Source organism: Miscanthus floridulus, chromosome 7, assembly GCF_019320115.1.
Source record: "Miscanthus floridulus cultivar M001 chromosome 7, ASM1932011v1, whole genome shotgun sequence".
NCBI lineage: Eukaryota > Viridiplantae > Streptophyta > Magnoliopsida > Poales > Poaceae > Miscanthus > Miscanthus floridulus.
In genome coordinates, this window is record NC_089586.1 from 19731706 (window position 1) to 19803794 (window position 72089).

At 46.2% G+C, this 72089-nt stretch overlaps 2 protein-coding genes and 1 pseudogene across 2 annotated transcripts; 1 reads left to right on the forward strand and 2 right to left on the reverse strand.

Annotated features, from left to right (window-relative positions):
* Positions 1 to 8727: 8727 nt before the first annotated feature.
* LOC136465188 (receptor-like protein 3) lies at positions 8728 to 52691 on the reverse strand (annotated as a pseudogene).
* Positions 35745 to 38901, reverse strand: LOC136462233 (G-type lectin S-receptor-like serine/threonine-protein kinase At2g19130). The gene has a single exon (XM_066461368.1). It carries the CDS (start codon positions 38190 to 38192, stop codon positions 35745 to 35747), a length of 2448 nt encoding a protein of 815 aa, XP_066317465.1. The 5' UTR covers positions 38193 to 38901.
* A 16458-nt stretch (positions 52692 to 69149) lies between the features above and the next one.
* Positions 69150 to 70601, forward strand: LOC136465189 (receptor-like protein 3). Its single transcript, XM_066464026.1, has one exon. It carries the CDS (start codon positions 69150 to 69152, stop codon positions 70599 to 70601), a length of 1452 nt encoding a protein of 483 aa, XP_066320123.1.
* The last annotated feature ends 1488 nt before the right edge of the window (positions 70602 to 72089 follow it).

Genomic DNA, 72089 nt, shown 5'->3' on the forward strand with positions numbered 1-72089 from the left:
ATTTTCCAGAAAACAGTTTGATCAATTTGAATTGATTTTTTATGATATTTTACTGTACAGAAACTTCTGGAAAATAGGAAAAAGATTATTAAATGTTAAAGTTTCCGCTGCGTATTTAAAGATGTAATTTTCGTTATTAAATTCGAACCAACGGGAGAATTTAATTTTGAAAATGGATATGTTTTAAATTGATTATAATATTGTTGTTATTCTGACCAACGTTGATTAATGGCAATATTATAATGTTTTTGTTATACATTAATTCTATTTCTGCCCAACGGTGATGTAGAATTAGTATAGAAAATAATTGTATGTTTTAATTTTGACCAACGTTAAACTAAGGCATGCAATTATTGTTGTTATTTCTGTTCTCACCCTATTTGAATTGTGTTTTCAGGAGGATACAACTTAATGAGTTGTATCAAAGAGATCCCCACTCTAAAAGGTGATAACTATATTGAGTGGAAGAAAAGATAGACCTGGCCTTTATCCTCGCTGAGGTGGACTGGGTTGTCACCACACCATGTCCCAAAGAGCATGTGGCACCGGTGAGGGAGACAGATGAGACTGATACTGCATGGCAGAACAGAGAGCGGGATTTTGCTCCCGTAAAGATGTCATATGACCTTGAGCATAGGAAATGGGTCACTGCCAACAAGAAGTGTTTGGCAGTGATAAAGAACACGATTGAGCTTGCCATTGTGGGCTCAATTCCAGACTGTGACACGGTCACAGAGTACCTAGATAGAATAAAGAGTCAGTTCACTGGCTCTTTAAAAACATATGCAACCCAGCTGATCAAGCAGCTAGTTACAGAAAGGTACTCTGGTGGCGACAGTGGCATTAGAGAGCACATACTGAGAATGAGTAATCTGGCATCTAAGCTCAAACCAATGAATTTGGCACTCAAGGATGAGTTTTTTATTCATTTGATTTTTGCTTCTTTGCCTAAAGAATTTGACACATTTGTTGTTAATTACAACATACAGCCTGAAAAATGGGATTTAGAAAAGCTCATTGCCATGTGTGTGTAGGAGGAGGAAAGAATAAAAGTTTCACAAGGTGGTTCTGTCAACTACCTAAAAAATAAGAAAAAGAACTATAATAACAGTTCTTCCTCCAAATCATCTGGAAAAGGTCCCATGCAACAGTCTCAGAACCAGCAATTCCCAGTGGCTAAAGACCAGTGTCTCCACTGCAAGAAGACGGGGCATTATAAAAAGAATTATCCTGATTTCTTAAAGATGATAATGAAGAATAAAGGTGAGAACATTATTACGTTCGTAAATGAATCTTTGTATGTAAAGTTTTTAAAATCTACTTGGTGGATTGATTCAGGTGCAACTATTCATGTTGCTAATTCATTACAGGGATTTCGTTCGATGAGAACTTTGCAAAGAAGCGAAAGTTTCATTAAAGTCGCAAATGGAGAACAAGCAGATGTTGAGGCCATTGGTGATCTTCCGTTAGAGCTTGCTGATGGCTTCATAATTATTCTTAGAGATGTTCTTTATGTACCTTCTTTGCAAAGAAATTTGATTAGTGTATCAAAGTTGGACCATGATGGTTATGATTGCCATTTTGGAAATGGCAAATGTCAGATATTGTTTAATAATAAATGTATTGGTCTTGCCTTCCGACAAGACAAGCTTTATTTGTTATCACTTCGTGAAAATGTGAATTCCGTCTGTGATGTGAATGAAAATGTATCCTCATCGAACAATGGAAACAGAAAACGAAAGAGCTCAAGATGCGTTGTCGAAATTATGGCACTGTCGTTTAGGCCATATTTCGAGGGGGAGAATAGAAAGACTAGTTAAGAATGATATTCTTTCTCCATTAGAGCTCTCAGAGTTAGAACAATGTAGAGATTGCATAAAAGGAAAGTATGTAAAGAAAATTAAGAAAGATGCCAAACGAAGCGCAGGAATTCTACAGATTATTCACACAGACATATGTGGTCCTTTTCCTGTGAAAAGTGTGGATGGTTATGATTCATTCATAACATTCACAGACGATTACTCTCGGTTTGGCTACATTTATCCAATTAAAGAAAGAACAGAAGCGTTGGATAAATTTAAAATATTTAAAGCAGAAGTTAAAAATCAGCATGATTTAAAGATTAAGATAGTCAGGTCTGACCGTGGAGGAGAGTACTACGGTCAGCATACCCTATATGGACAAGTTCCTGGACCTTTTGCAAGGTTCTTATAGGAGAATGGTATAGTCGCCCAGTATTCAACACCGGACGAACCTCAGCAGAATGGAGTAGCTGAAAGGCGTAACCGTACCCTGATGGATATGGTGCGTAGTATGATAAGTTACTCCACTTTACCCACGAGTCTGTGGATGGAGGCATTAAAAACCGCCATTCATATTCTCAATAGAGTACCAAGTAAGTCGATGCCCAAAACACCGTATAAGTTGTGGACAGAAAGAGTACCCTCACTTAACCACTTGCGTGTGGGGGGGAGCCCTGCTGAGGCTAAAGTTTTTAACCCAAACATTGGGAAGCTAGATCCCAAAACAGTGAGTTGCCATTTCATTGGCTACCCAGAAAAGTCAAAAGGTTTTCGTTTCTACTGTCCTAACAGACATATAAAGTTTGTGGAAACGAGACACGCTGTCTTCCTAGAGGATGAAATGATTAGGGGGAACATGGTAGCTCGAGAAATTGACCTTGAAGAGAAGCGGGTGTATGCACCCACTCCGATCATTCATGAGCCATTTTTTTCACTACCTGCTGTTGCTGCACCTACAGTACAAGACACTATGGTGCTAGCACCTGTTGTTATCCCGCCTATGGCAACAATGAATGATGATGAGGAACCTGTGCCTTAGGATCCTATAGAACCTATTGCCACACATGAGGGGGAGCAATAACAGCCTCAAACAGAAAATGTGCCAATTGAGGAGGCCCCTAGAAGGTCTCAAAGAGTTAGAAAATCAGCTATTCCTACTGATTATGAAGTGTACAACACTGAAGAATTTCAAATGGAGGATGATCCCACCTCATTTGAAGAAGCAATGAAAAGTGATCATTCATCAAAGTGGCTTGAGGCCATGGAAGATGAGATAAGATCAATGAATGCAAATAAAGTTTGGGATTTGGAGATAATTCCTAAAGAAGCCAAAACAGTAGGCTGTAAATGGGTCTACAAAACAAAACTTGACTCTCAAGGGAATATAGAGAGATATAAAGCCCGACTTGTGGCAAAAGGCTTTACACAAAGAGAAGGGATTGATTACAATGAGACATTTTCTCCAGTCTCATGTAAGGATTCCTTCAGAATCATAATAGCATTAGTGGCATATTACAATTTGGAATTACATCAGATGGATGTAAAGACGACATTTCTCAACGGAGACTTAGAGGAAAATGTTTATATGGCACAACCGAAAGGTTTTGTCATGGAAGGAAAAGAACGTTTGGGATGCCGCCTAAAGAAATCTATTTATGGATTAAAACAAGCTTCAAGACAGTGGTACTTGAAGTTTGATCAGACAATAAAGAATTTTGGGTTTAAAGATAATGTTGAGGACAATTGTGTCTACGCAAAGTTTAAGAATGGAAAGTTTATCTTCCTTGTCCTGTATGTGGATGATATCTTACTCGCTAGTAGTGATGTCAGTCTACTACTGGAAACAAAGAAGTTTTTGTCCTCAAAGTTTAATATGAAAGATCTTGGTGAAGCTTCATTCGTTCTAGGGATCGAGATTCACCGAGATAGAAGTAAAGGGGTATTAGGACTGTCATAAAAGGCATACATAGAAAAAGTCTTAAAGAAATTCAGTATGCACAAATGTAGTCTCTCACCTGCTCCTATAGTCAAGGGCGACAGATATGGGGATTTTCAATGCCCCAGGAACCAATATGAGATCGATCAAATGAAAGTGGTTTCATATGCTTCAGCTATCGGAAGCTTGCAATATGCTCAAGTGTGTACGCGCCCTGACTTGGCATTTGTTACCGGGTTACTTGGCAGATTCCAGAGCAATCCTGGAATAGAACACTGAAAATTGGTAAAGAAAGTCTTGCGTTATTTGCAAGGAACGAAAGGCCTCATGATGACGTATAGAAGATCTGATTCACTCCATATAGTGGGATATTCAGATTCTGATTATGCGGGAGATAATAGAAAATCCACGTCTGGATATGTGTTTACTCTCGCAGGGGGAGCTATTTCATGGAAAAGCTCAAAGCAAACCGTCACTACATCGTCCACAATGTATGCCGAGTTTGTAGCATGTTATGAGGCAACGGGGTAGGTGAACTGGCTAAAGAAGTTCATTCTCGGTTTGAAGGTGGTTGACAACATCAATAGACCACTGAAGTTATACTGCGATAATAATCCAGCAGTACAGTATGCTCACAACAATAGGTCAAGTGGTGCTGCCAAACACATTGACATAAAGTATTATGTTGTGAAGGATAAAGTCCGGGATCAAATGATAAGTCTTGAGCATATAAGTACCGAAAAGATGCTCGCGGATCCGCTTACAAAAGGCTTACCACCCAACGTGTTCAGAGAACATGTAGCCGGCATGGGTTTAAGGGAAAGCCTATGATTCCTGGACTATAAAGGGCCCAAAAGTCAAAGTAACAATTTCAGATCAGAGACGTGCATTGTAGCTGTTAAATCTATCGGCGATTGACCGTGACGATGAGACATGCTCTATGCATCATCTGTGAAGAAATGAGTAAGGATAAAAGGATTGAAGTTTAAAGTTTAAAGATAAAAGTAATAGTGAGATCAAGGGGGAGAATGTTAGATTGATCTCCTGACCAATAAGCCCAACGGCCTATTGGGCCTTGGTCTCGCGCCCTGATCGGGGGTGCCCAACCCTACATGGTTGGTGGGCCCCCGTCGCACTGCGCTATATAAAGAGGTGAGGGCCGGCGGCTCAAAGCACGAGGTTCGCCGTGAGCCGCAAACCCCATCGACAAACCCTAATTCCGATCTAAGAGGGCGTGCAGCCAGTGACGGGAAGCTCCGCTGATCCTCGTCGTCGTCACTGCTACGCCCGACCGCACTGCATCGACGTCCGTGCAACCTCTACTTCACCCGTCGCTGCCCGTGTGCTGCCTCCATCACCGAAGCTGAGATGGCCAGCTCCACGACTCCCTCCGAGGGCTCAGGTTAAACTCCACCACCTCTCTCCTCATCTCTCCGTTCTTTCTTCTATGTTCATCCCGTATTCAAAGGAACGAACCCTAGATCTACTGCTAAAGATCCTAAGTAAAATTATTACTACAGTACCATTTCGTCAAAAATTTCGCCAACTAAACAAGCCCGAGTTCTTCAGTTTCCAGGTCCCCGCTTAGACGGTTGATGGTGGCTTGATGCAGACATCAAGGACGAAGATGCTGCAAGAGGACACCGTCTCCATCGAAAGGCTATACCAGTGAAGGATTTGCCGGACAAGTTGACGCGCATGCAGCTGGCTGCCGTGCCGAGCTCGCTGTGCTCTCCAATTCTCCAACGCCACCTGATATCTCACTGGCTGATGACCGAATGACCGCCTGTTCCTGTTGCAGTTGTGTGAGTCCGTGCCATCCGGCCACGGCAATGCTATTGCCTTGCCCGGAAGGACCTGGAACTCTTGTATCTCCTGCTCATTGACTGATTTGGCTGCCGGGCGAATCCTTGGACCAGGAGAGTGGCCAGGTTGCTGATCCTCCATCGCTGTTATGTGCATAGTTTTTCTTTGCCAATGATAAAAAAAATTCATTTAAGTATCGAATATGGTATCGGCAAACACACAGTCCTGAAGAGTGATTAACCTAGGTAAGTAGCTGGCACTGATCCATAAAGGCTTGGGGGTGGTCATTGCTTTTTGCTTCTCTGTTACTAACTCATTGTGTCTGATCCTGTTTTGTAATGTGTCAGCAGTCAGCACTCACAGGAGCAGGTTGTAGAAGCGGTCTTTGTTGACCGGAAAGAAGGCGATAGCTGATAATTACGGGAATTTGGCCTCGCAGTCGCAGTGAGGGGAGGGAAGCTGATTTGGATGTATAATGTATACTATGCATGAGCAGTACACGCACTACAAACTCGCTTTCAGCTTTGTTAGCTTCCTTAGACCGCACACATGACACGGCCGGTCCAAGCACAGCAGGGAGGAATTTAGGGGAAACATATAAGACCAGCAACAGTTTTTTTTGTACGAATGGAATACGCAGGAGCGCAAAGATCACTCTCATGTCTCATTGTGTCAACCACTGTGCAAATCTCTCAATCATTGTCGCTTTTTGTTTTTGAGGAAATCAATAATTGACGCTTTTGCACAATTTGATTTGAGCTCAAGGCCTTGATCCAACAAGTCCCGCACAGCACACACCACGGCCCAGCCCATAAAATCAACGATGTCAGCCCAAAACTTCCTAATCCCTTTGCGGTCCTCGGCCCTAGTTCGCTGGAAATCATCGGGTCCGAACGTTCGGACCGACTCGAAGCTCGTTAGCTCGTTCAGCTCGTGGCTGGCTTGACTCGGCTCGGCTCGGCTCGTTATGATAATAAGTCGAGCTGAGCCAAGATTTCTTCATTTATGTTATGGTATTTATTAATTTATTTAATGTTTCCATATATTTATAGTTTTTGTTTTTTAATGGATATTATAGTACCATGAACCTATAACTAGAATATTATTCTCCTAAATCGAGAATATTTTTCTTGTGAAGGCGGAAAGTCATTTTTTTTGAATTTAGAACATTTCTTCTACTCAATAAAAATATGTTCTATCTTCACGAGATAAATGTTCGTTATAAAATTTTATCTAAATATATCCATGTGAGATTTTGTTTTAAATGATTTATTGCAAGAAGCACGATGATGTAATCGCAATTTAATTTGGATGTTTGTTTAGCGGTTATGACTTTTTAAAACTTAGCAAATGCTTACGTAATTACTCTGAGCGTGCTCTTCTTTTTCAGCAGCGTGCACTCATTGAAGGAGCGGCTTCCAATAAAGCAACAACACCATTAAACTATTATTATTATTTTGAACATGGGGTGTGCTCACGTGATACTCGACCGTAGAGCGCAGACACGGACTGGGCCATGCGCAGCTGAGAGCGTGTGAGGTGGGCCGTGCGCGAGTGGGCCATCCAGACGTAGGGTGCAGAAAATAACTTATCAGTAGCATGCTTCTATGCGCGGGAAACTATCAGCGCGTTGGGTCCATCTTGTTTGGTTGTTTACAGCATTTTTATTTAGTTGGCATGATGTACTGTTGTTGCAAATATATTCTGTTACCGCATGAATTGCTAGTATATCTTAAGCATCTAGTTGAATTACAGCTCCAGTACGCGGGCATGATGTGGTTTCAACTTTCAACTACTAACATATTTCTTACCAGGTGTGTAGCTGTCCCGGACCTAGCAACTTTGAACTTTCTATTCTTGATTCAAACTTTAATCAGATATTTCAAAAAAATGGCATGCTGAACCTGAAACATCCACACACCTTTGCAAGGATTGCCCCTTTACCAGAGAAGTCTGGTCGCTAGTGTTGGCTTGGTGCGGTATCGCGCAATTGCAAAACCTAAGTCAATCTTGATCCATTTACAAATATTGGTGCCGGTGTTGCTCCTGGATTGACAAAGCACAAAGGAGGGCTTTCGCGGCATCATAGCTTACTCCTGGTGGCATGTTTGCAAGGAATGAAATAGAAGGACTTTCTGCACAAATCCTTACAACCAGGAGAAGTGGTTAATCTGATAATCTCATTAAATAAGCTATCCAATAATCCAGTTTCGCTGTGTGACACGAACAACCATCCAGAGATTGATCTGCTCCTTCTAGGCCTTTACTTAATTGTGGTTGGTTTTCTGCTGTAGGTTTTTTCTCTTCCTGTTTTCACGTTTTGAGTTTGTTCAGCTGCTGGTCATGTGTCCAACACTCCAACCGGGCCTTCTGAGTTTGCTTTTGTTTCTGTTTTATTTTTGTTTCTGCTACTTGCTGATTTCCCAGTGTCAGGGATGAAGCCCCTAGTTGGTGTTTTTTTTGGGGGCCCCTAGTTGGTGTTTTTTTTGGGCTTGGCTGCGTTGTCTTTATTCCTTTGTTTTCCTTTCTTCTAATAAAACGTGCAGCAACAGCAAATGTCTTGTCATCCTTTCAAAAGAAAAGCTATTATCAGATTTGTTTTTTTTTACTTCAACACTGATTTTTCTCCAACTTCAGTTGCTTCAACACTCAAGTTCTTTGAGCAACGGTACTGACTGAATGACCCTAATGACAGAACTATTGATCTTGTAGGGCCTGGTGCCCAGTGGCGGAGCCAGGATTTATACTCAGGGGGGCCGGCCGTCAGGAATTATACTTAGGGGGGGGGGGGGGGGGCGGCTCGGTCTTTTTCATTACGATAATTTTATTATCTAGTTGTGTTTTATATGATTATATTATCTAGAAGATATTAATAGGTATATATGACAAGAAATTTATATAATCTCTCTCTTAATATAAATAAAAAATATTAAGTCATACTACTAAATTTTTTTGTTGTGAAACATTGGGGGGGGGGGGGGGGGGGGGGGGCTGGCATGCCAGCGCCCCCCCCCCCCCCCCCCCCCCCCCCCCCCCCCCCCCCCCCCCCCCCCCCCCCCCCCCCCCCCACCCCCCCCCCCCCCCCCCCCCCCCCCCCCCCCTGGCTCCGCCAGTGCTGGTGCCACTGGTTTGAACTTGTGGAAATGAGAACCGAAGATCACATCATGGTTGGCGATGGTGATATCAGTATATGAAGCTGTAGCTGTTTGTTTCCCAGTTCACTTATGTGAAATCAAATATCTTCAAGCCAGAACACGTTATTATAGACCATTTCTGCTGACTTAATTAACCAAAATACCTGGAAAATGCCATCTGATCATATAGCACTCCTACTCCGAAGAAAACACCAAACTTAATGGCAAAGGTGACCTTGCATCCACACGGTTTGCTATAAGCAATGGCCACTGGATCCAACTCTGCTGAATTGCAATGGCGATTAAGCATAGGACCACAGAGCTTTGGATTGCCATTAAAGCTAGAGTTTGTAAATATACTAAGTTGGACTGTAGTTGGAACAGGTCCTACGAGGTCATTGAAAGAAACATCGAACTTAGAAGGGAAGTGTATATTGTTCAGTGCGACCAGCCTTGAGCACTCTCAACATGGTGCAATTACCAAGCCCTTGGGGAACTGTGCCACTAAAATGGCTGTAGCTGAGTTCAAGCACAACGAAAGATGGAGATATGTCACAGAAATGTATTGGTATGTTTCCAGAAAAGCTGTTGTTGCTGGCGTTGAGTTCGACAAGATTCTTCATCCACTTCCATGTTATAGATGTGAACTGCCCTGTAAATAAATTGCTTGACATGTTGAGTACCTGTAGAGGCTGGCCAAGGGCTGAAGAAGGCAGCTCACGCAGATTTCCATTGAGTTTGTTAAAGCTGACGTCAAGGACAATAATGCTGCTGGAGAAAACCAGCTCCAGCGGTAGGTCGCCATACAACGAGTTGTGGGACAGGTTGAGGTGCGGCAGGCCGGTGAGGATGCCGAGGGACACTGAGACATGCCCTTCAAGGCTCCTACAAGCCAAGAAGACATCAGTGACTGTCTTTTCTGAGCTGCAGGTGATTCCTTCCCAGTTGCAGCAATCCATGGTGTTCTCCCACGAACTTCTTAAGCCACCATCCTGGGACAGCTCGGAGACGAAATGGAGCAAGGAGCTTCTCTCCTTCTCGGTGCATGAAGTGGCAAGAGGGACCAAAAGGAGAGAAGAATCGCAAGGGCAGTGCCAAGTAGTGGCATGGGAAATCTTTTGCTGGAACTGTTGCGAGAAGAATGGCATATGGGCTTCATGATTTCTCTCACGACACTATCGACACTTATCTTGAAGGCTATGTTTGGCACTACGTCACACAGGGTTTGTCGGGGCGGCTCAAAATCATTTGTAGGGGTGGTTTGATCAGCCGCCCCTACCAAACCGTCTCTACAAATCATATATTTGTATGGGTGGTTCCCAGACCGCCCCTATAAATCGATTTGTAGGAGCGGCTGATAACACCAGCCGCCCCTATAATACCTGTTTGTAGGGGCGGTTGCGTTCGCGTTGCGAATGAGCGAGGAAAGTGAGATAATCCTGCCGAATGCCCCGCGACCAACGCGCGACCGGGGATCGCCCGCGGCATGGAACGCGCGAAACTTAACTACGACCCGCGATTCGCAAAACGCAGCCTCCGAACCGCGTTCGCTCAAGAGTATTATATAAACTACAATTCACAAGAATATATATAATCCATCATTAAATAGACATAATTCACAAGGTAAAACCAATGTCAAATTCTATACACATTGTTATCAACGGCCTAGAGCTAGCCTTCGGTCTCACGAAGGTGTTGGTACTGAGGATTTCTACCTAAGTCAGACTCTCGGTCATGGTAGGTGCCTTTGACGTGTACAATTTGGTCCAATATAAAGTTGCAAAGGTCGCCAACGAGCTCTAAGAGTTGGTCATCCTTGTATGGGTCTCTTTTCATTTCTTTCTCTTCTTTCCACTACAAGAGAACAAGTTTCGGTTTAGTATTTCATACCATGTATGAAGTTTTTATACTACGGGTGAAGAGGTTCAAACTTACTCTTAAAGGGTGTCTCCTGTAGGCACCGGTGTTACTCATCATAGAACATACATAGTATCCACAATGTACACTCCCAGGCTTCTGCTTGGGGCACTGTGTGTTTTGCATATGAAAATGTTAAGTAATGCTTTTGACAGCCATGTAATGGAGTACTGAAGAAGTAAGTTACACTTACCACACATAGTATTTTTATAGCCAGCTTTTCCTTCCTTGCTGGATCATGCCTTCCGTGATGTTTAGTGACATAGAACCTAAATGCCCTGTTCGAATTATTTTAGCAAATACAACTTGTTAGTATCCAAAAGTGAACATTACAAGTATGTATACAAATATATAAGCTAATGAGGATTATCGAAATGTATACGTCTTGAGAATCGATATGAAGTCTTTGTATGTCACCGGGTCCCACCATGTCATGAGTGCAGCTTCTTTAGGGTTTAGGAAGATACGTCTCAAGCGGTCGGTCACTGGCAGGTACCACATTACCAAGGCAGGAATTCTTCTCTGCTTTGCATCGTTGCCTAATGGAGTGTCCTCTGGGGTCTGAGATTCTTGTACCACCTTTTTTGTACCCTTCTTATTTCTCTTTTTCCCCGTGGAGGCTTTGTCCCCACCGTAAAGGTCATTGTTCTTGTACCGGCTGGCCCCACACCGGGGATATTTATCCAGTGACTTGAACGTTTCGCCACGAAAAAGTATACAGTGGTTGGGGCATGCATGGATTTTTTCAACCCCCATTGTCAATGGACTTATGACCTTCTTCGCTTGGTATGTGTTGGCGGGAACTGAGTTTGGTTGTGGTAGCACCTATGACAGGAGATGCAATAGATCATTGAAACTACAGTCTGACCAGCCGTACTTAGCCTTCAGGATGAGTAGCTCAAGCACAAAACGTAGCAATGTCCAATGTGTCGGACAACCCTTTTCAATACCATACACAGTCTCCTTTGATGCTTTTGTCACCCTTTTCTAATTTTCTAGACCTTTCGGGCTCTTTAGTAAAATCTAAAATCTCTGGTCTAAGGGCTCGAATCATGTCATCCAAATCATTTTCATCCTCAACACGTGCTCCACCATCATTATTGGCACCACCTTCGTCGTTAGCATCCCAACCACCAGCATCACCACCTAGTTCATTGCCAAACTCAGGATCCATTCGTGCATCAAGCTCCGCTGAATATTGAGACAGGGATTCTAGGGTTTCATCGTCGTATTTCTCCTCATCCTTGTCGTTAACAATAACCGTTTCACCATGATGAATCCACACTGTATAGTCCTCAACAAATCCTCACATAATCAAATATGATCTGATGATAGTCACATCTGTCCATGCCATACGGTTCTTGCAATCTTTACAGAGATAAATAATTGTATTCTTATTCTCTGTCAACGTCGTTGCATGCTTCTTTGCGGCTTCAATAAATTTATCCACCTCTTCACGGAAACCTGCCTTAAACCTTAACAAACCATACATCCAAGAGTTCTTGTACTCCATCTTTTACAACAACAACAAAACAAACATTGTATATACTTCAGATATATATGAACATAAATCAAATATAATTACATGAAGCATACAAGTACACCATGGTAGAGAAAAATTAATTAATGGCCTATTTATCCATAAATAATTAAAATACATATTTATTGATTACAATAAACAATTTCAAAGACAATAATTAGCAACAATTATATTTTATCCAATATCTTTCATGCAAACCCTAGTTCAATTTCATCAAACATAAATTTACAAAAACAAAATTAATAAAAAACCAAACCCTAGATCTAGATCTACATGCATATGAAACATCCATAAAACTAACTAATTGTTCACTAAAATCAAAAAACATGGACCAAATAAGGGTATGACCTTGTTCCCCTATCTAATTTACCCAAGTACATTCAAAACTTGGGTCTAATTTACTTCATAAGTAGCTCAAGCACCATAGAAGAGAGAGACCAACCATTAAAACTTCAAAAAATGTGGAATATCATTTTCTTACCTTTTACGACCTCTTCACTAAAGGATTTGAGACCAAAACCTTCCACCCTTAATAGAGCAATTTTTAGGAGGTGCCCAAGGCCTCCCCACCTTTCTTTCACGGGTTGGAGTGAGTGACCCGAGGAGAAAGAAGGTGCTGCAGTTTTTTTATATGTGGGTCATTTGTAGGGGTGGCTGGTGATTGAGCTGTCCCTACAAATCAGAGGTATTTATATGCAGGGCATTTGTAGGGACGGCTCAATCATCAGTCGCCCCTACAAATAGCAACACCGGAGGGCGGCTGGTGAGTGAGCCGCTCCTACAAATCCGACCCATTTGTAGGGGTGGCCCGTATCACCAGCCGCCCCTGCTGATCTATTTATAGGGGTGGCTGGTCTCGTGGCTCCCGAGCACGCCACTATAGGGGTGGCTCCATCACCAGCCGTCCCTATAAAAAAATTATCCCGTTGCTACAAACCGTTTTTCACGTAGTGTGGAGCAAATACTTGTCCAATGTATGCACTCAGGCTGTCTACTCTGGAAGTATAAAAAGTTGTGTATGTGTGGGCTGGTAATATTTGATAGACTCAGTATAAAAAGGCAAGGCTAATGATGCCGTTGCCTTGTGGCCTGACATAGATGGACCTGCTCAATTGTGAGAAAAGAATGTCTCTGCACTGGGTAAATATCCTACCTGCACAAAGTTAATATGTTGGTAAACTATATACATATACCATTTTTTGGTTTGAAAACTTTCCATTGTCTATATATTGGTAAGAAAGTTGTATTAGCTAATACTTGGAAAAGAACAAATGTTTTGTTAAAGCATAGGGTGGTTGAACTTTGAACAATAACTGTGCTATATGTATATACATGACTTGCTTGACTAAATGATAATAAAGTCAATATGGGGGAGACCAGGCATCCAATCTTGACATGGACAAGGAGTTTGATGAAGAGATGAGATCTTGACGTGATGCATTTACTAATATCCTCTTTCACTGGCTGCAGAGTTTGGAGAATACAGTTTGCAATTTTTATTTCCCTGGTGCTGATTCCGGTTCTTCGACGACACCATTCACTGACAATTTGACATGTACCTGGTTTGATTTTTATGTAGGTGAAACATGCATAGTTGGTAGATATGAGTGCTTGTCAAGCTCCCGAGGCGTGTTTCCCCACTTGATCCAAAAGGAGTAGATTAATATGGTACAGGGGTTGCTAATCCTTTTTTGAACATAAAGGGGTTGCTAATCCTTGACCCAGCATGGTAGGTGCTTGCTTTGTGTTTGGTGCAATATGCTTATCTATATCTATTCTATACCTAATATTAAAGAGGCAAAAATTTTCTCTACCTATTTTTTGTCCGACCATCCCTTAACTAACTTTTTGAATGTGGAAAAACACCTATAGTCCTTCTCTTTATATAACTAGAAATTCTAATCCAATTAGATCTCTCCGATTTTGGATGAATAGGAATCTTAATTCAAATAGAAAAAATATAATAATATGGACAGCTAGGAATCTTAGTCCAATTAGATCTCTCCGACTCCGAGTAACCGGAATAGAAATCTTAATCCGAATGCAAAAATATAATAATAGAAATCTAATAAAGAGAAAAGAAGGGTAGAATTTCTTTGTTTCGTTTCTTTTATGCTCTTTTTTCACTTTTTTCTAGTTTTTCCGTTTTTACTTGCTCCAAGTAGACCCTTTTCATTTGGCTCTGAATATGTTCTAATTTTTTTCCGTGGCTATTTGCTAGAGTACATTCCAATTTTTGTCACAACTGTTTTCTACTTGTCTTCGAGTATGTCCAGATTTTCTTCTCATGGTTGTTTTTGACACTAGCTCGACTTTTCTGATTTTATTTTCATTGTTTTTCATGGTTTTCTACACCTGTTTTTTTTCTGTTTTATAATAAATATAATAAGAGTAAAAACAAATAATAAATAAAAGACCACAACCATTTTAGCATAACTCTTCCTACTAAGTGCATCAACTACGACATTTGCTTTTCTCGGATGATAATGCACTTCTAAATCATAGTCTTTGATCAATTCTAACCAACGATGTTGTCTCAGATTCAGATCTGAGTGGGTAAAGATATACTTCAAACTCTTATGATCTGTATAGATATCACTCTTATGCCAATTAGATAATGTCTCTAGATTTTCAAAGCATGAACCACAGCTGCCAATTCCAAGACATGAGTAGGGTAATTCAACTCATGCTTCCTCAATTGTCTAGATGCATATGCCACCACTCTTCCTTCTTGTATAAGCACACATCCAAGGCCTAAACGGGATGCATCACAATATATAGAGAAGTTCTTGCTTAAATCAGGCAAAATCAATACTGGAGCTGTAGTCAATCTCTTCTTTAGCTCATCAAAGTTTGCCTAGCATTTATCCGACCATACAAATTTAGCATTCTTTTCCAACAGAGCTATCATAGGCTTAGCAAGCTTGGAAAAACCTTCAATGAACCTCCTGTAGTATCCAGCCAATCCTAAAAAGCTATGAATCTCACTTACATTGGTTGGTGGTTTCCAATTCAACACATCTTGCACTTTGCCTGGATCCACTGCTATTCCACCATTGGAGACAACATGACCCAGAAAAGAAACCTCCTTCAACCAAAACTCACACTTGCTCCGCTTAGCGTACAACTTATGTTCTCTAAGCTTTTGCAAGACCAACCTTATATGTTCAGCATGTTCTTCTTTAGTCTTGGAGAATATCAGTATGTCATCAATGAATATCATCACAAATTTATCAAGAAACTCCATGAATACCTTATTCATTAGATACATAAAGTATGCAGGTGCATTGGTCAATCCAAAAGACATAACGGTATACTCATACAAGCCATACCGTGTAGTGAATGTTGTCTTGGGTATGTCCGAGTTTCGAATCTTAAGCTGATGATAACCTGAGCGGAGATCAATCTTGGAGAATACATAGGCTCCTCTCAACTGATCAAACAAATCATCAATCCTAGGCAAAGGGTATTTATTCTTGATTGTAACCTCATTCAGTGAATGGTAATCCACACACATCCGTTGACTACCATCCTTCTTATCCACAAAGATCACAGGTGCCCCCCATGGGAAAGAACTGGGGCGTATGAAACATTTTTCTTACAACTCTTTTAGTTATTTCTTAAGCTCTTCTAATTCATTAACCCCCATTCTATATGGACGTTTAGCTATTGGTGCAGTTCCAGGTAATAATTTAATAATGAATTCAATGTCATAATCAGGTGGCATACCTGGCAAGTCATCGGCGAAGACATCCTGGAACTCCTCCACAACACGATCTTATTCATTGGTATCACCATCCAACTGATTCACGGTGGCTATTGGCTGAGCTTGCACTACCACTTCAACACAGATTCTATCTCCATTGGGTGATGTCACAACAACAGATTTCTCCTGACACTGAATCACTGCCCGATGTTGTTTCATCCAATCCATTCCTAGAATAAGATCAATTCCCGCTGTTCTCAACACAATAGGCTTCACTTTGAAGTCTACCCCCCTTAAGGAAATGCTAGTTGAGGGACTCCAATAAGAAGCGGGCATACTATCTCCCGGTGAATTTACTAGTATGGGTTTTTCATGGCACATAAAGGTATGCTATGCATTCTAATAAAAGCTTGGGAAATAAAAGAATGTGAAGCACCAGAATAAAAAAGTACTATAGCAGAGATAGAGTTGACACTGAACGTACTCAACATGACCTCAGGCGTCTCCTGAGCTGCATCAGATGACACATAGTTCACCTTCGCAGTGTGAGGTGGTCGGGCGTTGAACTTCTGATTGCCAGTCTGGTTCTAAGGAGCTTGCTACTTCTGCTTCTTTGGACACTGATGAGCATAGTGACCTACTTCTCCACAGCGGTAGAATGCATTGGGGTTATTGGGTGCACCACTCTTCACAGGAGCATTGTTGGGCATTCCCTGGTGTGTTGCTGGATTGTCGGTCTATTGCGGGGGACACTGATTACCATACTGTTGCTGATACTGAGGGCATTGCTGGAACTGGTTACGCTGAGGATATTGACCACGGTTTCCCTGGTTAGATGGTCCTTGATTCCTCTGCTGAAAACCCTAATGGGGATAGGCACGTGGGCGTGTGTTGCTTCCAGAAGCTTGCCCTTGAAGCCTCCTCTTCTTGGCTTCCATCTCTTTGCGCTTATCGTAAATCACAATAGCGCGGTTCACTAAAGACTGAAAGTTAGGGTAGGTGTTGGACATCAGCTGAAGCTACAGTCCATCATAAAGTCCCTTGAGGAAACGGTGTTGCTTCTCCTTATCCTCAGCTACATCATTTGGAGCATAGTGTGACAGTTGAGCAAACTTATCATGATACTCCGCCACAGTCATGGATCCTTGCTTAAGGGATCTGAATTCCTCTTGCTTCAATTCCACCAGTCCATCGGGGATATGATATGACTGAAAGTTGCTCTTGAATTCCTGCCAAGTGATAGCAAGAGCATTGTTGGGCGTCTATACTGGAAAGAATCCCACCAATCCTGAGCTGCTCCCTAGAGTTGACCAAAAGCATACAACACCTTCTCAAGATCGTTGTATTGTGCTATGTTAAGTTGCTTCTCCACAGCATGCAACCAATCATCTGCCTCCATAGGGTCTGAGGCATGGGTGAACACCGGTGGGTGACCCTTTATAAACTCTCCACACTTATCTCTGACCTGAACAGGTGGTAGTCCTCTTGTAGGTTCATTATCCAAGCGCTGCATCATAGCTTGCATCAACTGCGCTTGCATTTCCATTAATTGTTCCATAGTCACTGGTGGCGGTGGTGGTGGATTTATGAGAGCATCACGTCTACGGCCATGGCCTCTGCCTCTTCCTCCTCTTGCGGCCATCTACTTTCCAACAAATGCGCAAAATTTTAGAGATTTCCAATTTATAGAGAGCTTATAAAGATAAGGAACAATGCTGAAAATTTTCTAGACAAGATTCAAATACAGCAGTTCAGTAAATCTATTATAACTTGAGTTTCAGAGATCCAACAGAGGTGTACCAAGAACGGTTGGAAAGCTTAGGAGATCAGCTACAACTTTTATTTAGATCACTTTTATAGATTCTGACATACACATGGTCAAAAACAGCGCTAAACCGAATTTATTCTGGGTTCCAGTCTGCGCAGAAACCTCAACTAGTGATAGCTAGATCTCACAAACCTGAACAGATATTGATGTGATTCTAGAGGCATTTGAAGGATACAGAAGTCTAGATATCTCCACAAAAATTTCAGAATTTTTGGCAGCCCAGATTTTGAGATACAAGATAAAGAACACAAGCTGCTCTAGAAAACAGCATAGCAGAGATAAGATAAAGCAACTCATCTACATTAAGATCATCATCTAAACTTAAAGTTCAAACCTAAGGAAGTTGTGGACATTCCCACAAACCTCCAGCAATCAAACAAATTCCAAATTATCTAAGTTCACAATTAAAAATATCTGTCGACGAAATATGGTCGGCAGTCTACCTAGGGGTATGCCCAAGGTAGTAGATTATCGGCAGACAGATGCGCAAGCCCCAAACAAGACGGTGACTCAAGACAGACACGAGGTTTTATCCAGGTTCGGCCGCCAAGAAGGCGTAATACCTACGTCCTGCGTCTGATTTTTATTGCTGTATGTCAATGAGAGATGTTTTTTAGAGGGGTCCCCTGCCCGCCTTATATAGTCCGGGGGACAGGGTTACAGATCTGGAAACTAATCCTAGTCAGTTACAATTGCCATATGTGGCCGGATAAGGATTCCTATTCTAACCGACCAGGATCCTGCTTGGTCGCCAAATCCGTCTTGATTCCTTGTGCGGGACTCCGATCAGGTTAACTGGGCCGCATGTCGCCTTTCGGGTGGACTGAACCCATCGATCCGGGCCAGCCCAAGCTTAGCCATAAGGGTATAGGGGTTAATACCCCCACAGCTAGTCCCCGAGCATCATGTATTATGCTGCGACACGCCATTTTAACCTTCTCCGACAAACGAGGCTTGAATCCTTGACGCCTCCGACCACCGTCATCACCGGAGAAGTAGGTTGTCCGAAGAATGTATGGTGCTCTTTAAGAAAAAAGAAAAAGATTTCTGTCCTGAGAAGTGTGCCCACTTGTATTTCTGATAAGAAATGTAAGTGGTCTTGAAGCATAACGTCCTTGAAGATCAGAAGCGTAGGGGTCGGAAAACAAACACATTCACCGCAAGGTGAAGTGTGCCCACTTAGTCCCCGAGCCTGGTAGTAGGTGACTTAGGCACGTGGTGCCAGGGTCTAAAAAGAATTCCCAGTTAAATTGAGAACCCAATCGTCGTACAGGCGATACGAAATGCACCAACAGGTGCATCGTACCGATGTAGTCCCCGAGCTTGCTGGAAGGCGAGGTATGAGCCTTGTAGCAAGGTCTAAAGAAATGTCTCTTAACTGTATGTGAGTATAAATCACATGTAGCCAAGGAGAATCATTATTCAAGCAGTGGTCGGGGCAGTCCCCGAGCATATTAATAATCCTTATAATAATTCAGAGCACAGGGGTCGATTTAAACAAACACATTCACCGCAAGGTGAAGTGTGCCCACTTAGTCCCCGAGCTTGCTGGAAGGCAAAGTATAAGCCTTGTAGCAAGGTCTAAATAAATGTCTCTCAACTGTATGTGAACACAAATCACATGTAGCTGAGGAGAGCAAAACTATAAGAAGTGGTCGGGAGAGTCCCCGAGCACGGCGGTGGTCATAGTAGTTCCCGGGCACGGCCGTGGTCGGAGCAGTCCCCGAGCACAAAAGTGGTCTGGGAAGTATCCAAGCACAGTAGTGATCTGGGCAAATCCACGATCACTTGCGCTGCTTGTACTATTACTTGGTGTACTTATTTTTCTATTCTTTGCCAAGTCCAGTCTGACACGTCTGGTCAAAAAAGTAACTAGGTGTAGTACGTCATTCTGTCTTTTTTTTCTTTTTTTCTTTTTTTGCAAACAGTCGGTTGACACCTGTATTGAGGTGTGTCAGTGTGGGCCCTCTTACACCATCAACGAAGAGGCGCGTACACTGTTAACGAAGGAGCGCGTTTATTGGCGCAGATTTCGAGGTTGTGTGAACAACCGTCTGCGGCGTGTGCGCACGACTCCCAATATTCTCGGGCGGACGAAACGACGGTGCTCTTTGTTTTATATAATGTAGATCTGGTAAGTTACTCACACCGTTCCCCATTGCCATCCGCCGCCACAACCTTCTTCTTCCTCCTGCCGAAACCCTATTCCCCCAAAAATCATCGCCAATCCCCTCGGTCTCCTGCATCTACCCACTTAGTAAGGACAAACTAATGGCGAAGAGAGACGCCCAGAAGAAAGGCGGGGTCATGGCGAAGGAATGGTGGAAGTCGCGGAGCAACGAGCAGACCATCGAAGACCTCGTCGCCATGGGAGTGCTCCACAACAAGGCACTTGCGGGATGGCGTGCGTCGGAAGGAGAAAGCTTCCCCGATCCACAACCAGGTGAGATTGTGGTCTTTGAAGACTTCTTCAAATGGGGTTTTGGGATTCCAGTGCACCCTTTCCTTCAGGGTCTCTGCTTGTACTACGAGATTGGGATTTGCAATCTGCATCCCAACTCGATTCTTCTTGTCTCTACCTTCATCCATCTCTACGAGGCTTATGGTGGCTTCCAGCCCCATTTCAACCTCTTTCGCCACCTGTTCTGTCTTCGGAAGAAAGGAAGCGGTGGCTCGAAGATCGCCGGAGGCGTCTACATGAACCTGCGCGACGGCATGAAGGCTCAATACCTGCACTGCCCCTGGAACACCTCATTGGACGAGTGGTACAAGAAATGGTTCTACATCCGTGAAGAGCCGAACACCATCACTCTGTGCGATGTGGGGCTAATTCCAGAGAAGAAAAGTAGCTGGTCGGAGAAGCCCGAAAACTTGGAGCAGATCGCCGAACTGCTCGGCATGATCCCGTGGGGAAGGCTTGATGGCCCGAGCGTGGTCGGTAACTTCATCAGCCGAAGAATTCAACCCTGCCAGAAAAGGATTCATCCTGGCTTCGAGTACCAAAGAGGCGCTGATCCAACGAGGACTAGGAAGGAGCCGCTCGACAAGATGGAGATCAAGGCCAGGATTGGAGAGCTGTTCAACCTGGCCGATCCCAATTATGTTGCACTGAACGCCATCGAGCACGCCTTCAAGCTGGCTCGTCCTCCCCCAAAGGTAAATGACGCCACCTTTTAACTGTAGAGTCATGTTGTATCAAGAAAATAACTGTCTTTTCCTTCATTTTGTGTCTCAGTGTAATGGCCGTGACCGAGCAGAAGTGTTCGTGTCGCCTCCCCCCGGTGTAGAATGGCCGCAAGCTACCGGCCCAGCCGCCCAGACCAGCGCCAGGACCGACGACGTTCACTGGGCGGTTCTCGAGACCGTAGAAGACGCCTCGACCAGAGCCACTGGCAAGCGTCCGGCTGCCAGCAAACGACGTCAAGCCATCTTCCCCCTGTCGGATGACGAAACAGAGGATGCGGACATCTTCCGACTCGTCCCCCAAAAGAGGAGAAGGCAGGTGGGACCGTCGGAGCAGGGTGGCTCCTCTGGGCCAGCAGTGGTCACAGCACCGACCACTGCGACACAGAGGAGAGATGAAGGAAACATGCCACATCATACTCCGACGCTCGTACCGGAGGTTGAACAAGTCCCGGTGGAAACTACCGAGCAAGCGGAGCAGGGGCGGTCGAGGAGACGTTCCTTCGCCACATCCTTCCGCAAGTCGAAACTATAAGTATCTATATTTTTTATGTAAGCTTTGCATTTTGCATTGGATGCTATTGTCTTCTGAATTTGTCTCTGAATTCATCAGATCGGCTTCCACCGAAAGCCCCGACCAGTTAACTGGGTGCGGAACGTCCTCACCAACAACAGCAGGACAAACTGCTCAGCAACCAGCCGTGGAGGAGCCCATGGCAGGGACTCCGCCTGAGCCTCAGCAGGCGGACGACCAGACGCCAGTCCCCGAGCAGCTGGTCGGGAAGACAACCGAGCAGAATACAAGTGCTCCAAGCACGAAACCTGCTGAGGCGGATACCACGACGCCAAGGAAGCTGGATCTAGCCAAGGAGCAGCAGCCAGAAGTTGCCCAGAACATGGTTGCCGACGCGACGGCCCGTGGGAAAGCCCTGGTGGTCGTGGAGTCTGAGAACTCCAGACCAGTGCCGCCTCCCGAACAGGAGGATGAAGAGGAAGAAGTGGAAGAAGTCCTGGGCTGTCCCCAAGATAGGCGACAACATATATATGTGTCGCGCTATCGGAACGACGAATGGGTCATGCACGAGGAAATCCCAGAGGTCGAAGAGACCTTAAGAGTCGAACGGGCGGCCAAGCGTCTGGTGACGGAAGTCCAGGTATATTTGGCTTAAGTCCTTTGACCCTGTTGTGTAGTCGAACTGTCTGACGTAGCTTGTCTGAATGCAGGACTTGATGAAAACTGCCAGATATCGAAAAAGGTGCTTCGACCAGATAGAAGGAATCACGACGACCAATAAGGAGCTGACGGCTGAAGTGGAACGCCTACGGCACCAACTTGAAGCCGCCGACCAGGAGAGGACAGTCCGAGAAGCACAGAACCAAAACCTGGTCGGCCAGCTCAAAAACAAAGAATAGGAGAAAACAGGTAAGTGTTCACCTTATCATAACAAGTGCGGGACTTGTGTTATTTTGTTCTTGACAGTAATAGCTGTAATGTAGGTTTAGAAGCTGAAGTGACCCGCCTCCAGGGGGAGAACATCCGTGCGCTTGCAGAATGTGGTCGCCTGAAGGAGGACAACGAGAAACTGGCACGCCGCCAGTCGGAACTCCAAGACCACACTAACAGAATGAAGGACGACCTGAAAAGTAAGCACTCCAGACCACCTTTCTCATTCAATTGCCCACGTTGCCTTGTCGTGTCATCACGTTTGATGTCTTGTACTATTTTCAGTTTTGAAAGTCAATGCCAAGAGGCACCTTGAGGCCGTGATCAAGGAGCGTGACGACTGGAAAGCACAATGCCTTAAGGCCACCGAGGAGCGGGACACGTGGAGCAAGCGGTGCCAAGAAATGGCAACTGGCATTGTGCCCGTCCTCGACCTTATCGACCCAGCGCTCACAGAGGAAGAGCTAAGGACGCCTCAGCTCGGACTGGTCGAGAGATGCAAGCAAGCATGGGGATGGTTCCAAGACTTCATGAAGGAGGCGGGTGAGTACACGGGTGCTCATGTGCTAAGCATGGTGCGTGCTCACTACCCCCTGATCGATCTCAAATGCTTGGAGGCTGGGTACCCGAAGGAGATAGACCCAGACAAGGCCGAAGAGCTTCGGACGGCCTAGCTGGACTTGTCGTCAAAGATAATTGGCGATATTAACCTGTGCGGAGGTGGGACAGCACCTGTGCAGGGTATGCCATCGACAAGCCAACTGGAAATGCCACCAGCTGCAAGCCAACCAACGAAGCCTGCGGTCTCGACCAGCCAAGCACCGGCGGGGCCATCCCCTTCAGCTTGACTAGCTCTAGAGTCCCCGAGACTCGAGTAGGGTATCAGAGATGGCGAGCAGTAAATGCCATGCGCCCCGACCAGCCAATGTAATAGGCTTAGAGCTGTAGAAGGAGGACATAGTTGTGTTATTGTAAACTTGAGCCTTTTCAGGCAAGCTTGTAATAACGTAACTGTATATCATTATAAGCTTGTTTGTTTTATACAAAACGCACTTTAAGCTTGAAATTTTTTGTTGGTGTAACTAAGTGGGAACGTGTTAACGTTCTGTTTAGTTGTACCGTTTTGCTCGACACGTCATCCTGAAAAGTTTGTGCGGCCCTAGTCTGGCATGTGGTCGGAGTATGAGGTACTATGACCTGTGCACACGTGGACGCAGACAAGTCAAACTAGGGGGGACCTGCCGATCACCCGCAACGTAGAGAGCGGATCCCGTGCACGTGTTGGGAGGAATCGGAGACAGGGCCTGCTCCGAAAACCGTAGAAGGAGTGGTGGTCGGCTTGTACTGGCTGTAAGACGTTGGACGTGTGACTTCCTTGATCATGAAGGGTCCCTCCCATGGGGTTGCGAGTTTGTGGACACCGGCCTGGTTCGTCTTCCACTTCAGGACTAGGTCCCCGACCACGAAGAAACGCTCTTTAACGGTCTTGTTGTAGTACCTGCGCAAAACAGCAAGGTATTTGGCCATGCATACGCAAGAATCAAGCCTTTTCTCTTCTGCGCTGTTAACTTCTAGCTCCCGTACTTCGTTGACCTTGCCTTCGTCGAAGTTTTCTACCCGTGCTGATCTGAAAGCTATATCTGGTGGGAGGACTGCCTCAGCGCCGTAAACCATAAAGTATGGTGAGACGCCGGTGTTATGACTGGGCTGAGTTCGGAGGCCCCAGACAACGGCTGGTAACTCCTTGAGCCATCTTCCAGGAGCTTTATCGTTTTCTCTGTACATCCTCTTCTTCAATGCGTCCAAGATCATGCCATTTGCCCGCTTGACTTGTCCATTAGCCCTAGGATGCGCCACCGAGACGTATTTTACAACTATGCTCCTTTCATCGCAGAAGTCCCAAAAAGCGTTCCCGGTGAACTGAGTTCCCAGATCAGTAATGATGCTGTTGGGCACGCCGAAACGGTGGATGACCTGGTCGAGGAATGTGACAGCTTTCTCTGAAGATGCCTGTACCAGAGGCATGTATTCTATCCACTTAGAAAACTTATCAATTAACACGAAGACGCATGTAAATTTCCCAGGAGCTGGTTTGAAAGGCCCGATCATGTCCAGTCCCCAGCATGCGAAGGGCCAAGAGGCTGGAATCGTCTGGATCTCATGTGCTAGTATATGGATTCTCTTGGAGAAGAACTAACAACCCTCGCAGCGGCGGACTAGCTTCTCTGCGTCGGCCACTGCTGACGGCCAATAGAAACCTGCTCGGAAAGCCTTACCGACCAGTGTTCTTGAGGCCGCGTGGTTGCCGTAGGAGCCAGAGTGGATTTGGTCTAGGAGATGCTCACCCTCCTCCTGGGTTATACACTTCATCAAGATGTCCTCCTTAGCGTTTTTGCGCCATAACTTGCCATCGACGAGCAGATACTGCTTACTACGACGCATCAGGCGCTCATTTTCTGTTCGATCGACATAACCGCTACCATCTGTCAAGTACTTGATGAAAGGCGTTCTCCAGTCCGGCTCATGAGTGGTCGGAAGCGGCTCGGTTGTGGTCGGCGCCGGAACCGTAGCCACTAATTGCTGGTCTGAAACTTTGTCGGTTGTTGAATCTTCGTCTTCAATGGAAGGCGTGAGCAGGTCTTGGACGAATACGCCATGTGGGATTTTGGGTCGGGATGATCCTAACTTTGACAATGCATCTGCTGCCTGGTTCTTGTCCCGGACCACATGTATGTACTCGATGCCATAGAACCTGCCTTCCAGCTTTCTTATCGATTTGCAATATGCGTCCATCTTTTCACTGGTCGTGTCCCAGTCTTTGTTGAGTTGGTTGATGACCAGAGCCGAATCTCCATAGACATAGAGACGTTTAACTCCAAGCTCAACCGCAATGCGTAGACCATGCAGGCATGCTTCATACTCGGCGGCATTATTAGATGCTGGGAAATAAATCCTGAGGACGTACCGGAGCTGCTCCTTGGATGGTGATACAAAAAGAACTCCTGCTCCCGCACCGTCAATGTTGAGAGAACCATCGAAGTACATCGTCCAATATTCGTCGGATCCCGGAGAGGCAGGCATGCTAAAGTCTGTCCACTCGACGATGAAATCGACGAGTGCCTGAGACTTGATTGTAGTACGGCTTGCAAATTCTAAGGAAAAGGGGCATAGCTCCATTGCCCATTTGATGATACGCCCGTTCGCATCCTTATTGCGAATGATGTCCCCCAGAGGATACTCGGTCATGACCACCACACGATATCCGTCGAAGTAATGTCTCAACTTTCAGGATGTTATCAGTATGGCGTAGAGCAGTTTCTGAATCTGTGGGTACCTGGTCTTGGATTCGTTGAGTACCTCACTAATGAAATAAATTGGCCGCTGTACCTTGTAGGCGTGGCCTGGCTCGTCGCGCTCGACCACCATTGTAGTGGAAACCACCCGATCAGTTGCCGCAATGTAAAGTAGGAGAGTTTCGTCTTCTCTGGGAGCAGTAAGTACCGGAGGTGACGTGAGGTATTGTTTCAGCTGCGTGAAGGCAGCGTCTGCCTCCTCCGACCACTCAAACTTCTCGGACGATTTGAGCAGTTTGAAGAACGGTAGTCCTTTTTCTCCTAATCTTGATATGAAACGGCTTAGAGCAGCCATGCAGCTGGTGAGCTTCTGGACATCCTTCACCTTTTTTGGGGGCTTCATGTCTAAGACAGCTTTGACTTTCTCCGGGTTAGGGCATATGCCGTCGTAACTGACAACGTTGCCGAGCAATATGCCAGAAGGGACACCAAAGATGCACTTCTTTGGGTTTAATTTCCATTGGAACGTATTAAGGGCTATGAAGGTGCGTTCCAGATTGTCAACAAGGGTATGTGCTTCCTTGGTTTTGACAACTACATCGTCGACGTAAGCCTCGACGTGGCCGTCTTTTATCTCGTCGTTGAGGCAGGCCTGTATAGCGCGTTGGTAGGTAGCACCGGCGTTTTTGAGCCCGAACGACATAGTCGTGTAGCAGTAGGCGCCAAAAGGCGTGATGAAAGATGTCTTGATCTGGTCGTCCTTTTTGAGAGCGATCTGGTGATAACCAGAGTAGCAATCGAGAAAGGAAAGCAGCTCGCAACCGGCGGTTGAATCTACGACCTCGTCTATGCGAGGTAAGCCAAAGGGGTCCTTAGGGCAGTGTTTGTTGAGATCAGTGTAATCAACGCACATTCTCCATTCATTATTCTTTTTGCGTACAAGAACCGGGTTGGCTAACCATTCCGGATGATACACTTCTTTGATAAATCCGGCTGCCAAAAGCCGTGTAACTTCTACCCTAATCGCCTCCTTTTTGTCACGAGCAAACCGTCGTAGCTTCTGCTTGATTGGTTTGGCTTTGCTGTTGACATTTAAGGAGTGCTCAATCAAGTCCCGAGGTACGCCGGGCATGTCGGAAGGTTTCCATGCAAACACATCCACGTTGCCCCTCAAGAACCTGACGAGCGCGTCTTCCTATTTGGGATCCAGGTCGGCCCCGATGAGGGCCGTTTTGGTGGGATCGCCCTCGACCAGCTGGATCGTCTTGTGCTCCTTGGATCTGATGTTCTTGCACGGAGCCTTGAGCTCTGGGATCTCCAAGTGGTCGGCCGGGGTCTTCTTAGCGTCGAGCATGGTCTCGGCCATGCGAATAGAGAGGTCGTGGGCCTCTGCTATTTTGAAGCTGTCGTCCTCGCAGGTATAAGCTGCGTATACGTTGCCCCTGAGGGTTAAAACTCCTTTCTCAGTAGGCATCTTGAGCACCAGATACCTGTAATGAGGTATGGCCATGAACTTGGTGAGCGACGGTCGACCAAGAATAGCATGGTAGGTGCCATCGAAATCAGCGACCACGAAGTTGACGTAGTCGGTGCGGAAGTGGTCCGGAGTCCCAAACTGCACAGGTAGCGTGATCTGCCCGAGAGGTGTGGAGCTCTGTCCGAGGAGAACGCCCCAGAACTGTGCCTCGTACGGCTTCAGGTCTGCCTGGGCTATTTTCAGAGCGGGCAGGCTGTTCTTGAACAGTATATCAATGGAGCTGCCGCCGTCAATCAGTACCCTGTCGAATTGAACCTTGTTGATACAAGGATCGAGGACCAGGGGAAAATGCCCTGGCTCGGGTATGGCGGCCCATTGGTCCTTCCTGCTGAAGCAGATTTCACGGTGAGACCACGGAGGAAGCCGCGGATCGGTGAGAAGGTTGTCGGTCTTTGCCACATTCAAGCAAGCGCGGGCGAGCAGCTTGCGTTCTCGTTTGGTCTCAATGGACACCTTGCCGCCGATGATGGTGTGCACGCGATTAGTCGGCTTGACGTATTTATGATGAGGATCTGCATCGTCATCGTCGTTGTCCTCGTTGCGCTGTTCCCGCGCGTCGTTAGGCTTGTCGGACGTATTCGGAGCCTATTGACGCGTGTAGATAGTCTTGAGGACGCGGCAATTCTCCATGGTGTGGTTCGACTTGGGATGGAGCTGGCAGGGTCCCTTCAATGCTTTGGCGTAGTCGTCCTCGTAGTTTCGACGTCCGCTGCCCTTTTTCACGGTATTGACCTCGCCGTCGTCTTCCCGAGCGCGCTTGCTTCTGTAATCGTCACGGCGGTTGCGCCGCTGATTACGTTGATCACGGTGGTCGCGGGAGTCGTTGCGCTGGTTGCGGTGGTCAAAATTGTTGTTCCGACCACGATTGCTGCGGTAATCGTCGCGGTGTGGAGGGTGGTCGGAGCGTGAAACCCTTGCTGCTTCTTCAATGATTATCTTTTTAGCGTCGTCAGCGTCCGCGTATTTCTTAGCGGTGGCCAAAAGCGCTGTGACTGATTCGGGTCTCTTCCGGAGGAGCTTGTCTCTTAGGGCGTCGTGGAAGCGGAGGCCGGTGACGAAAGCCTCGATTGCTTCGTTGTCGGAGATTGATGGGACCTTGATGCGCATCTCCGAGAAACACCAAACGTACTCGCATAGTGGTTCATCCTTCCGATCTCGGATCCGCTGCAGATCGTACTTGTTGCCGGGTTGTTCACAAGTAGCGATGAAATTGTCGATGAAGGCCTGCCTGAGCTCTTGCCAAGAGTCAAAATAGTTCGCTGGCAAGCTAACCAGCCATTGGTGACCTGCATGACCAACCGCGACTGGGAAGTAGTTAGACATGACGTGCTCGTCGGCCATGGCTGAGCGGCACGCAGTTTCGTAGAGCATGACCCATAATTCGGGGTTTTCCTTGCCGTCGTACTTCTGAAGCTTCTCGAGCTTGAAATTCTTGGGCCATATGACTTGGCGCAGGTGTGGAGTGAACTGCTTCAGACCCGGCGAACCGTGGGCGGTGTCATACTCCATACGGCGATAGCTTTCATGGGATGCATGATCGTCGGCTCTCTGGTTGATGCGAGCACGCAGATCACGTCCGCCGAGGTAATGGCGGAGATCGTTATTGCCATCGCGGCGATCCCGATTGCCATCTGGATTAGCCCTACGACCGTGGTTATCACGGCGATTGTCGCGGTTATCTCGGCGGTTGTCGCCTCGAACGTCGTGGCGGTTATCCTCCCGACGGCGGTTGTCGTCCCGACCACCATCATGACCACCGTTTCCACCTTGACGGTTGTCTGATGGGTCGTTATTGCACGAGCCACGTTGGTTGAGTGGCTGTGAGCGACTCGAGTATTGGCGGCTGTGGCTTGATTCGACAGAAACGGATGGAGCCCGGGCTTGATTCATCTCTGCGGTTTGAGCCATAGCAGCTGTCAGATAAGCTTGTATGTCATCACGGACTGCTTGGGTCTCGGGAGTGTTGGGCAACCGCTGCATTGTCGCCATGGCGACGGCTACGTTGGCGCTTGGGGTCTTGAAGACCTATTTGTCCCCCACCCTGTCGAAAGCATTGTTGAGGTCACGAGGTCGGAGCCTTATGCGTCGTGCCTCCTGGTCTGCTTCAGCTTCGATTTGCCGGCGATTAAACCGGTCAATATTGCGTGCTTCGCGTGCAGTCTTTTCTTGTTCTGTTTCGCCAACTGCTGGTGGCTCGTCGTTGCTGACAACATGGATCAAATCCCCTCGTCTTGGCGGGAAAGATGGAAATTGGGGGAAACCCGAGGCGTGGTCTGGTAGATCCAGATCGTATTTGACGCCTTCATCTTCGTGACGCTAAAGCTCGGTGTGGACAGATGCGTTGGATGCGACGCCGGATGAGGAGCTGGAGTCACCCTCTCGGACTGTGTGGATGGATCCTTCTTGATAATCTTCAATCCGGACCATGTTTATGATGTTGCATGGCTTTGGCCGAGATCGGTGGATAGGACATAGGTCCGAGCGGCGTCGTAGGTTGTACGCGTAGCTGGAGGCAGCGTTTCGCAGGCCGTAGGGCTGGACCTGGTGGTTCTCCGTCGGGGCTTCGTACTCGCAGAGTCGGAGACCCGTCGCGAAGGCTGGCTGGCGACGAGCGGAGCGCCCCTCAGGAGTAGATACGACCACAAGATCTGTTCCAAGCCGTGCAGGACGACTGGCCCGAGCTGGTCGGATAGATCTATTGTGGGGAGCTGTTACCTGCTCATTAGGTTGGCTTTGAATCGTACTTACCAGAGCTAGGGTTTCAGCGAGTTTGATGCCGACCCGATCGATGGAGTCGTGCAGGTTGGTGTCGTTGATCTGCTTTCCTCTGTAGCGGGGAAGCGGATGACGGGTTGTCGGCGTGGCTGTGGGCGTGGTCGGAGCCAGATGTACCGTGGTCGGAGCCAGATCCATCATGGTCGGAGCCGTGTTCGTCGTGGTCGGAGCCGTGTTCACTGTGGTCGGAGCCGTGTTCACCGTGGTCGGAGCCGTGTTCACCGTGGTCGGAGCCGTAGCCGATGCAGGTGAAGTAGTCGTCGGCGCGGGTTGAATCCACGCCTCCTCCGCGGTCATGGCGATGGAGACGCCAGGGCCGGTGGTCCAAGTGATCTGGCCGACGGTGAACGTGAGGCCGTTGGGCGTAGCCATGGAGCCGGAGATGATGACCATCTTGTTTGCTTGGAGAGCAGTACGCACACCCCCTACCTGGCGCGCCACTGTCGACGAAATATGGTCGGCAGTCTACCTAGGGGTATGCCCAAGGTAGTAGATTATCGGCAGACAGATGCGCAAGCCCCAAACAAGACGGTGACGCAAGACAGACACGAGGTTTTATCCAGGTTCGGCCGCCAAGAAGGCGTAATACCTACGTCCTGCGTCTGATTTTTATTGCTGTATGTCAATGAGAGATGTTTTTAGAGGGGTCCCCTGCCCGCCTTATATAGTCCGGGGGACAGGGTTACAGATCTGGAAACTAATCCTAGTCAGTTACAATTGCCATATGTGGCCGGATAAGGATTCCTATTCTAACCGACCAGGATCCTGCTTGGTCGCCAAATCCGTCTTGATTCCTTGTGCGGGACTCCGATCAGGTTAACTGGGCCGCACGTCGCCTTTCGGGTGGACTGAACCCATCGATCCGGGCCAGCCCAAGCTTAGCCGTAAGGGTATAGGGGTTAATACCCCCACAATATCTAATCATTAAAGTTCACAAGACCAAACAAGACTAGACATGACTCATGAACTAACAACGTTGTAACATTAAGCAAGGCACCTAACACCTATGGAGCGGTGTCAATCATGGTGAACGACCGGCGCTTCTTATTGTAGATCGGTGGCAGCCCAAGTTGAGCACGTAGTTCATCAACTTGCTTTTAGAGACATCTCTTGGCCCTCTATGATGCACACAACTCTCCCTTGACTTCTTCATCCACCCCCTACATAGCATGGACATACTACACTATTGCTTCAGAGTTGGATCACTTTCTGGTGGAGCCAGGACCTACCAAACACCCTTATGATCATTGCGAGGAAGGAACCTAAAACGATCCTCCTTCATGGCCTCAAAACGACGACCATGATAGTAGATGTAGGCGTCCTGCGCTGCATCTTCCATGCCATCCAATGCATGGGCCCTCCTGGCAGTGGCACGGTGGACAGTCTTCACCTCATGTCCATTCTTTATGTCATTCCAAGCAGTGACAACCAACTCTACCTTCCAAAAGGTTGCCTCCAAAGGATGCTGGTACTCTGCACAATAATAGCTAATGGAGACGTGCAGATCGGAGTAGTAGTCATCCAGCACATGGGTGAGAAGGGTGTGGTAGTAGGCCGTCTCCGGGGCTGGCTTGAAGTAGTACTTGCACTTCCAGCCTATCTCCTCATCCACCACAGGGACAGCTGGGGATGGCACAGGTGTAGGTGAAGTAGCTGATGACTCCGTTGGGGTAGCTACAGTAGGATAGACGGGTGCAACAGCTGGAGTAGGAGCAGGTGCAGGTGTCGGGGTAGCCATCTCCTCATCATCGGAGATGATCACAATCTCCTTCTCCGCCTGTGGAGCACGGGGGGTGAACAGGGCACGGTAGCCTGCAGTGCTGAGACGGGCGGTCTTCGGGTTATGAGACATCTATAGATTTAAAGTGAGATAGAATTAGAATTAACAATTTTATATAATAGATTAAGGTATGAAAAGCATAAATGTTTTAATAAAATAACAAGAATAAGATAGTAAGCATGAAACCAGAGGAGCAAAGATGATAAAACGATCGTTTCTAACTAGGCTTGCGTCCTACAGTCAACACGACTTTGATACCAATTTGTCACACCCAATTTTAAGGATAAAATTGAATGCACTAAACTCATGTATTCCCCGAGATCAGTCACACACACAAGTTGACAAATTATAAAAAGTATCATCACAGTGTATCTTACATCACGATTAATAACAACACATAGTCTTATACAACACAGCAGAAGATAAAATGATAACTCTCTCATGGAACTCCATCATAGGGAAGGTCAACTGGTTGACCACAAGCCTAATAATTCTTAGGAAACTCCTCGTACCCGTTGTCATCTGTTACCCATCTAGGATTTTTTTCCAAATATAGAAAGTAAACAAGCATAAGTACTTCCCATACTTAACAAGATAACATGGGGTTATGAAGCTCAAAAAGGATGACACAGGTTTACTGCAGTTAGCACTTTTAGTAAGTCAAGATTTTATTATCAAGTATTATCAAGTTATGCTTAAGCTCCCATTTATACCCACATAATCAGATATCAGAATCATTTGCATCATATTATCATCGTATACCATCATAAATGAGCCACAATGAGTAACCAATTATTCTGTGAGTTTTTCAGGACGCTCGTGACCATGAGCATGACTGTTATAACAGTTTATAACCCTCTGCAGAGGTGGTGCACATTCACCGCGAGTCATGATTCTCATATGCCCGGGATAATTACCCCCATGTCACTGCCAAGGTGAGCGGGCTGGGTACACTATGAAGCCATTTCATAAGTTTCTCTAACAAGTTAGGGCCGCTAGGTTTTCTTGGCAGGCAGATGTAGAAACCCCCCTTTCCTATGGCACATATCCATCGCGGCTGTACACATAGGAACAGAGGCAGCACTATACCCAACGTGGCAAGCTCCTTTTGCGCCATAAAGGTAACCTCTAACAAGCTAGAAAAGGTCCTATTACTAAGCTAAAGTCAGAGCCATATGACTCTCATGGTTGCACTGTCAGTCCCAGCTTTTGCCGACAGATAAGTCCTTATGGAGGGACGGGAGCAACATGATCAAAAGTCATTTGCACCTTCGCCCTATGGATCAGTTGTTATAAAGCATGTTTTACTTTTAGTTCCATAGAACCATTAACCATTGTATAGATCATATTCAGTTAGAGCGCTAGCAATCTACCCATATGCAATTAACCCAAAGGAGTCAAGGGAACATGTCATCAAATAACTAGGATGTCCTTATGGTTATCAAATTTAGACACATGCACATGAGTGAATGATTAAAGTGAATAGGATATCAAGGTAGGCCCATGCTATACTTGCCTTGGTTAGCAAATTCCTGCTGGTCGTCGAAGAACTCTTGGTCTCCAACGTTCTCCTCACTGTCTGAACGCGACCAACACGACAACATACAACATTCCAAAGGCATTCATGCAAAGCAAACAATCCTACAGTTAGAATAGTACACCAGCAGTATAGAAAACAAGATAAAATGTTTATGAAAAGATTCTATGCCTTGCTACGATCACGTCAACGCGAAGTTCACGAAAAACGGAGCTAATACGCGAAAGTTATGATTTAAACGGGGTTTCCTATAGCACTTTATTTAATTAAACCTAACCATAAAATTTAAAAGTTGCAAACTTGATTAACAGTGGTACTAACACATAGATTTTGAAATTACGAAGCTAACGCAATTTGAACGGATCAATTCGGAGCTAAAACGAAGTTTTTATGAGCAAAACAAATCAAGTGGCATTTCTGTAAATACTGAAAACGTATTCTGGACTAAACAATACATTTTACGTTTTCAAAAGGAGAAAGCGTACTCAGGAATTGTGCTATGGACTGCGGGTTCAATAAAACGAAACCTGGGGGGCTCTTAAGCAAAGTTACACGCGAAGGGGTATCGGCTTCTGTGAGCCATTGATCAAACGATGGAGGGCTCGGATTAGTGAGGGAAAGAGAGAGAAGGGAGCACCGGCCGGAACAGTGGCCCGGCGGCGGCGCTGCCATGGCCGACGGCAAGAACCTCGCCGGTGTGCTCGGTTCGAGGGCTACGGCCCACGGTTAGAAGAACCGAGAGCACCGGGGAGTAGCGGGGGTTCTCGCGAACTCATCCAGGTCGAGAAGGCGGCCGGAGGGGAGGGCCGAGACGGCGGTCGCCATGGCCGGCGAGGCGGAGGTCGTCGGCGCACCCAAAAACGGACATACAAGGCATGAAAATTGAAAGTAACAGCATGGGGAGGTAGAGGGAAGAAAGGGGGTTCTCACCGCGGGGAAAACAGGCGGAGACGGCGGCTCGGGGATGGCTGACCGCGCGGAGGGCGGACGACGGATCCCGACGCCGCGGTGCGGCGGTTACCTCGGGCACGGGCGACGCGAGAGGGAGCAAGGAGACAGCAGAGGGAGCGGGGAAGGGCTCGGCGCTGTTTTATAGAGGCCGGGCGTGGGGAGGGGCTCTCCCACGATCGAAGACGTGGGCGCGGCGGCGGTTGCGCCTTGACTGGCGCGGGACGCGCGGTTGCGGGAGGAGGGGGACGACGCTGACGCGTTGGCCCGAGCCGTCAGCGGCTGAGACGCGGCGTCAGTTGTGGAAGGCAGCGCGGCTACGGTTGCCGCCCGAGTGGGCCGGCCCAGGAAGGGAAGAGGGGGAGGGCGAGCGGGCCGTGGGAATGAAAAAGGCCAATTGGACCGAAAGTGAGGAAGGGATGGAGAGAAAAGAAGAAATCCTTTTTTTTATTTTTAGAGTGGCTGACCGCGCGGAGGGCGGACAGCGGATCCCGGCGCCGCGGTGCGGCGGTTACCTCGGGCACGGGCGACGCGAGAGGGAGCGGGGAAGGGCTCGGTGCCGTTTTATAGAAGCCAGGCGCGGGGAGGGGCGCTCCCACGATCGAAGACGTGGGCGCAGCGGCGGTTGCGCCTTGACTGGCGCGGGACGCGCGGTTGCGAGAGGAGGGGGACGACGCTGACGCGCGGGCCCAAGCCGTCAGCAGCTGAGACGCGGTGTCAGTTGTGGAAGGCAGCGCGGCTGCGGCTGCCGCCCGAGTGGGCCGGCCCAAGAAGGGAAGAGGGGGAGGGCGAGCGGGCCGTGGGAATGAAAAAGGCCAATTGGGCCGAAAGTGAGGAAGGGATGGAGAGAAAAGAAGAAATCCTTTTTCTTTTTATTTTTAGAGTTTTTCAAATGGATTTGAATTCTTGTTTTCAAATTTGGTCAAACCAATCATCCCAAAAATGAATATGCAGCAGCATGTATGCATCAAGAGGTTACTAACCTTATAATTGATTTTAATTCCATAAAAACTATTATTTCCCTAGGTTCAATGCTCACAAAAATTGCTTAAATAAATCAATTTGGCTATTTTAGAAAATGCAATTTTTCAGGGTGTAACACAATTACATGTTTCTGAAAAAAAATAAAATACACAATATTGTCATACTTCATATGATATAGATTACTTCGTCCCAAACTGTTGTTACTTCAACACTAATGACACTTATTTCTCCACTACACTTCAGCTCTCAAGTTCCTCAAACTGTGGCATTGTGGAAATGAGAACAGGATAGCACACCATGGTTGGCGATGATGATAACATGGTAACATTACACAAAGCTCTAGCTGTTTGTTTCTCAGCTCAGTTCAGTGAAGCACATGTCTTCAAGCCACTACACGTTATCATATTCCCATTTCTGTTAACCAAGCTAGCCGAAATATCTGGATAATGCCATCTGATCGTATAGCTCTCCAACTTATCCACACAAATTATCCTCGCACAAACTTCTAACACTTATGTCTCTTAAGATTGCTAGACACTCATAGCACAGAATAGACTAGTTTTTATATACAAGATAATATAAAAGCTAATACTGTCACTGTTGATAAAAACTTTGGCTCAACCCTTCGAGTTTAAATGTTTGTGATGATTGAGAACCTCCTGCAATAGCTTCAAGTAGTCTTGGCATTGGGGGCATGCCAAGTTCTATTAAACCCTCCAAAATTTGAACCACTTTACCCATCGTGGGTCGATCTGCTTCATTGTCTTGAATGCACCAACAAGCAACCTTACAAGATCTTTCAGCTTCCATTAGATTGACATCCCCATGTAATTTGTGATCGACCAAGCTTCCAACGTCTCCCACAATAAGCTTACGCACAACTTGCACTGGGAAATAAGCATCATCATCACCAATACTGTTACATCTTCTCTGAGAGTTCCTCCTTCCTGAAACAATTTCCAACAGGAGCATTCCATAACTGTAAACATCAACTTTTGGTGTGATGGCCACTCCATTAATCCATTCAGGTGCAAGATATCCTATAGTTCCTCTCATTGTAGTCAAAGCTTGGCTGAAATCCCTTCCTAAAAACTTTGCCATTCCAAAGTCTGCAATTTTGGGGATGAATGATTCATCTAGAAGTATGTTTTGAGGTTTAACATCACAGTGTATAATGCAGTCTCTACAGCTCTCATGCAAATAGGCTAGTCCTCTAGCAACACCTAGAGCTATTTTGTACCTAGTATTCCAGCTCAAGGTTTCAGCATCGCCTGGGAATAGATGGATGTCAAGGGAACGGTTTGGCATATATTCATAGACAAGCAATTTTCTGTTGCTGCTGCTACAAAATCCAAGTAGCTTAATTAAATTTATATGTTGGATAACTCCAACTGACCTGACTTCAGCCCTGAATTGCTTTTCTCCTTGATGTACACCATGGAGTCTTTTCACTGCTATGGCTGTTGAATCATGGAGAAATCCCTTAAATACTGAACCAAAGCCACCTTCTCCTAGCTTTTCTGTGAAGTTCTTAGTTGCATGCTGCAAACTAGTATATCTAAATGCAATAATTCCACTTCCACCTTGAGCATCAACCAAAGTGAAACTATATCTCTTCCTCTTGTTCCAGCAAATCATTAGTAAAAGAGCAAGAGAAAATAGGATCGCAAAGGTGACACCAAGGCTAATGGCAATCATTGTTCCTCTTACGCTGATATTCTGGCCTTGCTCCTCTTTTGCAGCAAGGCGAAGGTGTAGAGTTCCTCCGTTATAATCAGTCATGTCACTACACTGCTGTTGTTTTACATTGAATAAATCATTATGCCAGACCAAGCAACCACCGTGGCCATAGGAATATGCAGTGCAAGAGCAGTTACTTAAGCAAACTATCTCACATTCAGCTGCACTGTTAGCAGCTTCTATGTTGTAGGCGTTATGAGGTAGACCAACGCATGGTATAGAATAGAACTTGTCAGTTGAACTTTCTGTGCTTTTGTTTCTAACACAATCCAATGCATCATTTCTCATGCACCCTCCTGTTCGATCATCTAGCTCCCAATCTTTCGGTGACCTTATGGAGAAACCCTTCATGCACTTGCAGAACACAAACTCATTGTCGTTACAAACTGTGAAAGGTCCACATGCAGCAAAGACCTTACATTGAGTTCTAGGTTGGGCGTAGATCAGTAACCAATCCTGCGAGCTTTCAAGCCAGATGGATGCCTGTACTTGACCTGAAACATCCATTACATGATGGGCAACCATTGTGTCATCTAACGAGGTATATGTGAAGTACTTCTCTTGATCTGTACCGACAAATGTGAAGTTGAAAAGTAGAGTCCCTGACATATCTGGCACCAAGGGAAAGTTTTGACCGTTCCATACGCCACTAAACCAATATGCTATGGACAAGTTCAACAGAGTAATTATGAACTGATTAGCGCCACTTGGGTCTAACTCTTCACAGTATCTTCCAGGAGCTAGGTCGATTGAATTCTTCCTGGAAACAAGACGCCGGTTCAAACCAGTGATACTGTCCCAACCAAGTTTTGCACCAGGGAGGAGAGTATCTGTTGGGTAGTCGAAACTCTGCCATAACACATCATCAGATGAGTTGGACTTCTGCAGGATGAGGTTTCCACTGTTCAACAATATAGCTATGGTATTGTTGGTTGTAGTCTTTGCTTGGGTGGACCAGATCGTAGAGTTTATGGCTTTGTTTAAGATGACAAGGTTGCCATCATCAGAGATTGTGAGCTCCGATGACGCGAGGTCCGTGAGTGGACGATCACCATTCGCAACCCATACTGGAGTTAGCTTTGGGACTTTGTTGTACCATATGCCTAGGTAACAGTTCAGGGCGTTGTTGGAGGACTTACTGCCAGTCTGGAAGAAGCCGAGGGCAAACTTGCCGTTGCTGGAGACGATCTTGTTGCTGCCGACAAGTGCTTGACCAGGTGAGATGGTGCTCATGGCAGCACAACATGCTAGGATGTGCAGGGACAAGAGAAATCCAATAAGGTTGCAGAGGAGGATAGGCATGCCAAGCGAGTGGGGAGCTCAACAGATAAGGTATATGGTATGGATGATTCTAAGGAGCTGTTAGAAATGGGTTGTGTACATATAAAGATCATGGCGGGCTTGGCATACTGGGCCTCGACAGGTTCAGCAGAGCGTTGAGACTCAGATGGCTGTGGTTCGAATGGAGCAGCCCGGGCCGGCCATGGAAGGGGACTCCACTGCCTATCGACTCTACGGATATGGCTCTTTTCAACGCTGCTACAAAAGTCGAAGTACACAATGGCTGCAAGGCGTCATTTTGGAATTCTAGCTGACTGGACGGCAAAGCAGCAGCATCCCTCTTCCCTCGCCTGTACAAGCACAGCAAAAGAAAGAAGCGCACTGTCAGAGAGGCCATCTTGGGTCAGCTCTGGATCAAAGATATTGCTTACTGTTGTAAAAAAAAGATATTGCTTACAACCTGGACCATGACTTGCTGCACTAATATTTCAGACTTTGGATTGCGATTCAATCAACCCAGCTACACCTGCACGATAGCCGGGAGGATGAAATAATCTGGACACGGGAGGGATCCGGACAGTACTCGGCCAGCTCCGAATACAATATCCAATTTGCGGGTCACGTACTCTCAAATTTCCCAAAGCTAATACGGAAAGCCTAGGCACCGCCGTGATGCAAAGTATTCCTTTGGCTCCTCTGCGAACAGCTCCTAGTCGGGTTGGTTAGGATGTCTCAGTAGCACCCTTGCGTGTTGGGTTTGATCCCCCACGTGACGAATTTGCAAGCGGAAGGTAAAAAAACTTCCTCGCTTGTCCTGCGTTCCCAAAGCACAGGTCTAAGGCCCAATCCATTCACGTAGCGATGGTGCCACTGTGTGAAGGCAGGTCATATAGAGTTCGATGGTTTTCTCGGCTTGCGTGAAAGGTCCTTCTACCTTAAGCACAATGCTCGGGGGCGTCTCCCCTTGCATACCAGAGCTTTTTTGGCTCATCTTGCAAAACCGGCTATGGACAGCAACTCGCTTGCAACTCGGTGGATGTAAAACAATTACTTATGTGCGCTATGCGAAAGGAACCTTGAAACAGCCGGTCACCTATTCATCGAAGAGAAAATTTCCTATTTAACACCAGAAAAAGTACAGCTATCTTATTTGGCACTCAAACTCAAATTCTTTCCTATCCGTCCTCATCTCAAGTTTTTCTTTCCTATTTGACACTTTCGTTAGTTCTGTGAGAAAACGTCGTTAAATCTTCTAGTGGGGCAACATGAAAAGATTGAAATATCCTTTGAGCAAAAGGAAGCCAGGCATCGGACGCTCAGTCATCCATTGCGACTCTCTATCCTCCCCCGAATGTCACGGGCGGGCACCGCGTAGGCGAGCGTCGCGGTCACGGGGGTGGCCCGCGCAGCCTCGGAGGCGGGCGCCACGGCTACGGGGGCAACCGGCGCAGCCTCTGAGGGGGCTCCAGAGGCCGGGCGTGGCCAGGGCCTACGCGCCCATGTCCGGCACAGCCAAGGCTGCTGTGGCCAAGCCCGGCGCGGCCAAGGCTACTGTGAGGCTGCTGTTTGAACACACGAAGAAGAGAAAAGTTAGCTAGTGGAGACGCGCGTGCAGGCTCACGTGTCGTCGTCAAGAAACAGAAAAGATATGAAGAAGCTGGCTGTCTGCACATTCATGCATGATGCATGCGATACGTACGAGTAGCTAAACTAACAAATGTGCTCAGATAGTCCATACGGCAGCCATCGGCTACATGGCGTTGTAGATATATCGGTGCAGTACAATCTAAGGGTCTAAAAAGATTATGCCCGTTCCTTTATTTTACACAAGCAATCGAAAAAGGAAAACATAACAGTTGAAAATAAGTCCAACTAAGATAGGGGTAAAACGGTCTTTTCCTTTAGGACTTAACATCGTCATAACCCTAAACTAACAGAAGTGTTCAATAGGAAAGAAAAACTTGAGAACGAGACAGTTAGGAAAGATTTTGAGTTTGGATGTCAAATAAGAAAGCTGTATTTTTTCTAATATCAAATAGGAAATTATCAGATATTGTTTTGACTATGCATGGCGTGAGATACAAACGTGCAAGACAAGATGGCTGCATGTACGTGAGTACGTGACGTGCTTATAATAAAGAAATTGAGGAAAACCAAACACGAAGTTTTATACACGACCGACTCATCGTAGAAAATTCTGTTGGTTGAGTCGGACTTATACGGAAAGACTAGCCGCCCTAGAAAATTATGTTGAATTGTTGATTGAGTCGGACTTATACGGGAAGACAGGTCGACATATAAATATAAAGGGTGACAACCGATTAAGGGATTCAACATCTAATCGTTAAAATCAATCTAAATTTATCTTTTATTTTATCTTCTACATCAATCTCTTCCAACCCAGCACACCTCTCGACGTGATATGCCAGCTGAAAGGATCAAGATGTTCAAGAGGGAGGTGAATTGAATTAATTCTAAAATTTTTTGCAATAATTAAACCCTACGGTTAGCCCAATTAACCCCTTATGTCTAGAAAGTGTTTTTATTGATCTATCACACAAAAGTTTAGCAACATATGTTCCAATTCTACTTTAGCATGACAATTCTATGAATGTAAAGACAAGAATTGAATTGCTCAAAATAAATGCTTAAAGTAAATAGAGAAGGAGGAACACGGCGATGTTTTACCGAGGTATCGGAGAGTCGTCACTCCCCACTAGTCCTCGTTGGAGCACCTGCGCAAGAGTGTAGCCTCCCTTGATCCGCGCAAGGATCAAGTACTCTCTACAGGTTGATTCTTTGATACTCCGTCGCGGTGAATCACCCACAACCGCTCACAACTTGAGTTGGGTCATCCACAAGCTCCGTCGGATGATCACAAAGCTCCCAATCACCACCAAGCCGTCTAGGTGATGACGATCACCAAGAGTAACAAGCACGAACTCTCACTTGACCACGACAAGCCCAATGAAAAGAGTGGATGCAAACTTTGCTACTCTTGCTTTCACTAATGAGGCCTCTCTCTCTCTTAGATTCTTAAATCTCAATCACCTCACTAGGACCTTGCTCTTCTTGGCACTCTCAAGGGTGTTTCTCAGCTATTGTAATGAGCAAAAGTGCCCCCTCACATGAATAGAGGAAGTATTTATACACCCGTATTCAAAATGAACCGTTATGTGCCTCTACGGGGTGACCGGACGCTCCGATCAAGTTGATCGGACGCTCCGGTCAGTTCACCCCAAAATCCAGTGTTTAAGTTGTGACCAGATGCTGGACAACGTCCGGTCAGCACTGACCGGACGTGTCCGATCATGATTTTCCCTCTCTGGAACCTTACTGATGTTGACTGGACTCTGGAACCCCAGCGTTTGGTCACTTTGCTGCTCAGCGTCCGGTCAGTAGCCGGAACCTGACCAGCGTCCGGTCAGCACTGACCGGACGCGTCCGATCATGATTCTCCCTCTCTGGGACCTTACTGGAGTCGACCGGACGCTAGGACCCAGCATCCGGTCACTCACCTCTCAGCGTCCGGTCACTTCTAGACGACTTCACATTGATCAAATAGACTGACCGGACTCTGCGCCAGCGTCCGGTCACACCGAAACCAGCGTTCGGTCAGCATTTGACCCTCCATTCACTTCCAACTCGTAATCATATATGAATGAAGTTTGCTCCAATTGATCTAAGGGCCTTTTTAGGAGCTACCTAGTGCTAGATTTAACAAGTATGCACCACACCTAACTCACTAAACTCACCTAGGTCAAGCTACCCGTCCATACCCCCTTAATAATACGGCCAAAGGAAAAACAAAGTTCTAAACTACTCTAAGTGTCTCCTCAACACTAAACGACACTTAGAACTAGTCCATCCTTAACCTTGTCATCCATCCTTTGAAAACTGAAACGATTTCCATCATAGGGGCATGACAACCATGATTGCCCAATCAATTGCCATTACCGTAACTTAACTCAATTGCCTCTGTAAAACACATGTTAGTCACAGTAATCACGTATTGTTATTAATCACCGAAACCCAACTAGGAACCTAGATGCTTTCACCGGCGTTCTAGGTGGCCTTGACGATCCTAGAATACTCCCACCGTGCGTCTCCTCGATGGGTCTTCCCAGGAGGCGTTCATGGGTTTATCAGGTGAAGAACGAGCGTCTAATTGGCCTCATCAACCTGTTGGTCAGTCTCGCCATTGGTTCCCTCCACTGCGTGCTAGAACATGTGCAGCCTATGGGCGATCTAGCCCATACCAATGTGTGACTCGAATCTACGTCAACAAATAGAGTTGAGCAAGGGGTAGACATTTGTAACCAAATGGTTTGTGGAAAAAAATCTCAAACTATAAGTGACATGTGGGGTGTTTCGAGTGCTTTTTTTAAAGACCGGTTACCCGGCTTGTCATTAATAATAAGAGGAATAGAAGTCACAACTTCATATTACATGCACAGGAGACGCATGTTAGAACTTATACTTAGACATGATCTTAATTAACCTAATTATAGGAACACCTAATCACTGATTAGCAATTAATCAGACTTAATTAACAGTGGCCTTAATCAAAAGATGCCCTTAAGGGCCACTAAAGTCCACATGCCTACTCGAGCAGCAGGCATGGTGTCCATCTCCATCTGCAGTCACCATAGGAGATAAGGGCGCTGGCACAGTGGAGGCCAGTGGCTGGCGTAGGTCTTCATGGCCACTCACGAGCCTCCCTTGATCGTTAGGGTTAGGACTAATCAACCGTGCTTAGGGAGAATGAGTCTCCCTCACTTATAGGCTCGGGGTGTTCTGGGACTTGGCCATTAACGATCATGACATGCCCCCGATCAGGGCACCTAGTGGGCCAAGGCCCCTTAGGACTCGGTCAGTCTTTGACTAAGCCGAGATCAATCCAACAACACAGCCTAACGCAAAGGGGTTGCGCTAGCGAAACAAAAACGTAAGCTAATTACTCATAAAGCTTGGAACGACCTAAAGAGGATAAAGGACTTTCCCCCCGACGTAAGGCCATGTGGAGAGGTGTCTTTGATCTCTGAGAAAAGGGGCTTGCTATTAGATAATTAGGTATTTTCATGGTCAATTTAATCCAGAAATAAAACATCAGCAGGTTCGTGACAACATATATGTATATGTGTATATCTCTAACAAAAGCTACAGCATGCAAATATGATATACTGATTGATACAGTAAGTACGCAAAGTACTGTAATCACAGAGATAAGAATGTACCCAGCGGAGGGTCCCATGCCGAGGGCATCGGAGGCTCCATTCGCACCAGACATAGTGCGTTTGCTCGAAGTCATGGACCATAGTCGATGCAGAAAGATGTTCGCAGTACAGTTCCACGAACAATCACCAGGAAGAAGACGGGTTCCGCGAGCGATCACTAGGAAAAAGACGTTGGATGAGCAGTCATAGAATCGCTCCCCAAAAACCTAATCGTCGCACACCCCATGCAAGGTTCGCAGGCAGACGAGGGTTCCGAAGGCACCTGCTCTCCTGCTCCTCCGTGCACGCAAAGGTACGAGATGGAGAAAGCCAAAGGGTGGCTAAGATGTGGTCTTTCAGAAGGGAAGGAAGGGGGGAAGACTGATGGAGGACTTTCTGTTTTATGCCTGTGGCCAGGAGGGAGAGAACCAGTGGAGGAATTCAGGAGTCGGAGACACGGAGAGACGGTAACTGGCGCAATCAACTCGTCTCCACCATCAAGGAGAGAAACTCCCATAATTATATGGATTAAGTGGCAAAACCTGGCCACACCCACCTGTCCGCTCGCTCGCCGCCTACCTGCCTGCCTTGCCACACCACGCCACGCCATGGCCTCGGCTTGGCCCACACCCACGCCCCGGCTGGCGGTGGCGGCGGCGGCGGCACGCGCGCGCACGTGTGGCACTTCTTTGTCCTTTTCTTAGCTTCTCAATTAAGATGGATAATTTCCAACCAAATAAGCTGAGTAAACGTTCAGTCAAAATCCCATACGGTATTAAACCGTACAACACTTAATGTTATATACCATAGAGTTTTATTTGATTTATTAAATATTATACAGGCCAAGCCCATAATATATCCAACAATCCCCACCAAACTCTAGGGTTTATAACAAAGTAGTCTTAGAACCGTATTTCTTTTATATATCAGTGTTTTGATGGAGACTGTTAAGTTGAACATCCATCTAGAGCAATAGTTTCACTCAGTCACAACTAAACAATGGACTAAGCCTTAAATTAATAGTTTTGTGTGAGATGAATGTCACTAAAGTTATTAGCTAATACTAGGCTGCAAAAGGCATCCCTCTATTTGAAGCATATAAGTCATACTCCAGTGCCTGTCATGAGTATTTAGAGATCACCCAAATCTCATAGACTATGACCAGCAGTCAGACTCATATAGATGTGTTCCTCAAAAGATGTTCTTATAGGACAATATCTTTACTTTAACAAGCCACTTGGAACACATTAAGGTAAAAATCAACCTGTCTTACAGAAAGGAAATATATGCATCAGAAATTAGTCTTACTAAGGATCTTTCCTCACAATTTACTACTAGCTTGTTTCACCATCCTACTTCACGGAATCTCTAATCACATAGAACAGGTTACCACTATAGTAAATTTCATGTGGGTCTCAAACCCATCTCTCTCGATGCACTTTCTATCACATTGCCTGATAAACCCTTAGTGAACTGATCTGTCAGATTGTTAGACGTGTGAACATAGTCCAACGCTATTACTCCAGAGTTTCTTAATTTTCTAACAGATTTTAGTCGTCTCTTAACATGCCTTGTAGACTTCATGTTATCCTTAGAACTGTTAACCTTCGTAATCACAGTCTGGTTATCGCAGTTTATAGAAATAGCCGGTATAAGTTTTTTAACAACCGGTAAATCCATAAGGAGATCATGAAGCCACTTGGCTTCAGAGCCAGCGGTGTCTAATGCTGTGAGTTCTGCTTCCATTGTAGACTTTGTTAAGATAGTCTGCTTGCAAGACTTCCAGGAAACAGCACCACCTCCAAGCGAAAATACATATCCACTTGTGGCATAAAGCTCATCAACACCAGAGATCCTGTTGGCATCATAATAGCCTTCAAGCACCTTCGGATGTCCGGTATAACGAATACCATAGCTCATAGTACCTTTTAGATAGCGCATCACTCACTCAAGAGCACGTCAGTGATCATCTCCCGGGTTTGACACAAACTGGCTCAGCTTGCACACAACAAATAGGATGTCAGGCCTTGTTGCACTAGCAAGATACATGAGCGAACCAATGATCTAGGAATATCTCAATTGATCCCTTGCTATTCTTCGATTTTTCCTCAATAGCACACTCGGGTCATAAGGTGTAGAAGCAGGTTCACAGTCACTAAACCCAAAGCGACTCAGCACATTTTCCACATAGTGGGATTATAACATAGTTACCCCACCATTATCTTCTCTCAGAAGCTTGATATTAAGAATAACATCAGCCTCTCCTAAATCTTTTATTTCAAAATTATTAGATAAAAATTCCTTCACCTCCTCAATCACTTTGAGGCTGGATCCAAAGATCAGTATATCATCAACATATAAGCACAAAATAACTCCTCCACCCCCACCATACCGATAGTACACACATTTTCAGCTTCATTCACAACAAAGCGAGCAGATATTAGAATTCTGTCGAACTTCTCATGCCACTGCTTAGGAGCTTGTTTTAGGCCATATAATGACTTTAATAATTTATACACCTTGCCTTCTTGACCATTTGCTATAAACCCATCCGGCTGATCCATATAGATCTCCTCCTCTAACTCAACATTTAGGAAAGTTGTCTTAACGTCCATTTGATGAACGATAAGACCATAAGAGGCTGCCAGGAAAAGCAAAACTTGAATTATAGTCAATCGGGCAACCGGTGAATAAGTATCAAAGAAATCCTCACCTTCCTTTTGAGTATAACCCTTGGCCATAGGTCTTGCCTTGTACCTCTCAATAGTACCATCAGGCCTAAGCTTTTTCCTGAACACCCATTTGCACCCTATAGGCTTGCACCTATAGGGACGATCAACTATTTCCCAAGTTTTATTAGACATAATAGAATCTATCTCACTCCGTACTGCTTCCTTCCATAAGTCAGCATTAGGAGAAGAATATGCCTCTTCAATGGTCATTGGTGTGTCTCCACAAGGTACATAATATAGTCATCACCAAAAGACTTTGTAGTCCTCTGTCTCTTACTTTTTCTAGTGACTATAGTATTATCCTCCTCAGGATTTTGCATATAGGGTTCCTCAATTTGTTCTATCGGAGTAAAATTTTCATGCTCATGGAGAATTATAAATTCATGATCAGTCGTGCTAGGTGCATTTTTTATGAAAAATTCATTTAAACAAATGTAGCGTCTCTAGATTCTATGATTGTATCAACAGCCATCTCAGAAACACTGGAATTTATAATTAAAAATCTATAACCGACGCTGTGAATAGCATAACAAAAAAACACAATCAACAGTCTTTGATCCAAGCTTTCGCTTTTTGTTTATTGGCACATTCACCTTTGCCAAATAACTCCAAGTTCGTAGGTAAGAGAGATTTAATCTCTTCTTCTCTCATTCATCGAATGGTGTAATTTTTTTGTTCTTTGTTGGCACTCTATTCAGGACATGACACGCTGTCAATATAGCCTCACCCCACCATTCCTTAGATAGTCCCACAGTCTCTAACATGGCATTAACCAAATCAGTTATAGTGTGGTTCTTTCTCTCTGCAATCCCATTGGACTATGGTGAGTATAGTGGCATCCTCTCATGAGAAATATTCTCCCCCACGATCGGACTGTAAACGTTTGATTTTCTTCTCAAGTAGATTTTCTACCTCGGCTTTATAGACTTTAAAATAATGCAAGGCTTCATCTTTAGTTTTCAATAAATATACGTAGCAAAATCTAGTACAATCATCTATAAATGTCATGAAGTATCGTTTATCACCTTTAGTCAATTCGTCATTCATTTCGCATAAATCAGAATGAACGAGTTCTAATGGTGCCAAGTTCCTCGCCTCAGCAGCCTTGTGAGGCTAGCACGGTTGCTTCGATTGCACACACACCTGGCACTTAGAATATTTGACTAAGTTAAATTTCGAGATTAAATTCAGATTTGCAAGCCGCGTGAAACAGCCAAAATTAATGTGACAAAGTCGTGAATATCATATATTCAACTCATCCGAAATATTAATATTGTTCACTACTTTATTACACACATCATCAAGCAAAGATAAGCGGAACAAGCCTCCACAATCATAACCTTTTCGAATAAATGTTCCATGTCTCAACACAACACACTTATTGGACTCAAGCATAATTTTAAAGCCATCGCGACACATTTGAGAACCGCTAACAAGATTCTTCTTGATGGAGGGGACATGCATCACGTTCTTTAATAGCACCGTCTTTCTCGAGGTAAACTTCAGAACGACCGTACCAACACCAAGAACACACGCATGCGAACCGTTTTCCATCAGCAAGGCTCCAGTCCTGCCGGCCTGATAAGAAGTAAATAAAGAAACATCAGCACACACACGAATATTAGCACCGCTATCCATCCATCACTCAGGTGAAAGACAAACTGAAAGAACAAAAGATAAAGAATTACCATACCTAGATGTTCCTCCTCCAATCTCACTAATTACCACGTTTGCTGATTTCTTTTCTTGCTTATATTTATGGTCTGGGCACGCACTTGCCCAGTGCTTATCACTCCCGCAAATAAAGCAACCTTCACCTTTCTTGTTGTTTTTCTTCTTAAACTGAGCAGTTTACTTGGGCTTTGTATTGTTGTTCTCTTGTATGTTCTTTTTCTTTTTATTACGGGATGCAAATGAGTTTTTCTTCTGCACCATATTGGTAGCGGAAGACTCAACTCCTTTTCCACGGTTATCTTTTGCTCTCGCCCTCTTCTCAACATCAAGAGATCCAATAAGCTCAGCCACGCTAAACTCTTATCTCTTGTGTTTTAGAGAATTAGCAAAATCCCTCTAAAAAGGTGGCAGCTTAGCGATTATACCGTCGATCACAAACTTGTCGGGTAACAGACATAAAAAATATTCTAGTTCCTTTGCTAGCGCCTGTATCTCATGAGTTTGTTCCACTACAGAACGGTTTTCAACCATTTTGTAATCATACAACTGCTCCATAAGGTACAGTTCACTACCAGCATCAGAAACTCTAAACTTTGCCTCAAGAGCATCCTATAACTCTTTGCCTGATGTGCAAGATATATAGTTTTTCTCATACTTACTATTAAGTGCACTAATCACGGCACCTCGAAACAGGTTATCGGTAGCCCAGAACTTTTGCTCCTTCTCAGGAGTAAATTGTTCAGGCTTTCCCTGTGTGGCGTGATAGCAGTTCATAGCAGTCAACCACAATACCATCTTGGCACGCCATATCATGAAATTCTTGCCATCAAAATTATTTGGCTTCAAAACAGCAGCAAAACCACTAACAGAAAATTACCTAAAATTAAGTTTTTGGATTGTTAGATAATTAGACATTTTCATGGTCAATTTAATCCAGAAATAAAACATCAGCAGGTTCGTGACGATATATATGTGCATGTGTATATCTCTAACAAAAGCTACAACATACAAATATGATATACTGATCGATACAGTAAATACGCAAAGTATTATAATCATAGAGATAAGAATGTACCCAGCGGAGGGTCCTATGCTGAGGGCATCGAAGGCTCCATTCGCACCAGACATAGTGCGTTGCTCGAAGTCGTGGACCACAGTCGATGCAGAAAGATGTTCGTAGTGCAGTCCCACGAACAATCACCAGGAAGAAGACGGGTTCCGCGAGCGATCACCAGGAAGAAGACATCGGACGAGCAGTCGCGGAATCGCTCCCTAAAAATCTAATCGCCGCACACCCCATGCAAGATTCGCAGGCGGACGAGGGTTCCGGAGGCACCTACTCTCCCGCTCCTCCGTGCGCGCAGAGGTACGGGACGGGGAAAGCCAAATGGCGGCTGAGATGTGGTCTCTCGGAAGCGAATGAAGGGGGAGGGAGACTGACGGAGGACTTTCTGTTTTATGCCTGTGGTCGGGAGGGAGAGAACCAGTGGAGGAATTCAGGAGTCGAAGACACGGAGAGACGGTAACTGGCGCAATCAACTCGCCTCCACCATCAAGGAGAGAAACTCCCATAATTATATGGATTAAGTGGCAAAACCTGACCACGCCCTCCCGTCCGCTCGCCGCCTGCCTGCCTGCCTTGTCACGGCCCCGGCCCCGGCCCGACCGGCGGCGGTGGTGGCGCACGCGCGTGGCACTCCTTTATCATTTTCTCATCTTCTCAATTAAGATGGATAATTTTCAACTAAATAAGCTGAGTAAACGTTCAATCAAAATCTCATACGGTATTAAACCATACAACGCTTAATGTTACGTAACATAGAGTTTTATTTGATTTATTAAATATTATACAGACCAAGCCCATAATATATCCAACACCTACGGTGATTTCCTCGAATCTCTGAAAATCACTGCATTCCTTTGTTTCCAGATGCTCCAGAGGGTTAGATTGCTAATGTGTGTGCCATCTTTGAACCTTGATACGTCGTATTCCAGAACCAGTCCTCAACGACATCCTCCATCGTCCAATTGGACGGTGCTAGATTGGTGACATCCTCCATCGTTCAATTGGATGGTGCTAGATTGGTGCAGGCACATCCTCCATCGTTCAATTGGATGGTGCTAAATTGGTGCAGGCACTCCAGCTTGCTGTCATCACCCAAATTTCTCTTAGAATATGGGCATTCGATGAACTGAGAATTTCCTATTTGACATCAGAAAAAATACAGCTTTCTTATTTGACACTCAAACTCAAAATCTTTCCAAACTGTCTCGTTCTCAAGTTTTTTTTTTCCTATTGGACACTTCTGTTAGTTTAGAGTTATGACGGTATTAAGTCCTAGAGGAAAAAACCGTTTTACCCCTGTCTTAGTTGGACTTATTTTCAACTGTTATGTTTTCCTTTTTCGATTGCTTGTGTAAAATAAAGGAACGGGCATAATCTTTTTAGACCCTTAGATTGTACTGCACCGATATATCTACAACGCCATGTAGCCGATTGCTGCCGTACGGACTATCTGAGCACATTTGTTAGTTTAGCTACTCGTACGTATCGCATGCATCATGCATGAATGTGCAGACAGCTAGCTTCTTCATTTCTTTTCTGTTTCTTAACGACGACACGTGAACCTGCACGCGCGTCTCCACTAGCTAACTTTTCTCTTCTTCTTCGTATGTTCAAACAGCAGCTTCACAGTAGCCTTGGCCGCGCCGGGCTTGGCCACAGCAGCCCTGGCTGTGCCGGACCTGGGCGCGTAGGCCCTGGCCGCGCCCGGCCTCTGGAGCCCCTCAGAGGCTGCGCCGGTGGGCCACCCCCGTGGCCGCGACGCTCGCCTACGCGGTGCCCGCCCGTGCTAGTGGCATTCGGGGGAGGATAGAGAGTCGCAATAGATGACCGAGCGTCCGATTCCTGGCTTCCTTTTGCTCAAAGGATATTTCAATCTTTTCCCGTTGCCCCACTAGGAGATTTAACGACGTTTTCTCATAGAACTAACGGAAGTGTCAAATAGGAAAGAAAAACTTAAGATGAGGACGGAATGGAAAGAATTTGAGTTTGAGTGCCAAATAAGATAGCTGTACTTTTTCTGGTGTCAAATAGGAATTTTTCTCCCTATTATATGGTTGCTAGACAAGTCTAGCATTGCAGAATTGTAAGCTTGCTGAGCTGCTGTGGAATCTCTCCTGACAAGCCGTTGAAGCTGAAATTGAGCTTCTGAAGCGATTTCAACTGAACAATCTCCTGCGGTATGACACCGGTTAAGTTATTGCAACCAAGATCAAGTGTTTTTTTGAAAGAACTGGCTATCCGGTATTGGAATGAATGCGCTAAATAAAGAGGAAGCTCAAACTTAAATGCCCTCGAATCCATATGGGCTTTAGTCGTTTCTGTTCTTAGCATTGGCATCTCTGTCAAGGCTGTTGGTAACTCCCCTGTAAGGTTATTACGTGAGAGGTCCAGATGAAAAAGTGAATTTAAGTTTTTGATCCAGGCTGGTATTGACCCACTGAGCTGATTCCTGTTAAAAAATAACATCTCCAGATTCTTGAGCTTTGATAGCCAGAGAGGTATATTCCCTGACAACGAGCAATCAGTTATGGAAAGAACCCGGAGATTCTGAAAACCATCAATTATTTCATCTTGTGGCATGGCCTCACCCTTGAAGCTGGTCCCGATAAGTAGGGTGGTGGATTCCTACAGTCCTTCAGGATATGAAGCGTATTAGTAATATTTGTAAAATTGTTGGCACCAAGTGATAGGAAAACAAGATATTTCAAATTGCTTATTCTCGGTGAAAGCTGCCATGTAAGTTGTTGCTGGATAGCCGCAATGCAATTAGGTTGTTGCATGAGTATATGCTTTCTGGAATTGTGCCAGTGAAGTTGTTGAGATCTAATGCTTGTAGATTGGGTAGGTTGAAGAAGTTGATTTTCTGAAGCTTTCCACTAAAGTTGTTGCTCTTGAGATCAATCATTATGATATTTGTGCAATTGCTTAGAGCTGATGGCAACTCCCCAGACATGTTATTGTTGTTCAAATGGAGCTCCAACAGCCTCTTGAGCTGGCCTATAGACTCTGGAATCTTGCCATTTAGCATATTACCTCCAAGATCAAGGTTAGCCAGATTTCTAAGCTTTAATATGTGTGCACCATTAAGTAATTCATGCAAACCATTGTTTGGGAAAGAGAGGTGCTCTAATGATGTAGCGTTGAAGAACTCTTCTGAGAGGGATCCACTGAGGCGGTTGTGGCCATCCTTGACTATTCTAAGTTCAGAACATTTACCTAAACCAGCTGGAATGCTGCCACTGAATTGGTTGAAGGAAAGGTCAAGCACTGAAAAGGATGATGAGCTGATGCAGAAAGAAGATGGTATACATCCTTGAAAACTATTGTTGCTTGCATTGATGGCAATACGATTTCTTGTTTTCTCCCAAATTGTGGATGGGAATTCTCCTGTAAACATGTTGCTTGAGATGTTGAGTACTTGCAATGGATGCTCTGTGATTGACAGAAGAGGCTCTTGCAGGTTGCCACTGAGACGGTTGAAACTCACATCAAGAACAGTGATGTTGCCAGATGACATTAGTCCTGATGGCAGGCTACCAGACAGTGAGTTCTATGACAGATTGAGCCTCAACAAGTCATTGAGCTTGCTAAGGGACGGTGAGATGCTACCTTCTAGGCTTCTAGATGCCAGAGAGATCTCAATAACTGCTCCACTTTCATTGCAGGTGATGCCTTCCCACTTGCAGCAGTCCGTGCCATCCTGCCAGGACATGGCGACACCATCTTCATGTGATAGTTCAGTAAGGAACTGGAGTAGGGAGCTCTTCTGCTCATTGCATGAGGTGGCAGGATAGGCCATGGCGAGTAGCAGCACAATACCAAAGAAAGGCATGGCCAGCCTACTGACCTTGCTTTTGCATGAAGAATGGTGTTCTCTCTGCATGTTTTTTTTTTTGTGGTGACTTTTGGTCTGAGTAGCAAATGTATTTGCAAAGACCCTGTTTGCAAAAGGTGGTTAGCTTGGAGCTGTACTAAAGAATGATAAGTGAACTGAGGAGCAGGTAGGAAAACTATGACAAGTCAATTGACCAATCTCTGCACTTGGAGTATACTAGAAGCCATATATACTAATTCAGATACTTAAATTTGTCCCTGGATAATGATCACTGTCAGATCAGTAGTGTTTGATCTAGAACGGCACAGGATGCTCATTTTTTTTCTCGAATAGGAGAACTGCGTATCATTGTATTAATAGAAGAAAAAAGAGTCATACATAGACCCAAACCCCACACACACCCCTTGCCATTACACAGACACTAGATCACCAGTTAAGACAAACCAAAAAGACGACCCTACATCAGTCGTTTAGGCTGAACCTCCAGCAGTGAGCATGGAAAGTCCCTTGGCTCCTGCCATGCTCCACCAATGCGCCCAGGATGCTCATTGCTTAACTGTCACATCACTGTTTTTGAAGCTCCATTCGTTGGTCTGAAACTTGGCTGAAACTGGCTGGTTGTGTGAGAGAAACACTGTTCGGCTAGTTTAGTGAACAGTAAATTATGAGGGGAGCAGCCAGCTGGTCTGGAACTTCCAGACCAGCGAACGGCTTGGGGAGACGTGCTGTTGGTGACCCCAACAATGTGTGGTTTTGTAATGCAATTAGTTTGCTTACGACAACACTGTTTAGCTAATAGAACTACTGCTACATTTTGCTCTGGAGTTTCATGCCGACGATTCACTTAAGCTGCCTGCCTTGCATTTTGTGCATTAATCTAATATAATCTAATAGAAGTTCCATCGTTTATATCGAGCATATTTGGTTGGTCAACCTAGATGTTAGTCTATGCGAGTGTCTTGTTAAAATTACCTTTTTATTTTGTCTTTTTATATAAAAAAAATAAAAAATGACATTAGAATAATTTGCCAGTGTATGTCTGTTGGACTGTTGTGTTAAAAAAAATTGTTCGACTGGAAAAGGGACCATTCTGTTGTTGATTAGACAAGGTCTGTACTCTTTATTGTATTCCTGTGCCTGTGCTCTATGCAATCGTTTCAATTTAATCAAGGTTTTCTAAAAATGATCGGATGCCCTTTTTGGATGTCTGCACAAAAAAATCTGCACTCCGCACTTACTAAATTATTTGAAAGATTGCCACTGACGACCAATATGCATTGTCAATTGATTAACTAATAGTGATTATTGTTAGTGGTGAGATTAGCACTTGGATGCTATACTTGTGGCACATTAAAATACGTTTATTTCCAGGTGAAGGTCTTTATTTTCCAGGATTTTCAAGACTGAACGAAATTATGTGGTCACTGCAATTGGCGAACCAGGACAAGGTGGCAAACTGGCGATGTTGTCTTCTTCAACTGGTAAGCTGATTTCCTTCCCACTGTATTAGTTTCACTAGCTGTAGGGTTACAATGGGTGAGCAGTCAGGTTGATCGCGTGGCGAAATCAGCTTTTTCTTGTCTACTGCAGTCTGTTGCAAACCATCGAAGAGTTTCAAGCCAAAAGAAACTTGCCATAGTCTGAACTGGAACCAAAGAAACTGTTGGCCCAAAATTCATCACCAACTGTGCTTTTCTTCTGGCTCAATAAACCAGGTGTATTTGCACAGAGATGTTTACACTTGTACTGATCAGAGTATTATATTAGTTAATATGTGAAAGGTATCTCAAGTCAAATGCTAGATCACACCTGACATTTGTGTTTTCCTCGACATACGCCATCTGTTTCTCTATCTTACTAGAAGGGTCAGTCCACTGTCCATCGCCATGATCCAACCAAGAAGATTTTCCACGGCATCCGACGAGAATTTACGCAGAAAGACTGGTCTCTATTCCTCACTTTATAACCTGGGTTCACCATTTCGTGTGAACGTGCAAATGTGATGGCATATGGCGTGCTCGTGCTGTTGGCTGTTGCAACTCGTTGGTTGACAAATGCACAAACTAAAGGAGGCGTGGAAGGACCTTTTGTGCTATTTTGTACATATGCACAATTGTGTTATGAATATATGTGTAATAGTGTCAATAATAGTCGTGGAAGGACCTGATGCGTTAGTCTTTTTTGTTGTGCATGTCAACTATTAAAAAAATACTAGCTGACAATGTAAGCTGTGCTAAATTAGAGACCCAATCTATAGGTGGATAGGTTCCAAACTTCCACTACAAAGAATCTAACCCATTAAACTAGTATTTTATTTCTTTTAATTTTTTATAAATATTTCCAACTTTTTTTTTGAATATTGAAACTTTGCCGGGCACTGCGAGTCTGCGACGGATTTGCATCTTTCGAGTGATTTACCACCCATTAGTCATGTGCCAAACTAAATTACGGAAATAGTTTCTGCATTGCTCCGTCACTCTGCGTCCCAGGAGCAGCCCAAACCCAAAAAAAAATATCCTCATTCCCTTGTGTTTATCTGTCCCTCCTGAGCCTACACCTCACTCCTACATGCTTATCCGCCTAGCCCCAAAGCAGCGTGACTGTGCACGATCGTCGGGCTGTCCCGCCGTGCCCTTCCCCCCATCGACGGCCGTGTCGCATGCCTTTGCTCCCTGCGCCGCTCACCTGCGTGACAGTCACCTGCGTCGCTCGCTACCTCACTGTTCATCCATCGCCCATCGCCGTTGGGCGCGTCACTGGCCCCGCCATGGCTGCTGGGGCACATGTGCCGTGGCGCCTTAGGTCTTCCCCGGCTAAGCCAAGGGCGCCAACGAGCATGTCTGGTGTTGGTGGTGCTTGCGCGCCGTGGCTCGCCACCGGCTCACACCCCGACGGCCGGAATCGACTGGCCCGGTCTTCCCTCCCCTATGTTGCATATGTATGTTTCAAGTGTTTCAGACGTTTCAGATGTATTTTGCAATTATTTCATCTTGATGTTACAAAAGTAGATCGGGGGATGTTGCACATGTTGCATAGTTGTAAGTGTTTCAGATGCATGTTACAATGATTTGTTCAAAATATTTCATCTGTTTCTAGACGTATGTTGCAATCTTTTTTATCTGGATGTTATATATGTTTTACACATATATTGCAATAGTATGTTCCAAATATTTCAGTCTTATGTTGCAGCAAGTGATTTCATGTTACAAGTTACAAATCTGGATGTTTCATGTGTTTCACACACATGTTGTAAGTGTGTGTTCTAAATGTTTTATCTACTTTTCAGATGTATGTTGCATTAAAATGTTTTCTAGTTGCAAGTGTTTTATGTTGTACGGCGGAAGGCAAGCAGACTGGGTGCGCCAGGGGCTCAGCGAACGGTAGTGCTACGGTCGAGGCGCGCTGGGGGCGTGCTCGTCCTCGGCTGCTCATCCCGGCTCCTGAGTGCTGCGCGGGCGGAGAGAGAGGAGGGGGTCAGGGGCGATTAGCGGGCACAGAGACGGGGCGAAGTGCACGCGCGGGACAAGACGAAAGAGGACTGGGATGGGCTGCGTGGACGTCCAGGCGCTAACCACGCCCACTAAATTAGCCCAGGCTTCGGACAGAGCTTCTTTTCTTATGGGCCACGTCGTAGCCCGGATCGCATAAAACGGCCCAATATGTCGAAGCAAACCACACGCGACGCAACGCCGGACGCGTATGCGCACACGCCGCAAGACAGCGACACGCGGCGGCGGCGTTGACCCGGCGCTGCGTCGGCCCGATGCCCCGACGGCTCGCCGCACGTCCCGGATACTAGAATAATTTGTGGGTGTACCTACCACTTCTGCTGGTTCCGATTCCTTTTTTCATGTTATGTTCTGTTATTTGTGTAGGTTTTGCACTGGATGGCTGAACTATTACTTGATGCACAAAAAAGTCATTTACATCTGTTTTGAATTTTATTGAAAGTTTGCCACTGATGATCTTTATTCACTGTCAATTGATTCCGGAAAAAGATGCTGATTGAGGGGAGACTCGATCAAACTGTATCTTTCATGCAGTGATGGCGATGATGACTGCAGTTGGTGAACAAGGACAAAAGTGGGCGATGCTGTCTTCTTGACCTGGTACGCTAATTTCCTGCCACTGTATTTCACTAGCTGTATAGTGTTGTAATCAAAGAGCAGGCAATCACGTGACTAAACCAGCTTTTCTGGAACATTGCAGTCCGTTGCCATCTATCAAAGTACCATGTCAAAACAAACTTACCAGGTTCTGAACAGGAACATGCGTGAGAAGTATCAACACCTCAGCTCAGCGCTCTCTGTGGCGTGTTTCACAATCTATTTGGTATGCCATTGAGAGAGAAGCCGCCTCCTTCTACCACGACCATCAATGGAACTCTTGGGTCAAAACCCACCACATCAACATTGCTTTTCTTCAGGCTTAATAAACCAGGTGTGTACATGGATGGTTTCATTTGGAGTAACCGAAGTAGTTAACTTGTGAGAGCTGGCTATTCACTTTTGACATTTGTGTATCCCTTGATAGGTGTATCCATCTGTTCTATATATCTTTGTAGCAAGGTCAATCCACCTGTCCACTCCACTGTCATGACTCATGATTCAGGATTAGGAATGATGAAGGGAATTTACATATAACTCTGGTAGTCGAGAAACAACGATTTCCACTTTTCTACGTCATCGAAGTGAAGGAAATTTACACACAAGTCTGACCTATATTCCTAGCTACCGGGGCTCACCATTTCGTGTGAACGTGCAGGTGTTATCCCATGGTCTGATCAGATCAGATCAGATCAGATCAGATCATATCTCGTGCTGTTGTAACAGAGGCCTGTCTACGCTCTCCATACCCTTCATCGTGTACTGCATACACTGCAGGGTACTACCACTGCGAACACAAGGTTGACAAGTACCCTTGTGTGTTCGTTTTATGATGAGTGATTGTCAATGTGATCCACGAAGTGGGTTGAGTGGTGACTAACCTTACCATGGCGAAAGCTATGTGTGCGACATATCTTTTGGCTTGTGTTGTGCAGGTGTGGAGCTCGGATGCGGTGGTCGACGGCGAGGTGAAGGTCAAGGAGGACGTGCCGTGCCGACAGACCGGGAGCGGTGAAGGACGGACGTGAGGCTTGGACCGAGGGACCCAGAGGCCGGGTGACTAGCCGCGGTGGCTGACACTTGGGACATCGACAAGTGCAAGAAGACATGGAGTGACAGTGTTGACCGGGTCAAGACGGCGGACGCGTGAGTCGAGCGAGGCTCAGGAGGACTTGGCGGGCCGGCCGGTCGAGGACGGCGGTGACACGCGTCGGATGGCGGGGGACGCGTATGGAGTACGCTACTCGCGGACGGTTTGATGGTTTGGACCTCAAAACCATCGGATGGACGGTTTACGGGTTTGGGCCTCAAAACCCGGGCGGAGGTTCCGAGGAGGGACGGACGGCACGTGGTGGCATCGGGGAGTTCACGTCGAGGCAAAGCTACCAATGAGAAGGCGCGGTGGCCGTCAGATCAAGATTACACCGGGTTGGACAACAACTCCCTTGGGCTTAGCGGTTCAACTCATTTGTATCCAGGGGCAAAACTAGGAATGTGTAATAGCCTTGTTAAATAAGATGAGGGAGCCCCCATCTCCCTCACCTCCTCTAGTTTTCATTTTCTTCTTTAGGGTTTCTTCCTCTAGTTTGCTTCCATGTATGAGAGAGGTCCACAACTCAAATTGTGACTTGGTTTTGAAGGAATCGGTGGCCGTAACCACCGTATGCCCTCCGGGATTCATGATTTAGTTGTGTTCTTGATGTGATTTTGGTGTTCTTCACGAGCTCCTTTTGTCCCCTCTTGTTTCCCCTCTCGTTTCTTCGTTTTGGGATGGTTTTGGTTCGTTCTTATTGCCTTGGATCGATCAATGACATGAGTAGAAGCTTTCCACCGAAGGAAATCCACTAATTCCTCACGAGATCGCAGATCCGAGCAATTTAAGTTCTTGACCTATTTTTTTGGGGATTCTTCAATTCCTTCGATTCACGGAGTTAGAGTTTGTTTCAGGCCATGATCCTTTAGAGGTTGCCTTTCTACTCGCTTGTGAACCCTTGTGCAAAGTTTCAAGTCATTTGGAGTTGATTTGATCAAGTTATGGCTTGATTTGATTTTTTCCGAGAAACTGCTCGTTTATACCGGACACGTCCGATATGATCTAGGACGTGTCCGATATTTCTCACTTTGGAGTTTTGAGCTGAAATTTGGTGGAGACCTTCCATTGGTGTCTAAAGAGCTATGGTTAAAATTTCATGATTTTTGGACACCATTTGACGGGGTTTTGGATTTTTCTCTTTTGGTCAGCTTGCTGCTAAAAATACCGGACGTGTCCGAGATCATACCGGACGTGTCCGAAAATACCGGACGTGTCCGATATAATACCGGACGTGTCCGATATTTGCAGGAGTAGTGCTGTTTTCTTTTGGGAGTTTGCTCGTTTGGGCTTCGATCTGTATTACGTTTGCTCTGTGGTGACCCGCTGTGTTCTGAGGGAGCATCCACCCTTCTCTATGGTCGTGGTCATCAAGTCTTTCGTGTATGCTTTTTGGGGATTGATGTTAGGACAGTGGTCGAAGATTTCGAAAGAAATTTGAGGCTCCCATTCACCCCCCCCCCCCCTCTGGTCGCCGTTTCCGGTCCTTTAATTGGTATCAGAGCCGGTTAAGGATCATTCCACCTTAATCGGTCCGTGATCCACGAAGGCGACATAGAGCGTGGTTCCGGCAAACTACCGCACTTTGATGGGTCCAACTATCCTTATTGGAAGATCCGCATGTCTGCGCATCTCCAGGGGATTGATTGGCTCATCTGGGAAATTTGTGAGGATGCTACTTACGTTGTGCTCCCTGTTGCGGCCCGTACCACCCAGGATCACAAGGATCGGCACAACGCAAATAGCAAAGCTCGCAGTGTGCTTTTCTTGAGTCTTTCGCTTTCTGAGTTCGAGCGTGTCTCCGATTGTACTACAGCTCGAGAGATCTGGGTGAGGCTTCAGAGCTATCACGAGGGGACCGCACAGGTCAAGACCAGACTCTACGAGATGTACAAGCGCGAGTACGAGAACTTCTCTTAGTTTGATGGCGAGTCCATCGATGCCATGTTTTCCCGCTTTCAGACTATCGTCAACAAAATGAAAGCGAACAAGGCCAACCTACCTTATAGTGATCATGAGAGGGCACTCAAGCTTCTCTATGCCCTTGATCGAAAGATATGGGATGTGAAGGTGTCGGCAATCATCGAGTCGGCCAACTAAGACACCCTCACCGTCGACGAGCTTTTCAGCAAGCTCAAGTCCATAGAGATTGACTACCAAACCCAAGCCAAGCTCAAGAATCCTTCTGCACCAACCATGGCTTTGGTCTCAGGTAGTGGTTCAAGTTCATTGACTAACCCTTCACAAGCTTCTTTCTCTTTGTCGTGCTTGATGTCAGTCACAGAGGAGCAGCTGGAATCTCTTGGGGATGATGAGTTGGCACTCGTCATCAGTCGGTTCTCTCGGTTTCACAACAACCGTTTGAACCACCGACGCAGTGGTGGCCCGAAGGAGGGATGCTATGGATGTGGAGATCCGGACCACTTTGTCGTGCACTGCCCCAAGAAGAAGCCCTTCACCAACAAGTACGACTCCGGCAAGCGCAAGGATAAGCGCGACTACACCTCCGGCAAGCACAAGGCCAAGGGCGGCTTCGACAAGGAGGCGATCAAGAAGGCGTACCGCAGGAAGGCCAAAGCTCAAGAACGTGCCTTCCTCACCTCCCTCAGCAACCTCGACGACGACTCCGATGATGATCACTCTTCTTCTCCCTCGACCGACGATGAGTCCGAGAAGAAGCACGAGGACAAGCTCAACGGTCTCTGCTTTGTTGCCGGTGCAAACTGTGGTGGGTTTTGCACTATGGCGGTTGACGGTGGAGCAAAGCTCAAAAAGGACATCGACGTCGACGACGACGAAAATGAGGTACCGCCCACACTTGACTCACTTATGCTTGAGCTTGATACTATGAATGATACATTGATGAGTCAAGATAAGTTGCTTAAGCGTGCTGCCCGCGAGAGAAAAGAGTTTAAGGACCAGCTAGAGGTTGCTTTGAAGGAGTTGGAGCTTGCCAAGAGTGGTGTAGTGGTGTCAGAGGAGGAGGAGTGCGATGAGTGTGCTATACACATGTCTAACCTCTCTGACTTGCAATCCAAGTATGCTGTTTTGCTTGATGAATGTGATGAGCTAAAGTCTCGTTCTGGGTTGCTCGGTGCATGCAAGTCCTGCTCAGGCTTGCAATCTGAGTTGGCAGAGAAGGTTGCCAAACTTGCTGAGTTTGAGAAGGCCAACTCAGATAGCACCACCACTACATGTGTTCGATGTGAAGCTTTGGTGTTGGAGCTTGAGTCCTGCAGGCATGACAAGATGGGAACCGAGGAAGAAAACACACAACTTCGGTCCATCTTGAGCTGGGTGTCATGCAGTGAGCCTCAGTTGGGCATGATGGTGAGCCAGTTCAGGCGGGGAACTGACTCATCGGGAGTAGGCTTTGCTATAGGTGGGAAGGGTGAGCATGTCTATGGCAAGGTTGGTGAACATAGTGGTTTGAACCCAAGTGAGAAACCCACCAACACTCCCAAATTGATCAAGATCCCTCCACCAGAGTCTACCAAGCCTATGATCAAAGATGGTGTGTTTGAAGAACCACCAAAAGCTCCACCATCCAAGCAAGTTTGGGTTCCCAAACCGAATCACTTTCGGAACTCACTCGATACTCTACCCAACATCTCTAGTGCACCCCTTCCTAAAGCCAAAAAGCCTCAGAGAGTGAACCACATCCACAAGAGAGTGAGTCAACCACCATCCAAGAGAGAGGTGAGGTACCACTATGACTATTGCCATAGAGATGGTCATTTGGCTGAGTTTTGCTTTAGGAGGAAGAGCGATGAGCGGCGCGAGTACGAGTTGAACAACCGGAACATGTATCGTCCTCCCCATGGCGTACATGTACCGCCTGTTCAGAGGCACAGTGTTAGGCCTAGAGGTGCAATGCCTCAAGGTGCTAGGCCTCAGGTGGCGAGACCACGTGGTGGTCGTGCCCGGCGTGGCCCAAGTCATGATCTATATGACTCTGGACCTCGCGACGGTGGCTTTCAGTCCCACACTCCTAGCGGACCACGTTTTCCCCCATGTGGTGATCGCTTCTCTCCAATGGGACATGGCATGTATGGTGTTTTCCTAACACTTTTCCAGGGCAAATGACTCAACACTGGTATTCTCCTCATTTCACTAACCCCAGTGTTGTGCCATTTGCTCACCCCCTGTCTTTCTATTGATGCAGAGCGGAGGCCTGGAGAACACGTGGCTTGTTGATTTCGGATGTTCGCGCCACATGGCCGGAAGTTCCAAATGGTTCTCCAGCCTCGACCCCATGTAATACAAGGAGTACATCACATTTGGGGACAATAGCAAAGGTAAGGTGCTGTCTTGTGGGATCATTCGGGTCAATGAGTCTTTTATCTTGAAGGATGTTGCTTTGGTTTCAAGCCTACATTTCAATTTGCTCTCTGTTTCGCAACTCCTTCAAGATGGGTTTGAGGTGCGCTTTAAGACTGGACTTTCTCGTGTGCTCGATTCTCAAGGACATCTAGTTTGTCAGATTGTTCCTTTTGGCCAAGTTTTCAGAGCTGATTTCTCTCAGTCTTTCGGTTCTTCGCGCTGTTTGGTTGCTGGATCTTCTTCTGATTTGTGGAAGTGGCATAGGAGACTTGGTCACTTGAGCTTCGATCTCCTAGTGAGGTTGAGTTCTCTTGACATGATCCAAGGATTGCCCAAACTTAAGTTTGAGAAGGATCTGGTATGCCATCCCTGTCGCCACGGAAAGATGGTGGCTGCTTCCCATCCTCTAGTGACTCAGGTCATGACCACGAGACCTGGTGAGCTACTCCATATGGACACTGTTGGTTCGGCTCGGGTTCGGTCAGAGGGAGGGAAGTGGTATATTCTTGTGATTGTGGATGATTTTTCTCGCTATTCTTGGGTGTTTTTCATGGAGGGCAAGGACGAAGCGTTTTCTCATGCTTGTGACTTGATCTTGAGGTTGCAAACTGAGTTACCAAAGAATGCCATACGAGCTATCCGCAGCGACAATGGCACTGAGTTCAAAAACTCTCAGTTTAACACCTTCTGTGCTTCCTTGGGTCTTGAACATCAGTTTTCTTCACCCTATGTCCCTCAGCAGAATGGTGTTGTTGAGCGCAAAAATCGGACTTTGGTTGAAATGGCCAGGATGATGCTCGATGAGCATAGGACTCCTAGGCGTTACTGGGCTGAAGCCATCAACACCGCCTACCATGTTTCAAACCGCATTTTTCTTCGTGCTTTCTTAAAGAAGACAACCTACGAGTTGCGGTTTGGGCGTCCACCCAAGGTGAGTCATCTTCGAGTCTTCGGTTGCAGGTGCTTCATTCTTAAGCAAGGTAATCTTAACAAGTTTGAATCTAGATCTTTGGACGGTATATTCCTCGGTTACGCTTCTCATTCACATGCGTACCGTGTGCTTAATCTTGAAACTAACCGTGTCGTGGAGACTTGTGAAGTCACCTTCGATGAAACCATGCCCTCTTTTATTTCTGTCTTTGAACGTGCAGGTGATGAAGAGATGGGTGACAGCATTTTCATTGAGGATGACGATGACGTTGATTGGGATGATCCCAAGCCATCTCAACCAGCTGCCCCGATCGAGCCAGCTTCGACCACTTCGGCTCACGGCCCCAAGCCCTCCACCTCTACTTCATGGGGTCCGTGCGAGCCGCTTCCTCAATCGACTGAGGAGGCCCTAGTTGTGGATGAGGGGGAGGCGACTTCGTCTTTGGGTGCACCTCGACATATCCAGCGATGCCATCCTCCTCAGACCATGATCGGCGACATTGATGAAAGGGTAACGCGTTCCAAGTCTTATCATATTTCCCATTTCGCTCATTCTACTTTCGTAGCTTCTTTTGAGCCTCGAGATATTGGACACGCACTATCTAATGCCGATTGGGTTAATGCTATGCACGAGGAGTTAGAGAACTTTGAGCGGAACCAAGTGTGGGTTTTAGTTCCACCTCCACTAGAGTGCCACCCCATAGGTACAAAGTGGGTTTACAAGAACAAGCAGAGTGAGGATGGGGTGGTGGTGAGAAACAAGGCGAGATTAGTGGCTCAGGGTTTTTGCCAAAAAGAGGGAATAGACTATGAAGAAACCTTTGCTCCTGTTGCCCGTCTAGAAGCCATTAGGATTCTTTTAGCATTTGCAACTTTAAAAGGGTTCAAGCTGTATCAGATGGATGTAAAGAGTGCCTTCTTGAATGGGTACATAGAGGAAGAGGTTTATGTGAGGCAACCCCCTGGCTTTGAAAATCCAAAGTACCCCAACCATGTTTTTAAACTCCACAAAGCCTTGTATGGTTTGAAACAAGTCCCGAGAGCCTGGTATGAGCGTTTAAAAGCTTTCTTGCTTGATAAGGGTTTTAGGATGGGTTCCGTAGATAAGACTTTGTTCCTCCTTAAGCAAGGCACTGACATCCTTTTGGTTCAGATATACGTGGATGATATAATCTTTGGTGGCTCTTCTCATGCTTTTGTTGCCAAGTTTTCAGATACTATGAGCAGGGAATTTGAGATGAGCATGATGGGCGAATTGACTTTCTTCCTTGGGCTGCAAATCAAGCAAACTCATGAGGGGATGTTCGTGCACCAAGGCAAGTACACCAAGGACGTGCTCAAGAAATTTGATATGGGCGAGGCCAAGCCTCTTTCGATGCCCATGTCAACCACGATGGCCCTGGATGAGGACAAGGAGGGAGAAGCCGTGGACCAGAAGGAATATCGAAGCATGATCGGGTCCCTGCTGTACCTAATGGTGATGAGATCGGACATCCAGTTCGCAGTCTGTTTGTGCGCGCGCTTTCAGTCTTTGCCGCGCATGTCTCATCGTCAAGCCATCAAGCGGATCCTCAGGTACCTTCGTTTCACACCCGAGTTTGGTCTTTGGTTTTCAGCCTCCTCCTCTCTTTCTATTTGTGGGTATTCTGATACGGATTATGCTGGTTGTTGTGTTGAGAGGAAGTCCACTTCGGGGACTTGTTAGTTTCTTGGATCTTCTCTTGTGTCTTGGTCTTCTCGCAAGCAGTCTAGTGTCGCCCAATCCACCACAGAAGCTGAGTATGTTGCTGTTGCTGCTTGTTGTTCCCAGTTGCTTTGGATGATAGCTACTCTGAGAGACTTTGGGTTAGAGTTTAGGCGAGTGCCTTTGTTTTGTGACAGCACCAGTGCCATAAGTGTAGCCAAAAACCTAGTCCTTCACTCAAAGACAAAGCACATAGAAGTTCGCTTTCACTTCTTGCGTGACCACTATGAGAAAGGTGATATCGATCTGCACCACATTGATACCCAAAACCAGCTCGCAGATATCTTCACCAAACCACTTGACCAAGCCCAGTTTGCTCGCTTGAGAGGGGAGCTTGGAGTTTGTTTCCCTTTTTAGAGGAGGGAAACTTTGGTTGTTGTATTCTAGTTTTGCTTTTCTTTGTAGTTTAGCCTTTGTTTTTTTTTATATCATACTTGCATATCATATCATCATGTATCATATTGCATCCTGAGCTTCATCCTTATAGTAGCTAGATTGACACTATGCTCTTGTTGGGGATGTTATGGATATACATGATGTGCTTTTGGCTTAGGCTCCTCTTGATCAATTGATGCATGTTATGAGCTAAGCTTGTTTTCCAAACTGTGAACTTGATTAAAACTTATTGAAACATGAAATGTGTTCACCACTACTTGTGGCACTAGCATGTGTAGAATGTGTCGAGATCTTTTTCTTGCTTCATATATATGCTTAGTTGCTACGGCTCATACCTTGAGTTACACACTTGCTTGAGAAACTTGAATTTGTGCGAAAACTTGAAAATCAAACTAAGTGATTTGAAAAGATCGGGATGGGTCTATACTATCCTATGTCAGAGTATCGAGACAGCTCCAAATTGCACTCATTGGTGAACTTGAGCTCTGTAATGGATACCGAGATCATTGTCTTAAGCTTCTGATTGCCTTTGGCATAGGCTTGACATGGTCGCTAAGTTAGGTTTTGATGGCATAGATAACCTCCCGCACACACTTGTCTGACAAACTTTGGTAATACGCTGCATAACTCCGATAACTTTCAATTGGTGTCTCAAATTTGATCAAACCACCAGTTTGTCTCTTGACATGATGTGTGAACTTTGTTGGGGTAGTTCACTTTGCATACATATGTAGCACAAGGTCGATCTCCTGTCTATTTTTGCTATATGCTCCTTTGGTGGTGAACCCTCTTTAAAATTGCTCAAACTTGATCAAAATTGCTTAAATGCCATATTTCGTCTCATTTGGTCACTTTGAGCATTTGCTAGCACTTGTATGTGTTGCTATATATACATGACAGCATCAACTAGAGCCTCTTTTCAATCTACTTACTATAATCTTGAAGCTTCTGCATTCATGCATTTCTGCATTCATAGCATGATTTGAGGGGGAGATGCAATCTTTGGGCTCTAGCTTGATAAGTGCATGTGTCAACAAGGGGGAGAAGTTTTCCACACTCACAATGACACAAGGAGAGAAATATTCAGAAAAGGGGAAGAAACTTCCATTTTCACCTAAAGTTGAGAGATATGCATTCATTTGAGAAAGATTGCACTTGTTCAGGGGGAGTTGCATTTAAGGTGTTTTGCTAGATGTGTTGAGCCTTTGCCTCTTCTAGAGGGTCTAGCAGGTTTTCGACTTTTCAAGCTTTGCTAGTGGCGTTGAGCCCGTTGCCTCTTCTTGAGGGCTAGTTTTGTTTTACTTGGTTGCGTCGAGCCGTTGCCCATGTCTTTGGGGACCAAGTTTTGCTCACTTTCAAATGACCCAGTTCTTGGCTTTTCTTTGGCTTTTGGTCATTTGGGTGAGTTCTTTCTTTTCTCTTCTTTTTCTTTTTCTTTTGCTCAAGCTGTTCGTGTATTGGTGTTGACAATGCACTCATCAAGGGGGAGATTGCGAACACAAGGTTGACAAGTACCCTTGTGTGTTCGTTTTGTGATGAGTGATTGTCAATGTGATCCACGAAGTGGGTTGAGTGGTGACTAACATTACCATGGCGAAAGCTATGTGTGCGACATATCTTTTGGCTTGTGTTGTGCAGGTGTGGAGCTCAGATGCGGTGGTCGACGGCGAGGTGAAGGTCAAGGAGGACGTGCCGTGCCGATAGACCGGGAGCGGTGAAGGATGGACGTGAGGCTTAGACCGAGGGACCCAGAGGCCGGGTGACTAGCCGCGGTGGCTGACACTTGGGACATCGACAAGTGCAAGAAGACATGGAGTGACGGTGTTGACCGGGTCAAGACGGCGGACGCGTGAGTCGAGCGAGGCTCAGGAGGACTTGGCGGGCTGGCCGGTCGGGGACGGCGGTGACACGCGTCGGATGGCGGAGGACGCGTATGGAGTACGCTACTCGCGGACGGGTTGATGGTTTGGACCTCAAAACCATCGGATGGACGGTTTACGGGTTTGGGCCTCAAAACCCGGGCGGAGGTTCCGAGGAGGGACGGACGGCACGTGGCGGCATCGGGGAGTTCGCGTCGAGGCAAAGCTACCGATGAGGAGGCGCGGTGGCTGTCGGATCAAGATTACACCAAGTTGGACAACAACGCCCTTGGGCTTAGCGGTTTAACTCATTTGTATCCAGGAGCAAAACTAGGAATGTGTAATAGCCCTGTTAAATAGGATGAGGGAGCCCCCATCTCCCTCACCTCCTCTAGTTTTCATTTTCTCCTTTAGGGTTTCTTCCTCTAGTTTGCTTCCATGTATGAGAGAGGTCCACAACTCAAATTGTGACTTGGTTTTGAAGGAATCGGTGGCCGTAACCACCGTATGCCCTCCGGGATTTATGATTTAGTTGTGTTCTTGATGTGATTTTGGTGTTCTTCACGAGCTCCTTTTGTCCTCTCTTGTTTCCCCTCTCGTTTCTTCGTTTTGGGATGGTTTTGGTTCGTTCTTGTTGCCTTGGATCGATCAATGACATGAGTAGAAGCTTTCCACCGAAGGAAATCCACTAATTCCTCACGAGATCGCAGATACGAGCAATTTAAGTTCTTGACCTATTTTTTAGGGGATTCTTCAATTCCTTCGATTCATGGAGTTAGAGTTTGTTTCGGGCCATGATCCTTTAGAGGTTGCCTTTCTACTCGCTTGTGAACCCTTGTGCAAAGTTTCAAGTCATTTGGAGTTGATTTGATCAAGTTATGGCTTGATTTGATTTTTCCGAGAAACTGCTCGTTCATACCGGACGCGTCCGATATGATCTAGGACGTGTCCGATATTTCTTTAGAGTTTTGAGCTGAAATTTGGTGGAGACCTTCCATTGGTGTCTAAAGAGCTATGGTTAAAATTTCATGATTTTTAGACACCATTTGACGGGATTTTAGATTTTTCTCTTTTGGTCAGCTTGCTGCTGAAAATACCGGACGTGTCCGAGATCATACCGGACGTGTCCGAAAATACCGGCCGTGTCCGATATTTGTAGGAGCAGTGCTGTTTTCTTTTGAGAGTTTGCTCGTTTGGGCTTCGATCTGTGTTCCGTTTGCTCTGTGGTGACCCGCTGTGTTCTGAGGGAGCATCCACCCTTCACTAGGGTTGTGGTCATCAAGTCTTTCGTGTATGTTTTTTGGGGATTGATGTTAGGACAGTGGTCGAAGATTTCGAAAGAAATTTGAGGCTCCCATTCACCCCCCCCTCTGATCGCCGTTTCCGGTCCTTCAACCACATTATTATTATTATTTTGAAACAAAGGCAGGAGCTCTGTCGCTCAATTAAGACAGAAAGAATTTATGTACAAGAGGGCTAGCCAACGGTATGACAAAAGGGCACCCGAAGGCTAACCAACCCACACGATGCAGCTGAGCACTAACACGGCACACTACCATGGGTTATTGTTGCCGAGCATGGCAGAAGACGCCAGCAGTTCCGACTTCTCATGGCAGTCCACACACAAGCCACCCACCAACGAGCCCGAAGCAAGCGGCCGCAACCAGTCATCGTTGCCAAGCTCAAGCACCCCGCAAAGAGCAGCTCCGACTTCCAATCATGGCCACCCGCCTCGCCTCCAGCGCTTGCCGACCCCTAGCAGACCCCAGCCAACGATGAAGGAGGGTGCTCGCCGTGTGTCATCGTTGCCGAGCCACGTCCCTGACGCAGCAGCTTCGACTTCTCGCAGTAAGACCCACCTCCACGCGCCGTCGAGGCGTCAAGAAGCGAAGAACAATCACCGAGGACTACCACATTATTATAGCACCCTCCATGACAGTAAAAGCCTCATCAAGAGAAAAAACGTGCAGCTGCAGCAGCAGGCCAGCAGCTCAGTCACAGTCAACCATGCCATTGTCCAGCTCCACCCTCACACTCGTCGTCTTGCTGCTGCTCTCCATGGCTTCTCGTGCCAGGCCATGCACTGGCCAGGAGAAGAGCTCCCTCGTCCGCTTCATCACGGGGCTCTCATGGGACGGCGACCTTGCCAAGTCATCGTGGCGGAATAATAATGGCACGGCAGCCGACTGCTGCTCGTGGGAAGGCATCACCTGCAGTGGAGGTGGCGGGGTGGTCACTGAGGTCTCCTTGCCCGGTAGAGGACTCCGGGGGCCCATCTCGCCGGCCCTCGGTGACCTCACCGGCCTGCGCCGCCTCAACCTCTCCCACAACTCGCTGTCCCGCGAGCTGCCACTGGAGCAGCTCCTGAAGTCGTCCTCTCCCAGTGGCTTAGTCGCCATCGACGTCAGCTTCGACCGCCTCGAGGGAGAGCTGCGCGAGCTGCCATCATCTAATTCAACCTGGCTATTGCAGGTACTGAACATCTCCAGCAACCAATTTACAGGGGAGTTCCCGTCAGCCACGTGGCAGGCCATGGATGATCTAGTCGTGCTCAATGCCAGCAACAACAGCTTCCATGGAAGGATGCCTACTTCCTTCTGCATTAGCTCATCGTTGTCCTTCGCCGTGCTTGGCCTCTGCTACAACCAGTTCAGTGGACGCATCCTGGCTAGTCTAGGTATCTGCTCTGAGCTCAGAGTACTCAGGGCTGGGCACAACAGATTCAGTGGGGCTCTCCCGGATGAACTCTTCAACGCTTCCTCATTGGAGCACCTCTCTCTTCCCAACAATGGCTTGTATGGAAAGCTTGGTGCTGCACATATAGCCAACCTCAGAAATCTGGCCCATCTTGATCTTGGAGGCAATGGGCTAGATGGAAAGATCCCAGACTCCATAGGTGAGCTCCGGAGACTCGAGGTGTTTCGTCTGGACCATAACAACATGTCCGGAGAGCTGCCACCAGCCTTGAGCAACTGCACAAATCTCATGACGGTTGACCTTAAGAACAACTATTTCAGCAGAGAGCTTACCAGGATCGAGTTCTCTGCCCTGACCAATCTGAAGACATTGGATCTTCTGTTCAACGGCTTCACCGGCACGATCCCAAAAAGCATCTTCTCGTGCAGCAATCTGAGTGCATTGCGGCTGGCTGACAACAAACTACATGAGCAGATTTCACCGGGGATAGTCAACCTCAAGTCTCTTGTTTTCCTATCACTTGCTTTCAACAATTTTACAAACATCACCAACACGCTCCATGTCCTCAAGGATTGTAAGAACCTCACCATCCTGCTTACTAATAGTAACTACAAGGGTGAAGCCATGCCGGAAGATGAAGCGATTGAAGGATTTCAGAATCTTCGGATTCTCTCCCTAGCTAGGTTCTCATTATCAGGGAAGATACCACTTTGGCTATCGAAGCTCAAGAATCTGAATGTGCTGTTTTTGCAAAATAATTGAAGGACCGGAAACGGCGACCAGAGGGGGGTGAATGGGAGCCTCAAATTTCTTTCGAAATCTTCGACCACTGTCCCAACATCAATCCCCAAAAAGCATACACGAAAGACTTGATGACCACGACCCTAGAGAAGGGTGGATGCTCCCTCAGAACACAGCGGGTCACCACAGAGCAAACGGAACACAGATCAAAGCCCAAACGAGCAAACTCCCAAAAAAAAACAGCACTGCTCCTGCAAATATCGGACACGTCCGGTATTATATCGGACACGTCCGGTATTTTCCGGACACGTCCGGTATGATATCGGACACGTCCGGGATTTTCAGCAGCAAGCTGACCAAAAGAGAAAAATCCAAAACCCCATCAAACGGTGTCCAAAAATCATGAAATTTTAACCATAGCTCTTTAGACACCAAGGGAAGGTCTCCACAAAATTTCAGCTCAAAACTCCAAAGTGAGAAATATCGGACACGTCCGGTATGATATCGGACACATCCGGGATTTTCAGCAGCAAGCTGACCAAAAGAGAAAAATCCAAAACCCCATCAAACGGTGTCCAAAAATCATGAAATTTTAACCATAGCTCTTTAGACACCAAGGGAAGGTCTCCACAAAATTTCAGCTCAAAACTCCAAAGTGAGAAATATCGGACACGTCCGGTATAATATCGGACACGTCCGGTATGAACGAGCAGTTTCTCGGAAAAAATTAAATCAAGCCATAACTTGATCAAATCAACTCCAAATGACTTGAAATTTTGCACAAGAGTTCACAAGCGAGTAGAAAGGCAACCTCTAAAAGATCATAGCCCGAGACAAACTCTAACTCCGTGAATCGAAGGAATTGAAGAAAACCCCCAAGAAATAGGTCAAGAACTAAAATTACCCGGATCTACGATCTCGTGAGGAATTAGTGGATTTCCTTCGGTGGAAAGCTTCTACTCATGTCACTGATCGATCCAAGGCAACAAGAACGGACCAAAACCGTCCCAAATCGAAGAAACGAGAGGGGAAACAAGAAGGGACAAAAGGAGCTCGTGAAGAACACCAAAATCACATCAAGAACACAACTAAATCATGAATCCCGGAGGACATACGGTGGTTACGGCCACCGATTCCTTCAAAACCAAGTCACAATTTGAGTTGTGGACCTCTCTCATACATGGAAGCAAACTAGAGGAAGAAACCCTAAAGGAGAAAATGAAAACTGGAGGAGGTGAGGGAGATGGGGGCTCCCTCATCCTATTTAACAGGGCTATTACACATTCCCAGTTTTGTCCCTGGATACAAATGAGTTGAACCGCTAAGCCCAAGGGCGTTGTTGTCCAACCCGGTGTAATCTTGATCCGACGGCCACCGCGCCTTCTCACCGGTAGCTTCGCCTCAACGCGAACTCCCCGATGCCGCCACATGCCGTCCGTCCCTCCTCGGAACCTCCGCCCGGGTTTTGAGGCCCAAACCCGTAAACCGTCCATCCGATGGTTTTGAGGT

Bases quoted from the DNA above. Each gene is read 5' to 3' on its own strand.
- LOC136462233 (XM_066461368.1), bottom strand. From the start codon at position 38,192: ATGCCTATCCTCCTCTGCAACCTTATTGGATTTCTCTTGTCCCTGCAC.
- LOC136465189 (XM_066464026.1), top strand. From the start codon at position 69,150: ATGCCATTGTCCAGCTCCACCCTCACACTCGTCGTCTTGCTGCTGCTC.